The 72,050-nt window shown below is 42.2% G+C and overlaps 2 protein-coding genes across 3 annotated transcripts; one reads left to right on the top strand and one right to left on the bottom strand.

Moving 5' to 3' along the window:
* The first annotated feature begins 16,088 nt into the window (after positions 1 to 16,088).
* LOC146391713 (NACHT, LRR and PYD domains-containing protein 3-like) lies at positions 16,089 to 50,109 on the top strand. Of its 2 annotated transcripts, XR_014798604.1 has the most exons (13): positions 16,089 to 16,202; positions 27,531 to 27,623; positions 27,736 to 27,882; positions 27,995 to 28,108; positions 33,449 to 33,527; positions 35,368 to 35,596; positions 35,738 to 37,538; positions 39,631 to 39,807; positions 41,964 to 42,140; positions 44,883 to 45,059; positions 47,429 to 47,602; positions 48,278 to 48,810; positions 49,437 to 50,109. XR_014798604.1 is itself a non-coding variant. In XM_084914847.1 (12 exons), the coding sequence occupies exons 2-11, from the start codon at positions 27,535 to 27,537 to the stop codon at positions 47,571 to 47,573; spliced, it is 3,135 nt and encodes a 1,044-aa protein (XP_084770973.1). In that variant the 5' UTR covers positions 16,089 to 16,202; positions 27,531 to 27,534; the 3' UTR covers positions 47,574 to 47,602; positions 48,278 to 49,361. The 2 variants fall into 2 exon arrangements, 1 of the variants encoding a protein (XP_084770973.1); XM_084914847.1 differs by lacking the exon at positions 49,437 to 50,109 and having other exon boundaries at positions 48,278 to 49,361.
* Positions 50,110 to 54,389: 4,280 nt separating this feature from the next.
* LOC146391712 (mitogen-activated protein kinase kinase kinase kinase 2-like) lies at positions 54,390 to 61,969 on the bottom strand. Its single transcript, XM_084922888.1, has 10 exons — positions 61,687 to 61,969; positions 61,484 to 61,607; positions 61,266 to 61,324; positions 61,078 to 61,181; positions 59,050 to 59,220; positions 58,883 to 59,003; positions 58,721 to 58,807; positions 58,568 to 58,638; positions 58,409 to 58,464; positions 54,390 to 55,923 (listed from the first exon to the last, which is right to left on the bottom strand). Exons 1-10 carry the CDS (start codon positions 61,712 to 61,714, stop codon positions 55,836 to 55,838), a joined length of 909 nt encoding a protein of 302 aa, XP_084779014.1. The 5' UTR covers positions 61,715 to 61,969; the 3' UTR covers positions 54,390 to 55,835.
* Positions 61,970 to 72,050: the final 10,081 nt, after the last annotated feature.

Raw genomic sequence — 72,050 nt, 5'->3', positions numbered from 1 at the left:
ACACAGCAAAGGGGAAAGGAACAATTGTTCCTTTCAAATTTTAGACAAAACATCCAATCCTGGATCATATCCATATCCACTTAGGATTGAGTGATCCAAATACACCACATTGTGACAATAACCACGGCATAGCAGCTGATGAGCAGCAGATAGATACTGCTCATGGCACCACTGGTGCAACTAGACTTGCAGTCAAGACCGCCTAAACCAAGACCAAGACCAGAGGGTATCGAGACCAAGACAAGACTAAGAACAAGTCGAGACGAAGTCGAGACGAGACCAAGACCGAGACCAAGACCAAGATGAGACGAAGTCGAGACGAGACCAAGACCAAGACAGACAAAAAAGTCTTTAAACTGCAGCCAGATGCTGCTTCGTTTACGGTTGTCAGGCATATTTATGTGTTTTTGCTTGCGCACAGCCCTCCTCACCACTGTCTACTGTCTCACTCACTTACTGAGAGGACAGACGCACCCTCCACTTGACTGTCGCGAAATGCAGATCCAAAAGCAACAACATGGCAGGTCAAGAGACAACAGCAGTATCCTGAGCAGCGAGGGGTCCAGCAGCAACAGCAGTATGTGCAAAAGGCATCAGCAAGGAGAAAACACCATCATCATGACTGGATGGATGGAGATGCAATGGACTGCTGCAAGGGGGGAGACGAGACTTCAGTGGAAGGAGGGGGAGGAGACATGGAAGAACGCTGTTGTTTAGTGTGGGAGATCAAATTGGGCTAAGGAACCTGGGGAGGAAAAGCGACTGCCTTTGAGTGGAGAATTGAAAAGTGTCTGAAACACTGCAAGGAGGAGAGGCACACAAAAATCACACACACAAACAGAAAATGCATTAATCCTATTAAGACATATACACATGCAATGAAGACCAGATAACATCTTAAGCATGCCTTTCTGTTTTATCATCTTGTCCAGTTCACTTAGTGGGATGAGAGGTGATATGTAAACTAGTGGACTAGTATTATGTTAGGAAAGATGATTGAATGATAGCAGGTGTAAACAGAATGCTGTAGAGAGGGTTTAAAATGGGTGGCACTAATAGATTCTGGGTTCTGATGTGTGGGGGAGGTTTTACCATGACACACACCTGCTTACATGGGAAGAAACTCATTATCTAATAGAACAGCAGTGTTATGTGGTGTGTGTGGCTGATGGATGAATGTTTTGGGGATTTATCTGGCTGAGGCATTTTCTTTTGTTACCAAGTTGAACCTGCCAATTAGTTTTGGTTTGAATTACCCTTCCAAGATGAAGAGCATGCTTAGATATGTCCTAACTAGGCCTTCCTGTCTGTTTGTTTGTTTACTTTCACAGTGCACTGAAAGTTTTGTTTGGTCATGCAACACGCAGCACCTGTACATAAAAGGCCAAAGCAGACTGTACTTCCTAAGAAGGCTGAGGTCCTTCAACATCTGCAGGAAGCTCCTGAGGATGTTTTATCAGTCGGTGGTTGCAGGAGTACTGTTCTATGCTGTGGTGTGCTGGGGGAGCAGCACAGCAAAGGACTCATCCAGGCTGGAAAAACCAATCAGGAAGGCTGGCTCTGTGGTCGGCATGAAGCTGGACACTTTGGTGACAGTGGCAGAGAAAAGGACATTAAAGAAACTGATGGACATTATGGAAAATGCTGGGCATCCTCTGCACGTGCTCGTAAATAATCAGAGGAGCCTATTCAGCGACAGGTTGCTTCTCTCAAAGTCAAGAACCAACAGGCTTAAAAACTCCTTTGTCCCACACGCCATCAAACTGTTTAACTCCTCGTTGGAGGGGAGAGGGAGGGGAGACAGGAGGACAAAGGCGAGTGGGAACAACTGAGCTGTAGTGCCTTTTCACTGTGCAATATTTGCAATATTTTTTTATATTTGACCTTTTTTGTGGGGCAAATAATATTGACACCAGTCATTTTGAGTTTTTCTGAAATGATTCTGTTGTTGTGTACAAAATATTGAAAAAAAATTAAGCTATAGGGAAATCCTCTGGTTGAAAATCCTGTTTAAAAAAGCACTTGGGACAATTGTGTTGGTGACAGCTTTTGTTATAATATCAATAATATTTCTATGAATATGGGATACTGTTACATGTTTGCATAGACTTTTGTGGAATATGGAGACACTCCTGGCATTATATGAGCAAAGTGAGACTCATTTTTTAGGGTTGGTGGAGATGAGTGTGAAGATCCAAACAATCCCTGTCAGTGATGGAGAAGCTTTGATGAACATATTTGGTAAAAAGTTCACCAGCATGAAGGAAATGAAGTTTCAAACTTTCCTTAGGAGGAGCCCAGCACGCCTGCTTAAAGAAACGTAAGTGTGGCGATGTGGATGCTTGCAGCGACTGCTGTATAGAGGCCATCCTGCTACACATGAAACACATCAGAGTCATAATTGTTATTTTAGTCACGTGTTTGTTTATTATCCTTATTGTTTTATCTGGGACTGTTTGCAGACATCTCAGAGAGAGGAGACACCAGCATCTGAACAGAGACTCAAACCAGCAACCTGCAGCTCCCTGCTTGGCTGCTCCAGTTTTCTCCTCACTCATGTTGCCCACCAGTGATTTCTAGCTGCCCACCCACACAGCAGGCTAGAATATGCGCTGAGCCTCAGCACCCAATACCTGGACATGTTTTCTTTATTAAACAATGAACCAGACCCCAAAAAGTAAACAGCTGTTATTGCTAGGCAACGGGAGCAGCATTTGGAGATGCAGCACCTGACATTCCTGACCATGTGGGCGGAGCATGCATGAAATGGAATGTTCAGTAGAACTGTGCAACACAAGCACTTAGTTACAGCATGTTTCATTGTATCCAGACACAGCTAGAGACACATCTACAGCAGCATCTCTGTGCAGGACAAACGACAGTTGACGAAGAAACATCGAAAACTTCACTTCACTCCTCTACAAAACGTTGGTTCCTTTGTTTAAAAGGCCAAAATGAATGAAGGGAGATGGAGAAGAGGATCGGCGAGTGCTTCACCTCACAATACAGTACAGCTGATTCATTTGAAATTTCAAATGATACAGGCTGAAAATGTCAAATTAAAAGAAGAGGCAGAAAAATCAAGAGGAGAAGCTAAAAATTCAAAGTTTGAAACTGAAGTAGTATTGCAGGAATTACTGGATGTGGGTCTCAAACTTAAAGGAGAGAAGATGAGAAAACAACAGGCAGAAAACGAGAATGAAAACATGAAGAAAGAACTGTTGGAAGCTCAAAAAGCATTGGAGGAAGAGAAAAGCACAGCACAAGAAGCCAAAAATAAATATCAAACTGCAAAGAAGGAGGCAGGAAATGTGATGCAGGAATTACAGGAGGTGCAGGAAGCTTTTGAAGAGGAAAAAAGGAAAATGCAGTTGGCAACACAAGAAGCTGCAAATGTAATGGCTGAAGCTGAAACACTAAGGAAGGAATTACTGCATGTGAAGCAACAACTTGAAGAGGAGAAAAAATGTAAACACGAGGCAGAAAATGAGATTGAAAATATGAAGAAAGAATTGTTGGAAGTATAAAAAGATGCTGCTTCGTTTACGGGTGTCAGGCATATTTATTCAATTCAATTCAATTTTATTTATATAGCGCCAAATCACAACAAAAGTCGCCTCAAGGCGCTTCATAGATACAGAGAAAAACCCAACAATCATATGACCCCCTATGAGCAGCACTTTGGCGACAGTGGGAAGGAAAAACTCCCTTTTAACAGGAAGAAACCTCCGGCAGAACCAGGCTCAGGGAGGGGCGGGGCCATCTGCTGCAACCGGTTGGGGTGAGAGAAGGAAGACAGGACAAAAGACATGCTGTGGAAGAGAGACAGAGGTTAATAACAGATATGATTCAATGCAGAGAGGTCTATTAATACATAGTGAGTGAGAAAGGTGACTGGAAAGGAAAAACTCAATGCATCATGGGAATCCCCCGGCAGCCTACGTCTATTGCAGCATAACTAAGGGAGGATTCAGGGTCACCTGGTCCAGCCCTAACTATATGCTTTAGCAAAAAGGAAAGTTTGAAGCCTAATCTTAAAAGTAGAGATAGTTTCTGTCTCCCGAATCCAAACTGGAAGCTGGTTCCACAGAAGAGGGGCCTGAAAACTGAAGGCTCTGCCTCCCATTCTACTTTTAAATACTCTAGGAACAACAAGTAGGCCTGCAGAGCGAGAGCGAAGTGCTCTAATAGGGTGATATGGTACTACTAGGTCATTAAGATAAGATGGGGCCTGATTATTTAAGACCTTGTATGTGAGGAGCAGGATTTTGAATTCAATTCTGGTCTTAACAGGAAGCCAATGAAGGGAAGCCAAAACAGGAGAAATATGTTCTCTCCTTCTAGTCCCTGTCAGTACTCTTGCTGCAGCATTTTGGATTAGCTGAAGGCTTTTCAGTGAGTTTTTTGGACATCCTGATAATAATGAATTGCAGTCGTCCAGCCTGGAAGTAATAAATGCATGAACTAGTTTTTCAGCGTCACTCTGAGACAGGATATTTCTAATTTTAGAGATGTTGCGCAAATGGAAGAAAGCAGTCTTACATATTTGTTTAATATGTGCGTTGAAGGACATGTCCTGGTCAAAAATGACTCCAAGGTTCCTCACAGTGTTACTGGAGGCCAAGGTAATGCCATCCAGAGTATGAATCTGGTTAGATACCATATTTCTAAGATTTTCAGGGCCGAGTACAATAACCTCAGTTTTATCTGAATTAAGAAGCAGAAAGTTAGCGGCCATCCAGGTCTTTATGTCTTTAAGACATTCCTGCAGTTTAACTAATTGGTGTGTGTTATCTGGCTTCATGGACAGATAGAGCTGGGTGTCATCTGCATAGCAGTGAAAATGTATGCTATGTCTTCTAATGATGCTGCCTAAGGGAAGCATGTATAATGTAAACAGAATTGGTCCTAGCACTGAACCCTGTGGAACTCCATAATTAACCTCAGTGTGTGAAGAGGACTCTCCATTTACATGCACAAATTGGAGTCTATTAGATAAATATGATACAAACCACTGCAGTGCAGTACCTGTAATACCTACAGCATGTTCTAATCGCTCTAATAGGATATTATGGTCAACAGTATCGAACGCTGCACTGAGGTCTAGCAGGACAAGCACAGAGATGAGTCCACTGTCAGAGGCCATAAGAAGATCATTTGTAACCTTCACTAAAGCTGTTTCTGTGCTGTGATGAGCTCTGAAACCTGACTGAAACTCTTCAAATAAACCATTCCTCTGCAGATGATCTGTTAGCTGTTTGACAACTACTCTTTCAAGGATTTTTGATATGAAAGGAAGGTTGGAGATTGGCCTATAATTAGCTAAGACTACTGGGTCTAGAGATGGCTTTTTGAGTAAAGGTTTAACTACAGCCAGCTTGAAGGCCTGTGGTACATAGCCGATTATTAGAGATAGGTTGATCATATTTAAGATCGAAGAATTAATTAATGGCAGGACTTCTTTGAGCAGTTTTGTAGGAATGGGGTCTAAAAGACACGTTGATGGTTTGGAGGAAGTAATTATTGAAGTTAACTCAGAAAGATCAATTGGAGAAAAAGAGTCTAACTTAACATCAATGGTACTAAGAGTAGCTGTAGATAATATTACATCTGTGGGATGATTATTGGTAATTTTTTCTCTAATGATAAAAATTTTATTTGTGAAGAAGTTCATGAAGTCATTACTAGTTAACGTTAAAGGGATGGTTGGCTCAACAGAGCTCTGACTCTTTGTCAGCCTGGCTACAGTGCTGAAGAGAAACCTGGGGTTGTTCTTATTTTCTTCAATCAGTGATGAATAGTAAGATGTTCTGGCTTTGCGGAGGGCTTTCTTATAAAGCAGCAAACTATTTCTCCAGGCTAAATGATGATCCTCTAAATTTGTGACACGCCATTTCCTCTCCAGATTACGAGTCATCTGCTTTAGGGTACGTGTTTGAGAATTATACCACGGAGTCAGGTACTTCTGATTAGAGACCTTAGTTTTCACTGGAGCTACAGTATCCAGAGTCGTACATAGTGAGGAGGTGAAATTATTAACAAGATAATCGACCTCTGTTGGGGTAGCGTTCAGATAGCTGCTCTGCTCTGTGTTGGTACAGGGCATTGAAGATGATAACAGTGGGTGGATTATATTCTTAAACTTAGTTACAGCGCTTTCAGAAAGACATCTACTTTGATAAAATCTACTCTCCACCGCTGTGTAATCAATTATTGTAAATGTAAATGTTATCAGGAAATGATCAGACAGGAGAGGGTTTTCAGGAAGCACTGTTAAATGTTCAGTTTCTATGCCATATGTTAAAACAAGATCTAGAGTGTGATTAAAGTGGTGGGTGGGTTCTTTTACATTTTGAGAGAAGCCAATTGAGTCTAATAACAGACTAAATGCCATGTTGAGGCTGTCATTTTTAGCATCTACATGGATGTTAAAATCACCCACAATAATTATTTTATTTGAGCTCAGAACTAAATTAGATATAAAGTCTGAGAAATCAGACAGAAACTCTGTGTAAGGCCCAGGTGGACGATAGATGATAACAAGTAAGACTGGTTTCTGAGTTTCACAGCTGGGGTGGACAATGTTAAGCATCAGGCTTTCAAATGAATTAAAAGTCTGTCTTGGTCTTTCATTAATTAATAGGCTGGTGTGAAAAATTGCTGCCACACCGCCCCCTCGGCCTGTGCTTCGAGGTTTCTGGTAGTTAGAATGACTCGGGGGTGTTGATTCATTTAAACTAACATAATCATCCTGCTGCAACCAGGTTTCTGTAAGGCAGAGTAAATCAATTTGTTGATCAATTATTAAGTCATGTACTAACAGAGACTTGGAGGAGAGAGACCTAATATTTAATAATCCACATTTCACTGTTTTACTCTTTGGTTCAGATGTGGATACTGTACTGTTCTTTCTTTGTAATTGTTTATGTTTAAGTTGTTTGTTGCTGGTTTTTAGTTTGTTTTTTGTCTTTTTGGAAGCTGACACAGTCTCTATGGAGATGGGTTTTTGGGGGGGTAGCAGGAGGAGAGAAGCTGCAGAGAGGCGTGTAAGACTGCAACTCTGCTTCCTGGTCCCAACTCTGGATAGTCATATTTTGGGGGGTTTAATAAATTTGTCCATATTTCTAGAAATGAGAGCTGCTCCATCCAAAGTGGGATGGATGCCGTCTCTCCTAACAAGACCAGGTTTCCTCCAGAAGGTTTGCCAATTATCTATCCCAGCACTGAAGTCCCTGCTGCTCTTTATACTGGATGTGCTGCATCACTCACTGACAGCTGATGAAGAGTCTCTGGAAACACTCGTTTATCTCCTCTGCTCTTCCTTCTTCTCTCTGCAGGTGGAGCTGATGATGGTAAACAGGACGGTGTGTGTGCTGAGAGAGGAGGAGCTGTGTCCTGATGATCCAGAGAGGTTGAAGCAGCAGCAGCTTGTGTGTAGAGACGCTCTGACTGGGCCATGTTACTGGGAGGTGGAGAGGAGAGCTTCATCCAGCAGTGACTGACAGAGGAATGAGAAGAAGTGCAGATGACTGTCAGTGCTGCAGAGTGAACTGCTCTGAGAACAGCTCCACTGTCAGACACAATGTAGAGTCCAGCATCATCCCTGTGTGTCCCTCTGGATCTGACAGAGGATCATCAGTGTATCTGGACTGCTCTGCTGCTGCTCTGTCCTTCTACAGTCTCTGCACAGTCTCTGTCTGACTCTGGCTTCAGATCCTCCTGGATCAAACTCACCTGGAAAGACTTTCAAACATCACTCAATAGATTTGAATACAGAATATATTTGATATATACTGTAGCTGTACTGTAGAGTTGCAGTTTGTCACTTGTAAATACAGTCTGTGAGCAGCTATGAGCTGAAAGATCTTTCTAGAAACACGAAATGTTTTCACTCTTCTGTTGCTTTTTCATATATTTCCACAACATTAATATTGATCCCACCTGTCTCACCTGTTTCATGCTTTTATACATAATAACAGGACACGTGTGATCTGAGCGCTGCTGTGGTTGCTGTGCTGCACATCTTCATTTAGATAACAGAGACATCTAGTGGTTCAGAGGGAGAACTGCAGGAGGTGGAGCTGTGTTTTAGCACGGAAAACTTTTTATCTTTTAGGCGCAGATACAAATATGACAAGTATCAGTGTAAGATACAAAAGGTCGCATCAGTTAGCAGAGGGAACAGTGATCACACAGCAATGTACGAATAGAAACATAACAGTGAATCTGGACATGTATACAGATGGAAGCAAACAAACAGGATGTAACACTACATTAAAGCCACAAATGAGAAGAAAACAAACCCAAAGGAAAATATATTTGATCTCAGGAATCCAAATCAGATGCTTTAGAGCAGGGGTTGGCAACCCTGGGCACGCGTGTCACAGCTGCCACGTGAAGGGTTAACTGATGGCACGACCATAGCTGGACTGGCCATCGGGCATACTGATGGTGATTTTTCGTTTTTAATGGGCCGATAATGTTTTTTTTATTTTTTATAACGGTATAAACGATGGAAGGTGGTGGATTGGCCGGATGCTGGTCGATGTGTAAAAATAGGTCCGTTAACCCAGGAGGAGGAGAGACCCAAGGCAGTGACCGGGGTCACCCAGACCCCGGTCCCATGACAATTTCTCAAAACTAAGTAGGCCTACACACCAGGGTTTGGACATGTGTGGACCCAAACTATACTTAAACTTTACCCTTTTTTGTGTGTCACCAAATACACTTTAATATTTTCTAGACAAGAATGTAGTGGCGTAATCTTTAACCTCCTAAGACCCGAACTCCTCCGTGGCATTCATTTTTAATTTCTCTTTGATATTTGGGCTGATTGGGACCTGATGAATGTAAAAACAAAGAAGTACCAGATTTATTTATTTTTTTTACCAAATTTTTGTTTTTGAGAACAATGAGAGCCACATATGAGGATATTGGTCTAAAATTTTGATAGCACAGTGGCAGTATAACATCCTCGTAAGTGGATATCAGGCCCTTGTAGAGCAAAATTGAGTATTTTGGGCTAAACAACCCAAAATGTGATGTCCACATATGTGGATGGCAGGTCCTAGGAGGTTAAATATCTGCTCACTTTGTCAAAATGAACCTAATCATCTCTGATGAATTCAGTGATGTCTGCCAGCTCACCTTGCAAGTGGTCGAGCTTATACCGCCGACAACGCGGTCTGACGAGCATTCTTTTTTTTTTTGCCGATGCCCGTGATGCCGCCCCCCACCACGATGCCGCCCCGGGCAACCGCCCGTGTCGCCCGTATCTAAAACCGCTACTGGACCCAGATAGACTGCAGGTCACAACTTCTTACCTGAAGTTCAGTTCACCTGACACTCGGACTGGCAGCCTCCTCGGGTCTCTGCTCCTCCTGCCTCCCCTTTCCCTCATCCACCTGCTGGCCTCCACCACTTACTAATGTTACTGAATCTGTGGAAGCTCCGCCATATTCACCACCAAACAACTGAGTTATTTTTACACACCGGCCAGCATCTGGCCAGTCCACCATCTTTCATTGTTTATGCCGTTACAAAAAATAAATAAATAAATCATCGTGCCATCAGTTAACCCTTCACGTGCCAGCTGTGGCACGCGTGCCCAGGGTTGCCGACCCCTGCTCTACATGTTTAAAGGTGTCCAGTCCTGAGACACTGGAGGTGGAAACAGCTGTGATGTCATTGGACTGTCACAAAGACAGAAGTGCATGAAGTGAGCAGTCAAGGAGCCGCTGATGTTTTGGATTCAACAGTTTAGCATTTGAAAGGTTGACACAGACACATTTCCACATAGAAAGCTGAATTTGTCATATGCCACAGTTAACTCACTGTTCAGTGTTTTTCAGGAAGCTTCTTAACTGCCTCTGCTGCCAAACAAGCAGCTGATGTCCTTGAGAAGAAGCTGAAGAAGTCTTCAACAACAAATACAGGAAGTGGACTTTAAAATACTAGATTCACTTTAGACTCACAGAGAAATGACTAAACTTGCTGTATTTGATTGACTCCTTTGACTATGTGAAAGTTCAGTGTGTGTCTGTACACAGACTGTTGTGTTGTACTATCATTCAGTTGTCTGCTGTGTGATGAATGTTTTCAAGTGTCTGCATCTCAGTGTAGATGAGGCTGGAGGTCATGGGAGGCCACCATAGCAGTCTCTTCAAAATCATGACATCATCATAAATACTACTGGACTGTCTGATGGGCTGACGGTGAAAAAGCCGTCGGCCTCTGGAAGGAAACAGAAGACATTTCAGAGGCTGCAGGCAGATTTCTTTGATTTGGGGCCTTTTTCAGCTTTATTGGACAGAGCAGTGAAGATAAGTGACAGCAAAGCAGAGGGAGAGAGAAAGGGGACGTGGCCCGGGTCAGAATCAAACCCAGGCCAGCTGCTCTCCACCTCGTGGCACATGGTCACCTGCTCATCCTAGTGAGCCCCACCAGCAGCCCTTTCACACACTTTACACTGTCAAACACTGTGTGTGGACCTCAGCTAACAATAGGCTACATTGAAGTCTGGACTACATGCTTTTATATTGAGGCAGATTTTTCACTGTTTTTATTCCATCAGCAGCTCAACATCATGAGCAGCTTTGACATAAAGACATCAAACTCAAGCTGACTTTAAACTACTTTTAATACAGGGGCTCAAAAACAACTAACATATTTATTATATATCAGGACAGAAAGTCATTTCATCTCAAATGAAAACAGCTTTATTTGGAATAATCAGCACTATCAACTGGTTTGGGATCTCCACCAGTTTCATGTCTTACAGCTTCTCCAACAAAGTTCCTGTAAAATCAGCATTTTTGTCTTTATTGGTTTGATAGTGATTGATTATTCAGTCCCAATCTGCTGTCATCTAAAGAACAAAATGATGTTTCTATGAGTCAAAAAGCTCCAGATGTTGTCGGCTTCACAAAGAAAACAAAGATTAGGAACTTAAACACAAAGTGTTTGGAGCCAAAATGTTACCAAGCTGCTCTTTTTGAAATGGCAGAGGTACAGTGGTGTCTAACAGCACACTGTGGAAGGCAAACATGTTATTGTTGGATGAAACTTCATGAATCCTTTGTAGATTTGAGCTTTTGGAGCCTTTCTTTTCTCTTCAGGTGTACAGATGCTGAGGAGGCAGGCGAAACAGGTGGAGCTGTTGTAATGCTGGCAGAGGGTGTGTCTTAGTAACTCTGTGAGGTAGAACTGGATCCAACATTGTGGATGTGTTGATGTTGGAGCCATTAAGATTCTCTGGCCACACTGTAGGATTTCCCTTTGATTCACTGCGGGGGCATTTTGGAGTCTGTCAGTGAAACTCTTCATATTTGTGTTTGACACCAGTTTATAGAAACAGAGAAATGTGTCATGCTTTTGTTCGGCCTCCACAAATATACACATTTGTTCATTGGTTGGACTTTTTGTAAGGAGACACATTGAAAACCATGTTAATAAGATCTTGTTGTTTCCTGTGGATCCGACACAGAGAGTGGACTTCAGACAGAAACCGTGGAAGAGATTTTAGAGGCCGTGTGTGGCAACAGGAGGTTTCTGTATGTTTGCTGATCTTACATGTGGAAAACAGCACGTGATGTTTATGAAGTTCTACAATGATTGCAGCTGCCGTCATAGGTAACGCTCGCATTTAAGTTCATTTTATTAGATAGTTAAGTTTGAAACAATAAGTAGTTGAAATATTAAGAAATAATACATAAGAAATAAATAGTAATTCATGTTTGTTGATTAGATTTATATGTTTAAATGTGTTATTTGTGCTAATTGTGCAATTATAGAGGAACCTTTTCTAAAATTGTGTTGTGGCTAAGAGGGCATTTTTTGGCTGTCACACTCAGCAAGCTAATTAAGAGACGAGCCACGAGGTTTGCACGTCTGCAGAAAGATAAATAAAGAGTGCCTTTTTTGGACGTCCCCACCACGTAAAAATGAAAGTTTATTCCCTTTGAGTGAGGCCAATGAGGTAAATGTTTTGTTTATTATCGTTGTATGTAAATGCACGAGTGTTGCATGATATTCAAGTGCAATAGCCGCAGTGTGAGGTGTAATGTGTACTTTGTTGATCATTTTGTTGGAATGTTTCGTTGTATATAATGCTTAAGGACTTTAGTAAGAATATTCATTTAAGTTTGTATTTCCTTTTAGTTCTGACGGCATTGTATCGGCTGTGGTTGGACATCATTACATGTTAAGACATGTGGAAGAATCCTCCTGTCCGAAATAAATGTCAGTTTAAACACAAAGAACAAGTTGAGCTTTATTAAGACTCGAGGGGAGTAACAATGATCATTGTTCTGACAGCATTTTGAGTGGGAACAGTTCAAAGTTATTTACTGATTGAAACAATCTGAATGTTTCTGTGCACGATGAAGAAGAAGATCAGCAGCAGCTCAGCTGATCAATGAATTGACATCTATCAGTCATTTCATGAGATGAAGTCATCAGCAGACATTTGTTCTAACTGTGTGATGAACGTCAGAACGTTAGGGCTCTGCTTTAGTCACTACTTGATGATCATTGGCTCATTGTTGAATCCAGTGGCCCAGTCTGACCTCTGACCCTTTGCTGCAGGTCTTCTGTGTTATCTCCACTTTCATGTCTGATCTTCTGCTGTATCGTCCAAAATAAACATCTGAATCATTTCCAACACTTCAGCAGATCTTTATTTTGGGCAGTACAGTACAAAATAACACATATTGTACTATGCTGCCCACTTCCTGATCTTATTGGATCTGTGTGTGAGGTTGGTGAAGGAAACACATGTTTACTGAGTGAATCGCTGCCATTAGGAACTAGTTTTTCATATCACAGCCTAGAAATCACACAGGACCATTTCTGCAAGTGAAAAGTTGTGATTGGAGGAAAATAATTGTATAGTTTGTGCGACTGTTGTTTGTAAATGAAGAATTATCCCAACTACATGTGCTGCTGACCTTTGACCTTTTCTTTAGGTGCACAGAGGCCAGAGGAGTCTGTGGAAACATCCAGAACTGAGGCAGTGCTACAGATGTCTTCAAATAAAGCGGTGTATTATCCATGGATGCGTTCCATTCCTGTTTAGACCTGCTCGCTGTCAATGGGCTTCATTCCCAGTGTTGGGGAATAACGGAATACATGTACCGCCGTTACGTATTTAAAATACAAAATATGAGTAACTGTGTTCCGTTACAGTTACCGTCTAAAAAGGTGGTATTCAGAATACAGTTACTTTGTTGAAATAAATGGATTACACAGCGTTACTTCCCTGTTTCATATTGTGGTGGGTCAGGACTGTTTGGGTTTTGTTTGACAGCTCTGTTCTGTTGTTCCAGGCGGCAGCGTTACGGTTGCCATGGTTACAGGGTGAGGCTCTCTCTCTGCGACTGTGTGTTTCCTGGGTGAGAGAGCGCCTTTTTGTTGTTGTTGTTGTGCTAAGCTAACAGGCAGGATGCTACAGGCATAGCCCTAACGAATGTAGCCTCATGGGCAGTGTAGTCCGTGCTGCAGGGAGAATGGACTGCCATACCCGTCTGTGAGCGCGAGGAGGGAGAAAAAGGAGAGTGGAAAACTACGAGTTGTCATCAAGCAGAAACGGGAGCTGGAAGCATGTAAATATAAAAATACCCACTGCAGCCAAGAAGAGTGCCTGACGAGCTCAGTTGTAATAAGCTATTAAGACTCGACTGTACGCTGTGTTCGTGTTTTCCTCCGAAACAATAAGCTCCGTTGGAGCAGCCTTTCAACGCCTCTCTCTGTCTCTCGCTAGCAAACTTGACCCAGACAACAAAGTAATTTTTCGGCTACGAGCCCGACACGGAACCCGACGTATTAGCCAGAGGTCCCTTTACTACGGTTCGGAGCTGCGGACCTTCAGTAATAGTAATAAATCACATTCATGTAGTTGTAAACAGCATGATAATATATTAAGTAATCCAAAGTATTCAGAATACGTTACTCTCATTGAGTAACGTAACGGAATACGTTACAAAATACATTTTGGGGCATGTATTCTGTAATCTGTAGTGGAATACATTTTAAAAGTAACCTTCCCAACACTGTTCATTCCATTTCAGACTGCCGGTGGTCGGCTGGAATCTAAACTCAACATGGCTCCTGTGTTAGAAGAGCCTCTGATTTTAAAATATGCACATTTAATAGTTTCTTTCCAACACTATGAAGCTACCAGCCCAGTATATGTAGCCCACAGTAGATGGAGCTATCAAGCTGGACTGACAAACATCATGACTCATGTAATCCCTACATGTGGACCTTTCACAGATGGATCCAAGTGCAGATTCAACTCTGCATTACATTTGACTTCAGCTGTTACACACTTTCATTTTCTAGCTGTGTCACTTCCTGCTTTTTGGATCAGATAGTTTATCCATGTCCGCAAATGTTTGGCTGCATATTTTTATCATCTATATTTTCCAGTCTTCATACAGCCTATATTTCATGTGAACTCCAATCTGCCACCTGCCATCATGTTTTCAGGGTTCATTCAGTGTTGAAATGTAGGACAAACAGCAGCACATGTTCTCTAAATGTTTGCAGTCATTTTTAAATGAAGCTGATACTACATGAGACATTTTCCACATTTATTGTCTTTGAACAGAGAATAATAAAGCCATCAAACATATACAGGTTTGTGCAAATACAAACTTCTGTGGTGCATTTGATGACCTGCAGAGGAGAACAAGTCGGGGTTTTCAGCCCTAACACAACCTCTTTGTTCTCAATACTACAAAACCTTAAAAGGCTGATATGCAAGTTTGCATGAATCACCAACACAGTTGTATTTTTTCTACTATAGTTATATTTAAGGTGATCAAATATCTGCTGACTGATTAGATCCAGTATCTATTACAGATGAACTGGATATCACAGCATGTTGTTAATCCGTCATATCAAACTAAACAGTGTTGCTGGTGTAAATATCCTCCAATAAAGTCAGATGGGCTGAGGGCTGCTGTTGCCAGGTAACGCATGATGTCACACTGGATCTTCTGATCTTTAGCATCGTAGCGCTCGGAGTCTGATGTTGGCTCATGTGTTGTCATACACCAACATGACGTTCTACTAGTCAAGGCCTCACTGATGCTGATCACACAGACCCACTAATAGAACTGCTTTACCAGGGTTTTATGCAGCGTCACCATCAATGTCACATTTAATCAGACCACATTTACATTACAAGCCCACTACAACCATTATCAACATTTTAAATTACATTATACATCTTCACTGATTTAAAGCACCACTATTTTAACCTGATTCATTTCTCCACCTTAACAGTTCATTCCTCAAATGAAGCAAAATATTTGACCCTCAAAACAATGTACCAACAAATAATTTAATATTTATTTTCCAACTTTTACAAGTGAAATCAAACAAGTGTATTTAACAATGAAAACCAGAGTGGAAGCTGCTCATATAGAGTCCAACCCAGGCTAAAAGTAAGCTGAGTAGACCAGCATCATCAAAGTGTCGGCTCTCTGAACACGGTGCAAGATCGCCATCTGCAGGACAAAACTAGTTTTTCTCGTCCTCCCCGTCAACGTCAAGATGACGTCATCGTACAGCAAAACATGCAGATCAGGTGACATGACTGTCTGAGAGGGGGAGTTAAACTGTGGCAGGTAAGCATGTGGAGGAGGAGCAACAACTGCAGCATGACGCTGGAACATCATCATTGCATTATACAGTTTCCTCTCTAACTGGATGATGCTGTGAACAAGAACAGCTGTGGAACCATTGGCCATTTGCCATAGTGTAGCTGAGTCAAAACAGCCCAAGTGCTGAGAGGGAAAACATGATGATTTATGTAAAGTCATAACTGGCTGCAGCAGCTGACCTTTGACCTGTGAGCTGCAGCTTAAGCTTCTTTTATGGTTCAGTGTTTAATGTTTAAACTGTTTATGGCTGCACACACGCCCACATCATCTGATTTGTTCTCAGGGTTGTTCAGTGTGTTAGAGTTGGAGCAGAAACCTGCTGCAGGTTAATTATTGATCAAACAATATCACACAAGGTTCAGCAGCTGACCTTTGAGCTGTGAGCTTCAGACTCTTTGCTAGTGTGAAGTGTTTAATGTGACTTCAGCCTGCAGACACAGAGGACTGATGAAGCAGAAGATTGTCTCTGTTTCTACACAGACCTGGTCCAGACAGCAGAGCTGCAGAGTGAAGACGTTCATGGGAAGAAGCTGAGTAAGTGCAACGTCCTCTTTGAATCCTGGATCAGGAAGTGAAGCCGGTGAATATTTGGTGTTTAAATAAGGTTTCTGTCTTTGACTCAGTCTGCTGTCACTTTGTTTCAGAGAGAAAAAGAGATTTCAGATTAACTGCATTATATGCTGAGTAACTAAATGCTGCTAGTCTGTGGTGTCACTCCCAGCAGCATCACGTCATTTCTTTACTCTGACCTTTAACATCAGTTAACTTAGCTAGCAGAGCAGCTAGCAGTTAGAGTATGAACTCTGTGTCAGCAGTCAGCTTGGTCCTGGTGGTCACCTGGTTTCATGTTTGCTGATGATCCAGATGTGTCCACATAATTATTTATTTCTGTAAATTGAAAGACTTTACAGATAAACAACAGCAGCCCTCTGGCTGGACTCTAACCTGTGAGTTTCCTGTGACTGAAACCACAAGCTGACATTTTCCTTCTGAAGCAGCTGAATGGATGTTTGAGTTTACCTGCATACATGGTGCAAATAAACCTGCTTTGGATGGTTTGGAGGCAGAGCCCAAAGCAGCACAGGATTCTAATGTGATTGGTCACTTTGATGAGGTGGCTGTAACTCAGGTGGTCGAGCAGGTCACCTGCTAACCAGAAGGTTGGTGGTTTAATGCCAGACTGCATGATGTCCTTGGGTAAGATACTAACCCCATGTTGCTCTCCGATGCATCCATTAGAGTGTGAATGTTAGACAAGAAGCACTTAGAAACATGGAAAAAGTGCTTGTGTGAATGTACAAGTTGTGTAAAGCTTGTGTTTGAAAAATAAAGTTTATTTCTTATTATTTATTTTATAATAAAGTTATTTCCTGTGCATCAGTGGAAATACTGACAACTATAGCTGGATTATTTATTTGAACTATTTTAAACCAGAGGCTTCAGACGCAGGTTCTGCAGCCTCTGCACTGCTGTGCCATCAGTCTGTTGGACAGTATTTGATAGATTTCAGGGGAAAATGAAGGAACATGAACAACTGGTCAGAAACACTTATACTTTATACATCATGCTTTTCTTATGCAACATCCACACGTGAATCATGAAACTTTAACATTTAAAGTATCGTAGCTCTGTTGCTAAATTTTCTGACTCTTGTTTTAATGGTAATAGTCAAAGTGTGATCGGTGAATTGTGAGCGGCAGAAAGGAGGAAAGCACTAATGTGGGCACAAGGGGCCACAAGCCAGTGTACTCCAAGTGCCAGCCTGGGTAAATGGGGAGTGTTGCATTAGTAAGGGCATTCTGAACTAAAGCTTTACCAAATAAAATGCGTGGATCATAATGAGTAAGACTGTCATGCTACTGATGGCTGAAAGAAAAGGAAGAGGAAGAAGGAGGCATGTTAGGAGTAGGGATGGGTATCGTTTAGGTTTTATCCGATACCGGTGCCAAACCGGTACTTTTGAAACGGTGTCTGTGCTTAGTCGGTGCTTGAACTGGTGCTTAAAGAATGGAGAGCACAAACTTTGTCCAAAAACCTCTCATGTTTTTATTTTTAGCAGTCTCTTTTTTTCTGCAAAATGATAACCAAGTCAGCCTTTTCTGTTGATACAAGTGGTCGAGCTGTTGATACGCATGTAACTACGACGGTGTTTGCTAGTTCACCTTACATTAATGTAATAACGTGGTTAGCCTACTCAACGTAAATTACACACAAACAACATTACGCTACTCACCCAGAGAAGAACGGCTGCTGCTGCATCATCATCCGTCATTATTTCTGCCACACTGGCAGGGCTAGGGCGCCAGGACTCACCTCTTCGGGTTCTTGGGGGATGTTGCTAACTCCGGGTCTGATAACAGGCACCACACCCGCAGTAGATGTGCACGGTGTGAGGTCTTGCAGGAAGCTATCAAATACGGTGCATTTCTCGGCTTTTAAAAAATATTGCTATGCACCTCCGGGTGTTTCATGGTAAATGGACGGATTCTTACATAGCGCTCTCCTACTCTCGCAGAGTATTCAACATGCCACATTCACCCAATCACACTAGCACTTTATCTATACATTCTTTCTAAGTACATTCACACACATTCACACTCCGATGGATGCATCGGAGAGCAAGTTGGGGTTAGTATCTTGCCCAAGGATATGTGACACACAGACTGGAGGAGCCTGGGATCGAACCATCAACCTTTTGATCAGTAGGTGACCAGCTCCACCTCCTGAGCTACAGCAACCCTGTTTCATCAGATTCGAGGTGTTACCTCCTTTGCACAGTATCAGCTTAAAGCACTTGTTGCAGGCTGCTGAGTTTGCATCTTTTGCTGTGAAGTACAGCCAGACTTCGACCGCTTCGCCTTGGGCATTTTTAATTTGTAGCTCTGCTCTAAAAGAACGTACGTACCTGGGCCCGCCTACTACCCTTGGAAAGGTAAAATGATTGGCTAGAATCCAAAGTGTATGACATCACAGGGAAAAAAAAAGCACCAAAAAAAAGCAACGAAATGTGCGCTGCTTTTCGGTCTGGTTACTACCGTTAATGTCAGATCCGGTGCCATAATGGCATCGGATAGCGGTACCCATCCCCAGTTAGGAGGCAATGGTAGAGAAGGAAAGACAGGAGAGTGGAGGTGATGTATCTAAATGCATCTGAACAAAGCAGAAGTCCACACCAAACTCAACAGACAGTCAAATGTAGAATCACAGAACAGAACTGCAGGCTGAGTTTGGATGTTTGACTTTGTCTTTCACACCTCTCTGTGTCTCACACAAACAGTGACGTCAGACATATTCACACTCACTGTTTCATCTCCTTTGTGAACAAATTCATTACTTTCTTCCTTCAATGATCTACATACTACGTGCTGCCCAGTGAATACTTTGCAATGTATTTCATCCCCTTTCAAGGCAGACTTACCCAGTTTATTCCCCATTACAAGACAACAATCAGCCACACTCACACAGACCACGTCTGGCCCGCACTCGCTCACACGTGCGTTCACACACCAATGAAAGCTCTATCCTCCTTACATATTGGTGGATAAACCAAACACTCAACGCGGCGGAGGAAAAACCTCCTTTCAGTGGACCAACCATCCTTAACCCTCCTTGAAAACTGGCAAAGAAACCAGACCCCCTTAGAAAAATTAAAAAAACTGGTGGGGAAACCAGACCTCCTTAAAAAAATAAAGAAAAACCGGTGGTGAAACCAGGTAGCTTGCGTCTGCATGCAGAGCTAGCGCGCTCCCGTACCTGTGTTTAACCACACGGTCACGTAGCCGCTCTCTATTGTTTTAGGTCCGCGTGCACCTGCCCAACCAGCGCTCCCCCGGACTCGCGTCTACACGCGCAGTCACGGTGACGCATAAGGCCTTCTGTATTTATTGTCTGTGTTGCTTTTCGTTCACGGGAAGAGTCTCTGGATCCCGTAAATTGCCATCCAACCCGTGGGGAGTTCAGACGCTAACTCAACGGCCTGGCGACAAAATTAAGCACCAGGGCTTTCATCAGGCGTCCCAGACCTCCTGGCTGCTAGCAGACTTCAGTGTCTCCTCTCCCTCTCCTCGGTGGACGCGACGCGTTGGGCTCCGGCTCAAAAGGACCAAATAAATGTTGGGTCTGCGCTTCCACAGGCCCTGCTGGTTTAGAAACTTATTCTCGTTAACGACAAGCAAGGAAACAAGACGAACATCTTTAACCGGTTTTTACTTGTAGCAAGGGAGGCTGGTTGGAACCAGGCTCTTGGAGCTAAACGCTCCTAACCTGTCTGCTAGCCAGCATCAAATAAACAGCCTTCCTTGCTGCCTTTTATTGAAAACAGTTACAGTAGACACAAGCACCTCCCATTGTAAAAGCCCCTATGGTTACAAAAGATAAGGCACTGTTTGTGTATGCACTGTAAAAAAAAATATTGTAGAATTTACGGTGAATTACTGGCAGCTGTGGTTGCCAGAATTTCACCGTGAAAAATAAATTGTAAGTGTAGAACACTATTTTGGTAACCTTAAATTTCACAGTAAATAATAATTTATTTATTTTTTAAAGTAAATGACTGAATTTAAACATAAATTCATGTGAAAACAACAGACATTCTGTCTGATTACAGTCTTACTTTGTGAAATATAGTGAAACTGTATAAAATAATACTGTATCATAGTAAAAAGTTGAATATTACAGTGAATTACTGGCAGCTGTGGTTGCCAGAATTTCACCGTGGAAAATATAGTGATAATGTAGAATATATAACGGTATACTTTGTTGATAAATGTAAAATTCACAATAAAGAATCATAAACCTGTTCATGGTAACTCATGTAAAAGCAACAAACACTCCATTAACCTGATTACAGTTTTGCATTGTAAAATACAGTGAAAATGTATAACATAAATATTAAAAAGTTGAATATTACGGTAAAATACTGGCAGCTGTGGTTGCCAGAATTTCACCGTCGAAAATATAGTGATAATGCAGAATACATAACGGTATACTTGTTGATAAATGTAAAATTCAGTGTGAACTTTGGTTTTTGTACAATAATTACATTGAAATAAAAAACTAATATAAAGTAAACCAGTTAAAATACATTTTTAATAAGCTTGTTTACCGTCTTTTATTGACAAAGCACAGAAGAGCTGTATAAGACAAAACATGCCTTTTTATTCAAAAGTTCATATTTACACGAAATTATTGGCAGCTGTTGTAGCCAGAATGTCGTCTAAAAAAATTAAGGTCCAACAAATGAGGTAATAAACATAATAGGGCTAACTGGCATAAAACTTACATTCTTTGACTTTTTGTTGTAATTTGCTAGAAACATTAATAAAAACCAGTAGAGACAATGATTAAATTAAACAGTTAGCATCCATCCATCCATTCGCTTCCACTTATCCTCTTTCAGGGTCGCGGTGCTGGAGCCTATTCCAGCTTTCATAGGGCGAGAGGCGGGGTCCACCCTGGACAAGTCGCCAGTCTGTCACAGGGCTAACACACAGGGACAGACAACCATTCGCACTCACATTTACACCTATGGGCAATTTGGATTAATCAATTAACCTATCCCCACAAACTGCATGTCTTTGGACAGTGGGAGGAAGCCAGAGTACCCGGAGGGAACCCACGCAAACACCATGCAAACTCCACACAGAAAGACCCCAGCCTGATGGTGGAATTGAACTCAGGACCTTCTTGCTGTGCAGCAACAGTGCTAACCACCGTGCTGCCCTAAACAGTTAATATTAAATAATCAAATTAATGACTAAAAAGGCACTGATCTAATTAATATCAAACTTAATACAACCAAAAACAAATAAGTACATAATAAACAGTCAAGCAAAATGTAAAACACTTGATACTTGCAGTGGTTGGCAAAGTTTCTTTTTATCCAGACTTGATTAGTAGAGGGCTTTAAAAAAGTCTCTGATGGTGTCTGAGGAACTGGAACAGGTTTTGGATTCATTGTGCTGGAGGACTTGCATGTTGTTCTCCAGATGCTCGGTGTAGATTAGCGTTCTTTCCTTGCAGACTGAAAGCAAATACAAAGCACAATAAAGCAAACTGCCCATTTCAAAAGCAAATATACAATCTTACATCTAATAGAGCTGACACAATTAAGCGTATAATGATTTACAATTGTGATGCATTGCAATGCGGACATACAGCATTCTTAATCCATTCAGAATAAACGAATCGATTATTAAATACAGTCCCGATCAAAAGTTTAAGACCACTTGAAAAATGGCAAAAAATCATCTTTTTCTATGGTTGGATCTTAACAAGGTTCCAACAACATGCAACAAGCAGAAATCGGAGTGAGACAAAACATTTAACTTACATTTAACAAACTTAAACTGGGACAGGCTGTTTTACAGCTGATTAAATGTTTAGGACCACATCCCTTTAAAAGACCAAATCTGTGCAAAACTGGATTCGTTGTCATTTTCTGTCAGGTAGTCAGACTGTCAGGATGTTCTGATGGCAAAAGCAAAAAAACTTTCCTTTTTGAACATGGTCGGCTTGTTGAACTGCATAAAGTAGGGTTTCTCACAGGTCAAAAATGACCCCAAATAGAAACAATGCATTTTGCTATAAACTCTGTTGTTATTCTTCAAAATCTTTAAAACGAAGAGTTGTAATATTTTCATATTTGAGGTATTCCTCCTAAAACATGTTTGTGACATGAGGCCCTTTGCATTTTTATTTATTTTTTCATTAATTTTAAGAAATTGCAGTTTTTGTATCACTTGTATCACTTTTGTATGCTTGCTCTGCATATAGTGCAGAAGCTGGGTCTTCCCTCTGAAAGGCACAAGTTGTTCATCCACTGTAACACAATCACTGAGGATGAATTTCTGCCTGCAGTTGACCAGGAACAGGCCCCATATGTAGCGGAAAGCTGCCATGTGGTTTGTTTTCAATCGGTAGGCTCTGGTCCTCTTGTCATTAAAGTGCAAGAAACGGCAAATATCTTTAAATCTTTAAATTGACATAGTGGCCTTGTATAATGTATTATGCAGAGGACTCCCAAAAAACACACCGACTGGCACATCCCAGTTCTTCTCACTTCCTGCAAGAAGGGTCAATCAAATGAAGGCCAGGAGCTTTTGTTTGATTACATTTTTCCACTCTTTTCCCCTGTCTGTGGCTACTCTTCATGCCTCCATGTTTGTGCATGTAAGAACCTCTTCTATTATATTATCAGACATGAATATCTTCCACGCATCTATTGGGGAGACAGTACTAAACCCAGGTGCAAGCCCTGGCCGACTAATTCAGAATATTGTGGCTAGAGCAGTAAGAGGGGCTCATTCTGTTAGACTCAATATCCATTTACTCTTCAGAGGACTCATCAGAGGACTCCTCTGTGTCTGACTGGCCTTGTTCAGTGGGGGGGACAATAGTCTGGGTACTCTATATCTGAGATGTCAGATTCTGAGTCAGTGCCTCCGATGGGCTCTTCATCCCATCCGTCCTGGATCATTTGTAGGGCCACAGGGATCCTAGCTGGCCTCATAGCAGCCATGTTACTTTAAATATTAAAAAAAAACATCAGAAAGTACAATGTTTGAAATGCACAGGAAACTTTAAACAGGGCTGCACATAAGTGGTCCGCAGGTGCGCATTTGCTGTCAAAATAAAAGACGCGCACCAGATAAGAAGTTGGAACGCTCGTTTGCGTACATTAGATGTTCTGGAGGAGGACAGACATTTGTTCCGAACTCTTAAAGATGTCGAAGAAGCAAGCTCCATATGCAATTACTTTGGTGTTCCTCTACCGCCAAAGAATCGCTGTCTTGTTCATGTTGTTAATGATCTCACTGAGGGGGTTCAGGCCTATGCAGAACAGCAGTGGGGACAGAGCATCTCCTTGGTAGATCCCGCACTTGATGGTGACTTGTGTCTTGGAGTTGGCCTCTAGTGTTGTACACCACATCCCCATTGAGTTCCTGATGAAGGCTCTTAGGGTCCTGTTGATCTTGCACAATTCTAGGCATTCCAGGATCCAGGTGTGGGGCATTGAGTCATAGGCCTTCTTGTAATCAATCCAGGCAGTGCACAGGTTGGTCAGTCTGGTCTTGCAGTCTCGGCTGACTGTTCTGTCTACCAGTAGCTGGTGTTTTGCGCCTCTGGTATTCTTGCCAATCCCTTTCTGTGCCCCACTCATGTATTGACCCATGTGCCTGTTCATCTTAGCCGATATGATGCCTGACAGGAGCTTCCATGTAGTACTGAGGCAGGTTATTGGTCGGTAGTTGGATGGGACCGATCCCTTCTTGGGGTCCTTGGGGATCAGGACCGTCCGACCTTTGGTTAGCCATTCCGGGTGTCTCTCGTTAACTAGCAGCTGGTTCATTTGTGCTGCCAGACGCTCGTGGAGTGCAGTCAGCTTCTTCAGCCAGTAGGTGTGAACCATGTCGGCCCTGGTGCTGTCCAACTCTTCATACTGGAGACCCTTTCTTGGATATCTGCCACTGTGATGGTTACTGGACCCTTTTCAGGGAGGTCGCTATGGTCTGCCCTCAGATCCACTTGCCACTGAGCATTGCCGTTATGGGTTGCGTCCTTCTCCCATATGCTCTTCCAGTATTGCTCCGTCTCCAGCCTTGGTGGTGTTGTTCTCTTATTGTTCCCTTGCCACTGAGAGTACACCTTTGCTGGTTCTGTGGAGAACAGCTGGTTTATTCTCCTGCCTTCTATCTCTCTGGTGTACCTCCTCAAGCGGCTGGCCAAGGCTGTGAGTCTTTGCTTGGCAGTTTCCAAGGCCTCAGGTATGGACAGCTTGCTGTATTTCTTATGCACCTTCTTTGTCGCACCTTTCTGCAACTCCATTAGTTGATCTTGCCCTCTAGCCTCCTTCTCCATGGAGGGTACTGCCCCTTGTGGCTGTTCAACTTGTAGCCAAGCATCTCACTGATCAGTTTCTTAGTGTCGGTAATCGTGGTTGTAGGTATCATCCGTAGAGCTGCATTAACATCATCTAGTAGACCTTCTGAGGGTACTTCACGTAATCTTGGTAACCAGCTATGGGTTACCCGTAGCTTTTATAATACATTCATTGACTGCTCTTGACCTTGCAAACTACACCAATTTATTAACATTATTTCATTATTTTTTTGTATTTTATTTTGATCAATTAATTTTAATTTCAGCAGGTGGTATCACACTCAAACAGATTGAACACAGACTGAACAGTGGTAAATCCATGATTTAAACCTCCCTATGCCACAAAATATTTTTTTTTTCATTGTAAATAGCTGTGTTATACTTGGTGAGACTCTAGAACTTAAAGAAATATACATATTTTTTATTAGTAGTAATTGTTTGTATGTACTGTTAACATATACTGTTTTAACATATTTAACATATTTTAACATATTTTTTTTAACATATTTTCAACATATTAGCAGTGTAAAAATAAAAGCAAATCACCATTTTTCAATTTACAGAAATGTAATGTCCATATTACAATCAATTACTCTTTTGGATTTAATGGTAATTTACCGTTGCCATTTTACAGTTATTAACTGTAATTTTTATGTACATTTCTTGCAGTGTGTGTGTGCACGTGTAAGCACGTGTGTGTATGTGTGTGTGTATGCATGTGCTTGAATGTGTGTGTGTGTGTATTTGTGTTTGGGGGTGCGTTTGTGTGACATCCTGCTCACCAAAAGGGTAATAAAAGCAGGAAGCTTATTAATCAAGAAAACAGAACCTTCAGATAGGATGTCCCTATAATAAAACACTACAGCCTCCCCCACCAACAGACTGGTTGCAGAGGTGGTCAGAGACAAAGGAATGTCTTTGATCCTGCTGCTTGAACTAAGACTTACACATTTAAGTAACACAATGACAACATTTAACAATTTGAGTCCAACAGCTGCCAGCTGAAATTTAAATGAAGGATTCAAGGTTATTGGGTTTTTTGAACATAGAGATGACATGAATATGAATTGTATGATATGTCTCTTCTATTTTTCTATGATCATATTTTGATGTTGATTGTGATTGGTTTTATTTGTTTCTTCAGTGGTTGTAGTGTTTTAATATTTAGTTGTTTTTTCCATTATTGTAATTGTGTATAAAGTTTAATTTGAATGAAAGTTACACTCAAATGCTTTCAGTGTTGCTGTGTTGAGTATTTGCATGTTTAAAGTTTGTATGGAAGACACAGAAAGACGTTTGGCTAAAGAAATCTGTGCTAGAGTGACTTTTTAGAAAAATAGTAGAAAACAAAGCAGACGTTGAATTCTTTAGAGAATTTTCTAGAAATCTTTTTCTTTCTAAACAGAATTCAGAATATTGATCTTTGACATGGAAGCTGTTTCTACAGGATCCTGATGGACACTCAAAGCTTTTATAAAATGTTCTCATTAGTTGTTTACAGCAGAATATCAACCGATGTGAACCAAAACAACAAAAGTGCTCTGCACATGTGTGTGAGACTACAAATTATAGAATCAGAACTGCTGATTTCATTACTCTGAACTTTTAAAGGCAGGTTTTGTATCTGAGAGCAGGGACACTTGCTGTGTTCAGTGTGACTTGTCTCTGCAGAAGGTCAGGGCTCTGATAGTTATAGTTAGCGGGTGACTTACTGGGCAGGTAGATCCTGAGTGTCCTTTGGAGTCAGGGTTCATTATGGTCCTGGTTGCTACTGGAAATAAAGAAACAAAAGGAGGGTGTGTTGTTCAGGAAGTACAGACTGTAGCTCAGCAGGTAGAATTACTAACTGGAAGGTTGGAGGTTTGATCCCTGGCTGCTCCAGTCTGCACGCCACGGTATCCTTGGGCAAGATATGGAACCCCGACTTGCTCTCCGATGCATCCATCATAGTGTCATTGTTAGAAAAAGAAGTGCTTGTGTGAATGAAGCACGCTGTATAAAATGCTTTGACTGCTCATATTGAAAAGCAGCTTATAAGAACTGGTTCATTTTCCAGATAATTCCACTATTAAGACAACAGACATTTGGGAGGCTTTCTCCTGAGAGTAACACTGAAAGTCTTGCTGCTCCTCCACAAAATGAACTCTTCAGTTTAGATTTGATTAAAGACACACCTCAGCTAAACACAACTCAAACTAATCTACACTATTTTTCTTTATTACACAGCATTTTTATAACTATTTCCAGATGTTTCTAAAGATGAAAACAGAACTCCAGCCTGATCCATTTCTGAGGTTCCTGACTCTGAACGTCCCTCAAAAGCTTCTCTGGGTGTTTCTTTACATCACTTTTACTTTCACTTTCTTGAATGTTGTGGTGCAGTTGATCGTCTTATTAAATTCAGTTATTTGCATTCTTTTGGCGGCGAAGAAAAACTGGGCTCAAAGTGGTCAAACTCAAAAAATGATCTTTATTTTACATTCCCGGGAACGGAGAACTGTTAGGCACTATCATGCACCCACAGCTGTGAAAAAAAATCACAAGCTGCATGTGTATATATATTTCTGCTACGTCACATATAGTTTCGATCAAACAACTCCTTACATAGTAGCAGTTGATGACAATGACAGCTGCAGAGTTTGTGTCTGATGTATTAAGTATGAAACACTGTTGGGTTAAAATCTGGTCAGAATGAATCCAGGTGCAGGTGTGTCAGTTTAGGACCACTGGACTAACATCCAAGTGCACACAATATAAAGTGTATTCTGTAGTAACATCCTGGTGTTGCAGCAACAGTCTCACATGGAAACGTCAACAGTCAAACTCAAAATCTCTTTTTGTCAAAAATGAAATGACGGCAGACCAATTTGAACAAAGTTGGTAAAATGCTTCAGAAATTAGTAAAATATTAAAAAGTGTCTGGATGCTCAATCATCCAGTAAATCCCCAAAGAGTTGATTCTGTTCATCTGGATGTTTTCAGCAGCATGGATCAGTGTGAGGACAGAGAGGAGGGAGTCCCTCCCTCTAAAACCACTCTGTGTGGGGAACATGAGAGCCAGACCAAAGCTCAGAGGTGAGATGACCATCTCTAACTGTCCATGACTCTTCTCCATGTCACAGCTCAGCACTCACATCACTGCTCCATCATTATTTACACTCATACCTCTGTGTGTGTTGTTTTAAAGCCCAGAGCTGTGGGGCGCACCAGGCTCAGCTGGACATAACCCTAAAACTAATCCAGAACCTGGACCTGAACCCAGCTGTGTTTCCTTAAAGAGCAACAGGTCGAAGGATATCGGTGTAAAATTTAACAGACTGTTATGTGACAAAGAGTAAGTACATTATTTTTATGAGTTTCAGATTGTTCATCATGTCTTTAATTTAATATTTCCAGTTTTTCCTTCCTATCTCATGAAGCTGTTACATTTATTGTTTTTCTTTTAGGATCAATAAGAGGCCAGAATCTCCTGGACCTGAACCCAGCTGTGTTTCCTTAAAGAGCAACGAGTCGAAGGATTTTGATATAAACTTTAAAGGCTGTTCTTCTGCTACTGAGAGGTAATGTGTGTCTAGATGTTGTTCCTGATTCTGTATTTTTGAATAAATCCTCGTGTTTAATATCAGCTCAGCTCTTTTTCACACACATTTCTATGTTGGTATGTGAAGCGGTGTGTGTTGGAGTGTTTCCACAAACACAGCAGTCAGAGTGGAAAGAGTGGATGTTGTAGGAGGTGTTTGTGTAGTGAAGAGGCTGAGTGTCTGTAGGACTCCAGCTGCTCCAGCAGGTGTCTCCTTTGTGCTTTGCTTCAAACACAGTGTAGGGAGGAGCTTCCACTCAGGTGTTTCAGGTGTTGCTGGATGGAGGAGGACAAATAGTTTTTCCCTTCAGGGACACTTCAGCAGCTCAATGTTCTGGGGAGATGTTTGTCTTTATGAAGGTTTATGGATTCTTGTTCTTACTTTGGTTAAACTGAGCAATACATTTTCCATCTAACATTTAAAGTAAATTTCCAGGTGAAAGAAAAGATCTGCAGCTGCAGCCTCTGTGATGTTTCACAGTCTGAAAGTAACAAATTCAACCAGAGTTCAAACAAAGGCTTAATATACGTGTGTGTTTGATATAATGCCAACAAGTACAAATAGGTGTTCTTACAGGTCTTAATCACAGAGGTCTGATAAGTCTGGTGACTTTCACAGTCAGCAATTTTGCTGCCTTTTATTTTATATTGGCCTTTTTAAAGCCCTTCAAATGCTCCCACATTCATACAGAGCTTTTAACACCAAACTCCTTTACAGTCCTTCTCCTCTCACACACGATCACACGACTGATTTGTCTGCAGCAGCTGTGTTACTGCTAGTATTTTATTATGTGTGTAATCTCCTCATATTGTTCCTATGGTTTAGTTTGACTTCCTTCTGCAAACTCAGCTGCTCTGTTGCTGATACACGTCTCCATGAATATGATTGATCAGATGCTGCCAACACCATGTGTTTCATGTGAACGCTCAGCTGAAACCCTGGGTTGACTTATCGAGTTAATAACAAGCTTCACGTGACTGTGAATGCTAAAGTGAATCCAGATAAAGGAAAGAGACCCTGCTAATGTTGGACTCACTTCTTAGTGTAGATCCCAGGAGGAAGTTCAACATAGCCAGCCATTCTTTGTGCTAGCTCGACCAAACCTGAGACCACAGTGCAGGATAATGATTATCATCTGTCTCTGTCAAGGACATTTAAAATCCACAAATAACAAAAATAATTACATTTGATCATTAAAAATGATGATTAAACAAAGTGTCAAACATACTTAAGTAGAAGGACTGATGTTTGTGTTAAAATACCCTCTTAAAGCTGAAATACTGATTCAACTTCTTTACTCAAGTAAAGGTAAAAGAGTACAGGCTCTGAAATGTACTCACAGTATTAAAGTAAAAACTCCATCTTTGAAGGAAATTTCTGCCAGTTTTTGTGCAAAGTTACCTGAGTTTCTACCTCCAACATTAATATGAGAAAATTATCTGAACTATTATTCTAATGAATTTAATCAGCTTGAACATTTTGTAGCACAAAAGTAGAAAAAACCCAAAGGGAATAAAAAATAGCTCCATTTGCTGTTGCCTGCATTGTAGATGGGTGGCTTTGCCTCAACACCTAAACAGGAAAATGAGTTTAGTCAAGTTTTAAAGTGGCATTGAAGAGGTCAGGAAACCAGAGATCAGGTGTTGTGGTGCAGCATGGTCACAAGAATCATTTAGAAATGGGTCAAAATATTTTCTCTTCTAGATTTTTTGCACACAGTCTGATGTGCTGCTGCTCTGAGGTTTACTGCTCTCTGTGTACTTAGAAAACCGTGAGGTACAAGTAGATTTGACACAAGTTATAATGGCTGATTTCCATATAACGGTGGAATACAGGGACTTAATCATTAAGTAAGAAGAAAGTTTGAAGCCTAATCTTGAAAGTAGAGATAGTGTCTGTCTCCTGAATCCAAACTGGAAGCTGGTTCCACAGAAGAGGGGCCTGAAAACTGAAGGCTCTGCCTCCCATTCTACTTTTAAATACTCTAGGAACAACAAGTAGGCCTGCAGAGCGAGAGCGAAGTGCTCTAATAGGGTGATATGGTACTACAAGGTCATTAAGATAAGATGGGGCCTGATTATTTAAGACCTTGTATGTGAGGAGCAGGATTTTGAATTCTGGATTTAACAGGAAGCCAATGAAGGGAAGCCAATACAGGAGAAATCTGCTCTCTCTTTCTAGTCCCTGTCAGGACTCTTGCTGCAGCATTTTGGATTAGCTGAAGGCTTTTCAGGGAGTTTTTAGGACTTCCTGATAATAATGAATTGCAGTCGTCCAGCCTGGAAGTAATAAATGCATGAACTAGTTTTTCAGCCTCACTCTGAGACAGGATATTTCTAACTTTAGAGATGTTGCACAAATGGAAGAAAGCAGTCTTACATATTTGTTTAATAAGTGCGTTGAAGGACATGTCCTGGTCAAAAATGACTCCCAGGTTCCTCACAGTGTTTCTGGAGGCCAAGGTAATGCCATCCAGAGTAAGAATCTGCTTAGATACCATATTTCTAAGATTTTCAGGGCCGAGTACAATAACCTCAGTTTGATCTGAATTAAGAAGCAGAAAGTTAGCGGCCATCCAGGTCTTTATGTCTTTAAGACATTCCTGCAGTTTAACTCATTGGTGTGTGTTATCTGGCTTCATGGACAGATAGAGCTGGGTGTGCTATGTCTTCTGATGATGCTGCCTTGGTGATTTTAACATCCATGTCTGCTGTGACTCTAAACTTCTGGTCAAGGACTTTTTAAATATTATTGACTCTTTTAACTGGACCCAGTGGGTTACTGGTCCCACGCATGAAAAAGGTCACACACTAGACTTGGACCTTTTGTAACGTCGGGTTGCGTTTAGTGGTTGAGAGGAGGCGACAAAACACTTAGCAGGGTAGCCAAAAGAATACACACTCACACTGGCATTGGGAATTCCACAGCGTGTTCTTTAATATACCTTCTCTTCATCAACCATATAAGCCCGGTTGAACGGCTGCAGCTTAACAAACATAGCGCAGAGTGTTCGTACAACCCATAACGTTGCAAACAAAGGTGTCTGGAGAGGTAAAGCATAAAATCCGTCCCTCCTCGTGCACTAGCGTGCAAGCACATGTCCACACAATCACAGAGAGAGAGAGCAGTGGCACGAACTGATGACACCATCAACCCTCGACTTGGGTGTCTTAAAGGGACACCACACCATTGTGACTGTTACACTTTCCCACGGGCTGGATGTGTGCATCACTGAAATATCTGAGTTGTGCATCTCCGATCATTTTCCTGTGTTGTTCACTGTAATGCTGCGTTGCTCGGTAGATAAGCCGTGCGCCTCAGCGCGTAAAAAGCGAGCGCTTATTGCTCTAACAGCGCCGCTTTTTCTGCTGCCTTTATGGACTCTGGAATAATGAACTCCAGCTGTTAAAGTGTTGAGGACCTTTCGGACATTCTTCATTCTACCTGCACTGATGTTTTGGACTCTATTGCTCCGTTCAGGACTCTGCGCGCTCAGCATTTATCAGAGCTGTGGTTGAATGAACATACGCGCTCCCTTAGACGTGACTGTAGACACGCTGAAAGGAGATGGAAAAAGGACAGATTGTATGTTTCTCTACAGATTTTAAGGACTTTCTGTCTTTCTGCTCACCAAGAAGCTGTAAAAACTGCAGACACAGTTTGTCTTAAACTTAGTGTCAGTAAACAGTCACAGGCCTCAGGTACTTTTTAATGTCATCAATCGTTTTCTTCATTCACGTGTCGGAGTCATTTCTTCACCAAGTATTTGTGATGATTTTTTAGCATTTTTAACAACAAGTTTCTATCTATTAGGGCTCTTGTCTCGCCGACTGCTGCCTCAGAGCCGAGTCTTTCTCCTGTGTGCTCAGTTGTCTTAGAGCAGTTTGATCCTGTCTCCCTTAATGACTTGACTGCGGTAGTTTGTAACCTAAGATCATCACACTGCCCCTCTGATTGTCTCCCCCCAACTACTCTTTCAAGGATTGTCAGGTTGGAGATTGGCCTATAATTAGCTAAGACAGCTGGGTCTAGAGATGCTTTTTAAGTAAAGGTTTAACTACAGCCAGCTAGGGATGGGTACTGTTTAGAAAACCTGCTAAATCAGAATCAGTTGCTGATGATGGCTTTTTTATTTTACATCAATCACGTATAATCTTAACTCAAAGTGAACATAGACTTGATTGAAGTAACTCAGATCAGCCAATTCAAAATGCTAATTCAATCAACTCTGAGTTTATGGCTAGACTCAGTTTGTTGGCCCTGCACCTTAAAACTATTCCCTGTTTGTCCCTCATGTTTTTTGGATATTGTTTTCACATCTTATGTCACGGCTAGCGGGGCGAGCCATGTTGAATTTAATAAAGGACCCAAGATGCCGACATTGCTGTGAAGTGAGTGAGCTGTATTGAAACGGTGAAGTGCAGTGGAGATGGCCTGTGCAGAAGCTAAGATAACCTCTACTGAAAAAACTAAAAACACAGATAACACAGACGAACCAGCAACAAGCAGGAGAAAACAAAGGGCTCATATACACAAAAGAGCAATCAGGGAATGAGAAAAGGGAGACACAGCAGGATTCATTGGACATAACCAGACAAGGGGAAGCAAAAGTAGACACACTAACATAGGACATGGCACTGTCAAAATAAAACAGGAAGTGAACACAGAGACACAATACTAACACAGTACAGAGGGAACACAGAAACCAAAACCTCAGAACTAGAAAATCTTAATCAGAATGAAATTGTAACAAAAGACAATAACAATCAAAACAAAACTACTGAGTCCACAGACTCGGGACATACATCGGCTCAAACTGTGGTCATAAATATTTTGTACTTGTAAATCAGACTGTGTAGTTGTGAACTGAGTTTTGTAACATTGTAAAACAAAATATCTGGAAAGTTTATGTTTTTGCGTTCATTGATTTGTGTGTGTAAAAATGTAAAAAATGTAATAAATGTAAGAAACATTAGAACTACTTTTGCTGACACAAAGTTTGGCGAGCACTGCAAGTTGTCCCTTTAAACCAGTCACTGATATAAAGAGAGCACCTTGTTCCCGGGCATCTGAGCATGGAGGGAAAGCTTTACGCAGGAGATGGTAAGAGCTGTTGGGACTAAAGAAACTGAGCAGAAAACTACAGACATCTGGAAACTGAGATGTTAATTCTCAGTGGGATCACCAGGACTAGCAAAGCTTCACCATGACAGTCATCTGATTGACTGAACCCATCCAAACATCACTTCATGGACCTTTAGCTTGTGTCTGTGTGTGGACAGACATAACATGAGCTAATTATACATTACTCCTCCACAGAGTGGACCAGCAGAGAGCAGAGGTTTCCACTGGTCAGTCTGCACAGCAACATCAAACACACCTGGACTCTGTGGTTATGGTTTGTAGTACTACGTTTACATTTGTTCTTTTCAGTCACCTCTATGCTGCACTTTGTGGACCAGAGGATTGTCAGTGTGTCCAACATAAATCAGAGTTTGGGCTCCATGATTTCAGTCAGATTGGGGTGACTGTAGCTCAGGAGGGGAGCAGGTCAGCTACTAGTCAGAAGGTTTGTGAATCAAACCCTGGCTGGCAAATGTACTGGGTAACGTACTAAACCCAAGCTGCCCTCTGATGCATCCATCAGAGTGTGAAAGAAAGTATTTAAGCTAGGGCTGCTCAATTGATCGAATTTTAATCACGATTACGATCTGGGCTTTCAACGATCATTAAAAATGACTAAGCCGATTATTAGCCCCTCCCTCGTGCTTTACTCTCGCGCTGCTCCGTGTGGCAAATCGAGCGCACCTCTCTGCATTTCGAACAAGCCTCACAACAATTAAGAGGACCCGAGGGAAGCTCGGAAAGCTAAGCAGAAGTTATTTGGAGAGGAGAGTGACTGCCGTTGGTTGAAAAGAGAGGTAAAATAAACTTCAGTGGGGTGGAAACATTATGGGTTCACGGAGTCAGACGTGGATCAAGTAGACATAGTGTGTAAACTTTGCTACGGTGTCGTAGCTGCACCACAGAGCAACACTGCAAAGTTCACTAAACATAGATGTTTACATTTTTCATTTACTTTTTATATTGCAAACATTTGCACTGTTATCAGTATTTGCACACTAGTTTATATTATTTTTAAAAGTCATTATTCAATACATTGTTATTGTTAACCCTTTAAAGCCGGTCAGAGCGGCAAGCTCCGTTTTGCGTAACTATTTTTAAATCCCTGTAGAACCGGAACCGCGTAAGCTAGCGCAATAATTTTTTTTGCATATGAAACCGGAGGAGTTGTACTTACATCTTATGCCATCAGCTTGTCATAGGTCACGGTTTCCTTCCACATATAGCTTTGCAAAAACTGCATAAAAAGCGCTTGCAGGAACAAAAACATAATATTCCAGAAACACGCTTTGCCGATCTGATCAGCTGTTCATGGAAGTGACGTCATTTCGTGGAAAATGTAGTTTTTTACTTGTAGGCCTTAAAAGCCTATACTGGTGTTTTTATAAGTCATGTTTGACTTTTCTGAATAGTTTCTGGGATGCTTAGAACTCGAATTGCACTGCTGGAAATAGTTTATTTTGATGCACCTGCTGTTTTCTTTGCAAATTTGCATCATAGGATTGTTTTTTGTTTTTCCTGCAGTATATAAAAATTGGTGTATCTCCAAAATAAAACTATGAAGATACTCAAAATAAATTTCCTGTTGTTGTAAACTATTTTTTGCAATTTTTTTGTATTTAAAGTTTTGAGGGATAAGCCTCTTAAATTTCTCCAAGTAGAAATATATGTAAAAAAACAAAACAAAAACGATTTTCAATTTTTTTTTTAGTTGCACTTTTTTGCAATTAATGTAGTTACTATGGACTTAATGCATACATATTATTAAAATATGGTCTATAACAGTTGTATTGATGTATAGCAACTTGAAATGCTCCCACAAATGGCTCTACAGCATGTAAAAAAATAATATAAGCTCTGGCGGACTTGGTTCTATGGTAGGTCTTAAAGGGTTAAATAAATATCGTCAAATAATCGAGATCTCAATTTCAGCGAAAATAATCGTGATTATCATTTTTGCCATAATCGAGCAGCCCTAATTTAAGCATAGAACAATGTGCTTGGTTGAATGAGGCATGTTGTATAAAATGCTTTGTGTGCACAGAGTATCAAAGAGAGCTATATAAGAACCAGTCCATTTACCACTGGGTAATTCATATAGTCTTCTTTTCCAGCGGCTGGAGGACAACATCACCATGTTTGTGAAGAACGAGCTGAAGAAGATCCAGAAGGTTCTGAGTCCAGATCACCCAGAAACTTTAAAGAGCCAGATGGAGGATGAGGAGATGTTTGAAGGTGAGGATGAAGATGAAAGAAAGAGCTGCAGAGAAGCATTTCTGAAGATCACACTCCACTTCTTGAGGAGACTTAAGCAGCATGAGATGGCTGACCATCTGCAGAGCAGTAAGAGAATTTCTCTAAAGACTGAATATTGATCTTTCCTAATAGCTCAAGAAACAGACCAATAGACATTCATCCTTTCAGGGTACTGAAAGGCTATGATATTTATTATATAATATTTTTTTCTGAATTTCTTACCTTCAGAAATATTTGCTTCACTCCGTAAACGAGAACTTAAAGTCCAACTGAAGAAGAAGTTCCAGTGTGTGTTTGAGGGCATCGCTAAAGCAGGAAGCCCAACCCTCCTGAATCAGATCTACACAGAGCTCTACATCACAGAGGGAGGGACTGCAGAGGTCAATGATGAACATGAGGTCAGACAGATTGAAACAGCATCCAGGAAACCAGACAGACCAGAAACAACAATCAGACAAGAAGACATCTTTAAAGCCTCACCTGGAAGAGACGAACCAATCAGAACAGTGCTGACAAAGGGAGTGGCTGGCATTGGGAAAACAGTCTTAACACAGAAATACAGCCTGGACTGGGCTGAAGACAAAGCCAACCAGGACATCCAGTTCATATTTCCATTCACTTTCAGAGAGCTGAATGTGCTGAAAGAGGAAAAGTTCAGCTTGGTGGAGCTTGTTCATCACTTCTTTAATCAAACTAAGGAATCAGGAATCTGCAGGCTTGAAGACTTCCAGGTTGTGTTCATACTTGATGGTCTGGATGAGTGTCGACTTAATTTGGACTTCAACAAAACTAAAATCCTGACTGAAACAAGAAAGTCCACCTCATTGGATGAGCTGCTGACAAACCTCATCAGAGGGAACCTGCTCCCATCTGCTCGCCTTTGGATAACAACACGACCTGCAGCAGCCAATCAGATCCCTCCTCAGTGTGTCGACATGGTGACAGAGGTCAGAGGGTTCACTGACCCACAGAAGGAGGAGTACTTCAGGAAGAGATTCAGAGACGAGGAGCAGGCCAGCAGGATCATCTCCCACATCAAGAAAGCTCGAAGCCTCCACATCATGTGTCACATCCCAGTCTTCTGCTGGATCACTGCTACAGTTCTGGAGGATGTGCTGGAAACCAGAGAGGGAGGACAGCTGCCCAAGACCCTGACTGAGATGTACATCCACTTCCTGGTGGTTCAGGCCAAAGTCAAGAGGATCAAATATGATGGAGGAGCTGAGACAGATCCACACTGGAGTCCAGAGAGCAGGAAGATGATTGAGTCACTGGGAAAACTGGCTTTTGATCAGCTGCAGAAAGGAAACCTGATCTTCTATGAATCAGACCTGACAGAGTGTGGCATCGATATCAGGGCAGCCTCAGTGTACTCAGGAGTGTTCACACAGATCTTTAAAGAGGAGAAACAACTGTACCAGAACAAGGTGTTCTGCTTTGTTCATCTCAGTGTTCAGGAGTTTCTGGCTGCTCTTCATGTCCACCTGACCTTCATCAACTCTGGACTCAATCTGCTGGAAGAACAACAAACAACGTCCATGTGGTCTAAATTATTTGATAAACCAAAACTCCAATCTCTCCACCAGAGTGCTGTGAACAAGGCCTTACAGAGTCCCAATGGACACCTGGACTTGTTCCTCCGCTTCCTCCTGGGTCTTTCAATGCAGACCAATCAGACTCTCCTACGAGGTCTGCTGACACAGACAGGAAGTAGCTCAAAGACCAATCAAGAAGCAGTTCAGTACATCAAGAAGAAGCTCAGTGAGAATCTGTCTGCAGAGAAAAGCATCAATCTGTTTCACTGTCTGAATGAACTTAATGATCGTTCTCTACTGGAGGAGATCCAACAGTCCCTGAGTTCAGGACGTCTCTCCACAGATAAACTGTCTCCTGCTCAGTGGTCAGCTCTGGTCTTCATCTTACTGTCATCAGAAAAAGATCTGGATGTGTTTGACCTGAAGAAATACTCTGCTTCAGAGGAGGCTCTTCTGAGGCTGCTGCCAGTGGTCAAAGCCTCTAAAAAAGCTCTGTAAGTTATAAAAACACACTGCCATCAACTTCTGTTTTGTTTTTGTCGAAATCACTGTAATATAATCACTGTACCTTTATATACACGTGACTTGTATTAATGCTGCTGCCCTCTTGTGGCTAAAGTGTAATTATGTTCTTGTTATTAGGGAGGATTTGAGAGTAACATGCCAAGTGAGTCAGCACCTTCGCTTTAGCTTAAAAAATACAAATTCTTATGTCATCAGTTATAGTTGCATGTATTCATTATCATAATTTAACCTTTAATATTGATGTCTTAAAATTATTTTGAGTAAACTAGCAATAATTTTATGGTTTATTAAATAAATACATCACTAATGAATTATTTATTTCAGTAATTAATTAAAAATGTACATAATTAATTAAAAATATATATTGATAATGAATTATCAGTTAATTTCATTTAAAATAATTTATTATTTATTTATGTACAATTCTAATTAGTTAAATACAAATTTAATCAATTATTGGTTTGTTTTCTATTTTAATTATTTTACTGACACATTTAATGAATTATTTAATGATGTATTTATTTAATTCACGTTTCATTTAAAGGCTGACAGAAGTGGAGTGGTGACGGGGAGATGTTTGACAGGACAGTGTTTCAGCCTCCACAGGTTCATGTTGTGCTCCATCAGTCAGTGAAGATGAAGTCAGTGCTGATGAGGCTGTAGAGTGTGTGAGGGATGTGAATGAGGATGATGAAGATCTGATGATAGCAGATAAAAACAGGCTGCAGAGACTTTGAGCCATACAGGGCACACAGTGTGTGTACAGAACAGCTGACATCATTATGGAGGCCTCACTGGAATATGGAAGCATCACAGTACAGCTTCAGTGAAGCATTAAAGTCTCTGATATGAGATGAGAAATGAAGCAGCCAGAGCTTTTTCATGAGTGGAAATCCACTGTGACTGTGAGCTGCTGCTACAGCCTCCAGATTAGCCAGCAGCTCATCCTGCTCAACATTTCCTCACCAACTTTAATGGAAGTGTGATGTTTTCAGCTGGAGTGATGGTCAGGGTGGCCTCCCTCTCCTCTTCTTCTCCTCTTCCTCTTTCCTTTGTAAAGCCACTTCTGCTGCTTTCATTCATTTGGAAGTCCTGTAGCTGAGTTTGGGAGAGACTAACAGCCTCGGCAGCAGAGGGGAGAAAGGCTGTAACACCACCACTTTACTCTGTTCTACCTGTCACATCATTTTATCAGGAAACAAATATGCTCATGTTTTTACTATGTTTGTCTTGAATGTAAGAAGATCACATGGTGCTTTTTATTATTGTGTTGGTTTGTTTCCTGTCTCTTGGATGGAGCCCAGCTGTGCGTGGCCCCTGGGCCTGTGGTCAGAGTGTGTGCTGGATAATCCGGCCCAGGATGAGGCCAAACTGACATGGGATGAAATGTCTGTCACATAATTGAGCTTAGTGTAGTTTCATTTCTGCACAATTTAAAAACAACCAGAACTTTTTTTCTGTCTTTTCTATGTTATACTGTAGACTTTCTTTGATACTGTGTCCAAAAGGAGCAGCTTTTACTTTGAAGGGGAGGCGTCTCTGTTTCCTCTTCAGGTTGGATGATGGAAGCAAATTAGTGTGTGATGTTCTTTCAGTGTTGCACTTTGTAGACGCTCCCTGAGCACTGGTCTCACAGCCAGCTGCACATAGAGACCAGTGTTGTTAGTCCAGGTCAGAAGATGACTTGTTGGAATGAAAATGAGCTTGTAGTTTGTCTGCTTTAATAATGTGACTGGAAAAAGGTGTTGGACTTCAAATATGTCCATTTCTTTCACACTTCACCTTTAAAAGTGAAGCCTTGTGGTTCCTGGAAGGAAAAACACGACTTTTTCAAGTCTTTGTCCTGTTTTTATGATAAATGTACGACTTTAATGTGAAACATTCAGTTTTTTCTCTTGTTGTGTTTGTTTGAAGCTGCTTCCTGTTGGCTTCAGCTGTTTGGAGTTTCCATTTTCTAAACTTCTACATTCTGAACCTTCTTCAGCTCTGAACAGATGATGAAACACTGAATGATTTCAAGCACTTTGTCTAATAAACGTACATCTTTCATTCTTTATACAGATTGAGTTTCTGTGGTTTGTCAGAGATCAGCTGTGATTATCTGGCAGCAGCGCTGAAGTCCAACCCCTCCCATCTGAGAGAGCTGGACCTGAGCTACAACGACAACCTGCAGGATTCAGGAGTGAAGCATCTGTGTGGTTTCCTGGAGAGTCCAGGATGTGGACTTGAAACTCTGAGGTCAGTCAGCATGTTTTAGTTGTGCTGAGATGAATATGATGTGAAAGTTGTGCTGACACTAAACTGCAGACATCAGGCTGATATTATACTGATCCACACTGAGGATCTTCATGGTAAAGTCTGTTTTCTTCTTCTGTGGTTTAGTCCATTGACTGCAGCAGAACAATGTTCACATTTCAAACAGTGAGACTCAACGTATGGCCCGCGGCCCACACGCGGCCTGCCCACCTTTCCTGATTCAGAGAGAGGGGACCCTGATTAACTGTGTAGTGTTCTTCCTCACAGTTCTAAGTATCAGACACAACAATGAATAATCCACAGCTGACTGTCTTTAGCAGGTCAAAGGTCACGGCACACAGCAGACAGTGGGAAATATTATAATTCTGATCATTTATCAGCACATATCCATATGTATAAAAACAAAGCTGACACTGTGAGACTTGATCAGAGGTGTGATCATCACAGCAGAGGCCTTTGTGTCAAAGTCACTGAGGATCAAACAGAAACACATGAAGCAGATTTTCCTGTTCTGGCTTTTTATAGCAGATAACCTTCAAAATATTCTGCAGTCGATCAAAAACTGAAGCAAACCATGAATCAACATGTGAACATGAGCTGATGCTGCTGAAGTGAAGCAAAGTTACAGAGGTTTGATTACAGACACAGCTGAGAGTTTGTAATCTGTCATCATTTTAAAAGGTTTCAATTTCTTCAGTATTGAACACCAGAAATGAGGCTTTGTTTTGGGAGGCCGACAGCAGTGAACACAACAGCAGACTGGTGCGTAATAAGCAGTGAAGAATGCAGGAAAGAGATTTTTGAAGGTAAACTGTTCTTGAAGTACACTGAGAGAGAGAGAGCTGTGCAGGAAGTAAACGTCAAAGTCAGAGAGAATTCATGACGATGTTCATCAAACGTAAAGCGTAGTTTGGATCTTCTTTTGCTGCTGGTTCAGTCAGTTTTGGTTGGAGACAGATGAAACCTGCAGCTTCAGGATCTGTGAGCTGTCCACTTTCAGCCCCGACGGCGTGTCCGTGTACGTGCCGTCGAGTGAACGATCCACGCTCTGTGTTTCCATCTTTGTGTGTTTAGCTGCTCTCATTTACTGTTTTATCTGTTTGCTTGTTGTTGAAATACTTTTGGGAGCTTTAACCTGAGATTCTGGCAAAATACATTTATATTAAACATCGATTCAGGATTGAATGAATCAACATCGCTTTATTCAAATTAAAACCATTTAAATAGGAAAATCAATTTTTTTACAGCCGCCTCTAATGCTGGGTAATGTCAGCTGGTCCATGTGCAGCTGGCTGTGAGGCTCAGGGAGCGTCTACAAAGTGCAACACTGAAAGAACATCATCCATAAATATTGAGTAATAACTGGACTCTCATACAGCGAGACTCAAATGCCTTTAAACATCAGCTTATCCTGCTGATCCAAGTCCAACACTGAGTTCGTAAAAACATGTTTGTCAATCATTTTGTTTGGTTTCTGAGGAAAATGATTCAATAACTTGCTGCTAATACACAACATTTCATCATATTTCCTCATAACCCTCTTTTGTCTGACCATTTGATCCCATTTGAATTTGCAATAAAGGATCCACAGAGTTTGGTGACAATAATGACAGTAGATGTTTGTGTGAAAGTGCTGGAAGCAAATTAGTGTGTGATGTTCTTTCAGTGTTGCACTTTGTAGACGCTCCCTGAGCACTGGTCTCACAGCCAGCTGCACATAGAGACCAGTGTTGTTAGTCCAGGTCAGAAGATGACTTGTTGGAATGAAAATGAGCTTGTAGTTTGTCTGCTTTAATAATGTGACTGGAAAAAGGTGTTGGACTTCAAATATGTCCATTTCTTTCACACTTCACCTTTAAAAGTGAAGCCTTGTGGTTCCTGGAAGGAAAAACACGACTTTTTCAAGTCTTTTTCCTGTTTTTATGATAAATGTACGACTTTAATGTGAAACGTTCAGAGTTTTTTCTCTTGTTGTGTTTGTTTGAAGCTGCTTCCTGTTGGCTTCAGCTGTTTGGAGTTTCCACTTTCTAAACTTCTACATTCTGAACCTTCTTCAGCTCTGAACAGATGATGAAACACTGAATGATTTCAAGCTCACACTTTGTCTAATAAACTTACATCTTTCATTCTTTATACAGATTGGAGAACTGTGGTTTGTCAGAGATCAGCTGTGATTATCTGGCAGCAGCACTGAAGTCCAACCCCTCCCATCTGAGAGAGCTGGACCTGAGCTCCAACAACAAGCTGCAGGATTCAGGAGTGAAGCATCTGTGTGGTTTCCTGGAGAGTCCAGGATGTGGACTTGAAACTCTGAGGTCAGTCAGCATGTTTTAGTTGTGCTGAGATGAATATGATGTGAAAGTTGTGCTGACACTGAACTGCAGACATCAGGCTGATATTATACTGATCCACACTGAGGATCTTCATGGTAAAGTCTGTTTTCTTCTTCTCTGGTTTAGTCCATTGACTGCAGCAGAACAATGTTCACATTTCAAACAGTGAGACTCAACGTATGGCCCGCGGCCCACACGCGGCCTGCCCACCTTCCCTGATTCAGAGAGAGGGGACCCTGATTAACTGTGTAGTGTTCTTCCTCACAGTTCTAAGTATCAGACACAACAATGAATAATCCACAGCTGACTGTCTTTAGCAGGTCAAAGGTCACGGCACACAGCAGACAGTGGGAAATATTATAATTCTGATCATTTATCAGCACATATCCATATGTATAAAAACAAAGCTGACACTGTGAGACTTGATCAGAGGTGTGATCATCACAGCAGAGGCCTTTGTGTCAAAGTCACTGAGGATCAAACAGAAACACATGAAGCAGATTTTCCTGTTCTGGCTTTTTATAGCAGATAACCTTCAAAATATTCTGCAGTCGATCAAAAACTGAAGCAAACCATGAATCAACATGTGAACATGACCTGATGCTGCTGAAGTGAAGCAAAGTTACAGAGGTTTGATTACAGACACAGCTGAGAGTTTGTAATCTGTCATCATTTTAAAAGGTTTCAATTTCTTCAGTATTGAACAGCAGAAATGAGGCTTTGTTTTGGGAGGCCGACAGCAGTGAACACAACAGCAGACTGGTGCGTAATAAGCAGTGAATAATGCAGGAAAGAGATTTTTGAAGGTAAACTGTTCTTGAAGTACACTGAGAGAGAGAGAGCTGTGCAGGAAGTAAACGTCAAAGTCAGAGAGAATTCATGACGATGTTCATCAAACGTAAAGCGTAGTTTGGATCTTCTTTTGCTGCTGGTTCACTCAGTTTTGGTTGGAGACAGATGAAACCTGCAGCTTCAGGATCTGTGAGCTGTCCACTTTCAGCCCCGACGGCGTGTCCGTGTACGTGCCGTCGAGTGAACGATCCACGCTCTGTGTTTCCATCTTTGTGTGTTTAGCTGCTCTCATTTACTGTTTTATCTGTTTGCTTGTTGTTGAAATACTTTTGGGAGCTTTAACCTGAGATTCTGGCAAAATACATTTATATTAAACATCGATTCAGGATTGAATGAATCAACATCGCTTTATTTAAATTAAAACCATTTAAATAGGAAAATCCATTTTTTTACAGCCGCCTCTAATGCTGGGTAATGTCAGCTGGTCCATGTGCAGCTGGCTGTGAGGCTCAGGGAGCGTCTACAAAGTGCAACACTGAAAGAACATCATCCATAAATATTGAGTAATAACTGGACTCTCATACAGCGAGACTCAAATTGTCATGCAGCGGCTGTGTGAAGGCAAGAGAGGACCCAAATGCACGGCTCTAGACACACGGGGATGAACTCAAAGGCAGGTCTTTATTAACAGGAACATAAGAAGTCATACAAAAACTATACTGGGAGCAACTAAAGCTGAGGCGCTGGGAAGACACGGTAAATGCACACAACCTAGAGGGACGACGCAACACGGAACAAAGGGATACTTTGACATAAATACACAGAAGGTAATGAGGGAAGTGGGAACACACGGGGAACGCAGCTGAGGACAATTACTCGTGACAGAGCGGGGAGGACACGAACCTGAAAATACTGACACCAAGATGTGGACCTTGAACACAACACAGTACACAGAGATGAGCACAGAGAGAGAGGCAGAGAACAAGGATGAATACACGAGGGGATGAGGAGAACACAGAACACAAAGGACGGGAACACGGTACCAGAACAAACACCACAATAACAGCATGGACACAGGGGGGATCCAAATACCAAACCAAACAATCCAATGAACATAAGGAACAAAATACAAAACCACAGGAAAACTAAGAACACTGGGTCAAAATGACCCAGGACCATGACACAAATGCCTTTAAACATCAGCTTATCCTGCTGATCCAAGTCCAACACTGAGTTTGTAAAAACATGTTTGTCAATCATTTTGTTTGGTTTCTGAGGAAAATGATTCAATAACTTGCTGCTAATACACAACATTTCATCATATTTCCTCATAACCCTCTTTTGTCTGACCATTTGATCCCATTTGAATTTGCAATAAAGGATCCACAGAGTTTGGTGACAATAATGACAGTAGATGTTTGTGTGAAAGTGCTGGAAGCAAATTAGTGTGTGATGTTCTTTCAGTGTTGCACTTTGTAGACGCTCCCTGAGCACTGGTCTCACAGCCAGCTGCACATAGAGACCAGTGTTGTTAGTCCAGGTCAGAAGATGACTTGTTGGAATGAAAATGAGCTTGTAGTTTGTCTGCTTTAATAATGTGACTGGAAAAAGGTGTTGGACTTCAAATATGTCCATTTCTTTCACACTTCACCTTTAAAAGTGAAGCCTTGTGGTTCCTGGAAGGAAAAACACGACTTTTTCAAGTCTTTGTCCTGTTTTTATGATAAATGTACGACTTTAATGTGAAACATTCAGAGTTTTTTCTCTTGTTGTGTTTGTTTGAAGCTGCTTCCTGTTGGCTTCAGCTGTTTGGAGTTTCCATTTTCTAAACTTCTACATTCTGAACCTTCTTCAGCTCTGAACAGATGATGAAACACTGAATGATTTCAAGCACTTTGTCTAATAAACTTACATCTTTCATTCTTTATACAGATTGGGTTACTGTGGTTTGTCAGAGATCAGCTGTGATTATCTGGCAGCAGCACTGAAGTCCAACCCCTCCCATCTGAGAGAGCTGGACCTGAGCTCCAACAACAAGCTGCAGGATTCAGGAGTGAAGCATCTGTGTGGTTTCCTGGAGAGTCCAGGATGTGGACTTGAAACTCTGAGGTCAGTCAGCATGTTTTAGTTGTGCTGAGATGAATATGATGTGAAAGTTGTGCTGACACTAAACTGCAGACATCAGGCTGATATTATACTGATCCACACTGAGGATCTTCATGGTAAAGTCTGTTTTCTTCTTCTCTGGTTTAGTCCATTGACTGCAGCAGAACAATGTTCACATTTCAAACCTTCAAAGAAGAAGAAAAATCCTCCACTGGATAATTCACTGTGAAACTCTCAAACTCTTCATTCCACCTTAAAGTCTGTCTGACACTGAAATCCAAAGCAAAATGTGCGTTTGCTTTACAGACAGCAGTCCAACACAAACATACACACATCATCCAAAACACAGTCCAACATCCAAATCTCCTCCACTGCCAGCATGAATGATGGGAAAGAGAAGGAGGAACACTCTGACATTCAGGGTTAGAATGAGTTTCATAAAGCAGACTGTGAAGATCAAAGCTGCATTAGAAAGCTTACATGAATGAATGAGTGGACAGAAGTGGACAGAGATCATCTGAAGCACTTCAAAGGCTTTAAATCAGCACATTTCTCTTTATTCTTTATCAACTCTGTTAGTTTCTCTCAGTTCTCTGTGGAATGAAGCTAACAGCAGGCTAATAAGATGCTGACCAATAGGTTTCTATTAAAGGTTGTAATTTGTATATGAAAAAGTGCTTTGGCTCAGCAGGGATCAGCTTACAGGCAGAATACAGCTGCTGGATGGGATTAGCATGTCATAGCTATCTACCAAACTGCTAACTGGGGAATTTCAGGCCATCTATGGATCATCTTTGCTAACTGTTTATTCAGCTTAGGCTCACAGGGCTGCAGCCTGTGCCCTAGCTGTCATAGGGCAAGAGGCGTGGTCCACCTGCACAGGTGAGCAGTCCATCACAGGGCCAACAGAGAGAGACAGAGAAGCACTCTCTCACATCCACACCTACAGCCAATTTAGAAGCACCAATGAACCTAAGCAGCATTTCATTGGACTGTGGGAGAACATCCAACCTCCACAGAAAGGCCAACAAGCTTCAACCTACAACCTTCTTGCTTTAAGGCACTAGTGCGAACCACTTTTCCCCATTTCAGCCCAAATCCTGCATCTTCCTGTTTCTGACTCCAGGCCAGCTCCACTAACACTTTCTCATCAGACACTGCCACCTAGTGGAGGAAGTCTTAGTTCCATTTGAAGCGTCAGATTACAGTTAGTTCCTTTACAAAGAGGTGGAGGTGGTGGGGCCACAGCACCATCATCACTGAGTGCCATAGGACACTTAACCTTTGTTTCCATATGCTGGGAACTTCCTGTTGTTCCAAGGAGGACTGAAAAATGTGTGAAATCTCCCAGACAGTTCCTCACAGCACACTTCAATCATTTCCCTCCCACAGCATCAGGACCAGGGCTTTTTCTCTCTTTGGTCCCACTAAGAGATTTCCACACAAACACCTCATCAGTGGGACTCTCAGAGCTACCAGCCCTTTGCTACAATCACAAAGCTCTTCATTGAAATCAATGATATCAAAGCTGGAATCAAATGAGTCCAAGTCTTCTGCTGATTCAGCATCACATTCATCTTTGCTCCTTGTTCTGCATCCCCACCATGGACTTCATTCCTTTCCAAGCCAGCCTTGAGTGTCCTTTATTCAGCTCATCCTCTGCTTTACTTTTACACCTGATTTTAGCTGCTTTATCTCTCTTTCAACAAGTTTCTGTGCCTCAATCTTTTTCTTGTCTCCCTCATAACAAGACAGCTTCTTCTGCCTGAGAACATGTTGGAGTGATTTACTAATCCAGGGCTGCTTATTGGGGAAAATACTTCCTGTTTCCAAAGTAATCCCCATTTTCCCCAGAAAGAAATGTAAGTAGAAATCGATGATCTAAGTGAGAACATGAGCCTTTAAAAAGTCCCAGTGGGTGCAGTCAAAGCAGTCCCTCAGTCCCAGTATAGAGTCTTTGGTCCAGACTGGAACAACTGTGTGCCCAGTTTGAGCTCTCTTCAGTCCTGTGACCTGACAGACCCAGAGGGGCCATCACATCACATTTAGAAGCTCCCCTGATGGAGCCACAACACATGTCCAACACTTAGTCTGTCTTGTTGGACCAACTGGAAGAAATGATTCAAGGACTTAGTCACAGAACAGAGATTCAAATCTCCAAAATCCAACTGGCTGCATCAGGACATATAGTCTGAAACTCTGCACAGTTTCCTGTTTGAAGCTGCTTCCTGTTGGCTTCAGCTGTTTGGAGTTTCCATTTTCTAAACTTCTACATTCTGAACCTTCTTCAGCTCTGAACAGATGATGAAACACTGAATGATTTCAAGCTCACACTTTGTCTAATAAACTTACATCTTTCATTCTTTATACAGATTGGAGCTCTGTGGTTTGTCAAAGATCAGCTGTGATTATCTGGCAGCAGCGCTGAAGTCCAACCCCTCCCATCTGAGACAGCTGGACCTGTCGGGAAACAACCTGAAGGATCCAGATGTGAAGCAGCTGTCTGATCTTCAGTAGAGTCCAGACTACAGACTGGAGACTCTGAGGTCAGTAGAGTGATGGAGTGAGTGGGTGGTGCTGTCAGCAGTATTGTACTAAACACAGTCAGTATGAAACAAAGATCCAGAGTTTCCTGTAAAGCTGCAGCTTCTCAGTGAAGCTGTGAGAGGAGAATGGTGACAGGCTTCAGGATTGGACACAAACACTTCCTGTTTCTGACCTTTATGGTCACCATAGTAACGGCTGACACGCTCTGATCAAACACTGTCAACAGCCAATCAGCTCTCTGAACAAAGCAGCACGCAGACCAATGACTGCATTCATTTCCAAGTTTAAAGCAGTGAAGAACACAGTCTGTAGGTGAGGAAGAATTTAGTGAGAGCAGATGTTTGGATGGAATTCCTCCAGTTAACAGCTGGAACCGTCCATCTGGATTGTTGGGCTTGTTGTTGGGGTTCCTACAGAGCTCAGAGTGGACACACCAAGGTTCTTCTAATGAATGAAAGTCCAAACTCAAACTAGGAGGGAAAAACATTTTCATCAACTTCAATAAAAATCCAAAGATTAGAAAAAGTGAAGCAACAATGAGTCCTAGTACAGTCCCAGCACTGAAGTCCCTGCTGCTCTTTATACTGGATGTGCTGCATCACTGACTGACAGCTGATGAAGAGTCTCTGGAAACACTCGTTTATCTCCTCTGCTCTTCCTTCTTCTCTCTGCAGGTGGAGGTGATGATGGTAAACAGGACGGTGTGTGTGCTGAGAGAGGAGGAGCTGTGTCCTGATGATCCAGAGAGGTTGAAGCAGCAGCAGCTTGTGTGTAGAGACGCTCTGACTGGGCCATGTTACTGGGAGGTGGAGAGGAGAGCTTCATCCAGCAGTGACTGACAGAGGAATGAGAAGAAGTGCAGATGACTGTCAGTGCTGCAGAGTGAACTGCTCTGAGAACAGCTCCACTGTCAGACACAATGTAGAGTCCAGCATCATCCCTGTGTGTCCCTCTGGATCTGACAGAGGATCATCAGTGTATCTGGACTGCTCTGCTGCTGCTCTGTCCTTCTACAGTCTCTGCACAGTCTCTGTCTGACTCTGGCTTCAGACCCTCCTGGATCAAACTCACCTGGAAACACTTTCAAATTCAAATTTTATTTGTCACACACACAACCATACCCAGTATGACATGAGGTGAAATGCTTGTAGCTGTGCAATGCCCGACCATTAAATGACAGTGGTTTTACAGTATTTACAATTTACAGGTTGTCAGGTTTTGTATTGTTGATTATCATTTATGCTTAGAAATATCTACTTATATATGCTTAGAGTTTTATAATTAGTTTTAGATTGGTAGAGGTTTGATCATTAATACTCTGCAAAGGCTTGGTGTGCATTCCAGAGTGTTCTGGCATTCACACCCACATCCTGGGAGCATGGGAGAGGTCGTACCTTGTCTTATTGTTCTATGGTAGGATAAACGTATCTATATCTGTTTTAGTCTAAGTGCCTTTTGATTAGATGAACTGCTGGACTTCCAGACCAGCAGGGTTAGAGAAGTCATTTATGGGGTCACACTCTGACCCCCCACACACACACACAGACACACACACTTACACAACGCACAGGCAAGGTACTCTTTGTTTGTATGTAGACGTCATATGTTAATGAACCTATGTATATATGTATATTCATGTAACCTCAATAAAAGAGCAGTGTTACGGGGGAGCAGACGAGAGCAACTGGGGTCAAGCGAAGGAACGGCATTTGTCCGGTTCTCTCCCGTGCACAAGAAACATGAAGAACTTTGCCTACTCGTGTCTTGTTTTCCTGTGTAGCAAATTGTCCTTAACGTTCCAGCGAATAGGTTTACGCTACAAACCTATCACAGGTTATTATAAAATTTACAGATTTAACTTAGAAATTTACAGTAAAAATGTGCAAATAGCAGAAAGAGATTATAAGGAAGTGTACATGAAGAAAAACCAGAGTGTGTGTGGTGATGTGATGTGTGTGAGAGCCCAGTCTTATAGTGATGTGATGTGTGTGGGAGAGTTCGGTCCTACACCTGGTTCACGCCGCAATGTATTGCGCCATTTTCCGGGTCCACAAATCAAAACAAACGCACCGTGTTGGAACGACGACGACAAGAACCATGCTTAAAAGCAGGTCAAAAGAAAACAGACGGTATAGAGACCGATTGCGTCCAGAGGCGAAGCAGCAGCACTTGAAAAAATTAGAGCGCATCGCAAATCTGGACCCATATGAAATACGGCAGTGGAGTAAAGACCCAGACGACTTACCCCCACTGTCCTACCCTGATATCTTCACGTATCTTGTTTGTGGAGTAAGCGCTTACACTGCGAACCAGTTTCGTAATTACAAGTCACTGGAGGCGCACATCCAATTTACAAATGGCTGGGTGCAAGATTTGGCTATTTTCAAGCCGCCAAACTGTGAGTACGTCGTCATTCATACCAAGGTAAGTCAGCTGGAGTGCATCGAGTGTAATAGCCATTGTCCACCCCCCACCATAATTAATGTTGTGTGATTTGGCCATCTGAACACGCTACCTATATAAATCCCAGCAGGAAGCATGTTTTAATAGTGTGATTGGGCCATCTGAACATCCTACCTATATAAATCCCAGCAGGAAGCATGTTTTAATAGTGTGATTGGGCCATCTGAACATCCTACCTATATAAATCCCAGCAGGAAGCATGTTTTAATAGTGTGATTGGGCCATCTGAACATCCTACCTATATAAATCCCAGCAGGAAGCATGTTTTAATAGTGTGATTTGGCCATCTGAACATGCTACCTATACAACAGAGCCATTAACCACGTAAGGTAGCATATTCTGATAAGTTAGCACGGATTGATAGACAAGACTATAAATTTACGCTACGGTAGGATGTTTTGACAGAACACCGTTTCTCCTCCCCGACATTTTTCTTTTGTTAAGCTTACTGTTATCAAGGCATGGTAAATGAACAGTAAACCTTACCTGATGACTAATCTTCCCGTTTCCCTCTCATTGATTTATTTGGGTTGTCATGGCAGAAGTATTAAACAATGCCTTTTATTAGAACATAAGCATTTAAATGCAGTAATTGTATTTGAATTAGTTAAATATGAGTGGGCAACTCTTTTCGTCCTGGTCGCGGAACACTGGACCAGCTCTTTATCCTCTCAAGGATACTTGAGGGTGCATGGGAGTTTGCCCAACCAGTCTAGATGTGTTTTGTGGACTTGGAGAAGGCATTCGACCGTGTCCTTCGGGGTGTCCTGTGGGAGGTGTTGCGGGAGTATGGGGTGTCTGGACCATTGCTACGGGCCATTCGATCCCTATACAACCGTTGCAAGAGTCGGACTCGTTCCCGGTGGGTGATGGGCTCCGCCAGGGCTGCCCTTTGTCACCGGTTCTGTTCATAATTTTTATGGACAGGATTTCTAGGCGCAGCCAAGTGGCGGAGGGCTTTCACTTTGGTGGCCTCAGAATCTCATCTCTGCTTTTTGCGGATGATGTGGTTCTGTTGGCTTCATCGGGTGAGGGCCTCCAGCTCGCACTGGAACGGTTCACAGCCGAGTGTGAAGCAGCGGGAATGAGGATCAGCACCTCCAAATCTGAGGCCATGGTTCTCAGCCGGAAAAGGGTGGAGTGCCCACTCCAGGTCAGGGATGAGTTCCTGCCCCAAGTGGAGGAGTTCAAGTATCTCGGGGTCTTGTTCGCGAGTGATGGGAGAAGGGAGCCGGAGATCGACAGACGGATTGGGGCTGCAGCTGCAGTAATGCGGACGCTTCACCGGTCCGTCGTGGTGAAGAGGGAGCTGAGTGTAAAAGCGAAGCTCTCAATTTACCGGTCGATCTACGTCCCTACCCTCACCTATGGCCACGAGCTGTGGGTAGTGACCGAAAGAACGAGATCGCGGATACAAGCGGCAGAAATGAGCTTCCTCCGAAGGGTGGCTGGCCTCTCCCTTAGAGATAGGGTGAGAAGTTCGGCCATCCGGGAGGGGCTCAGAGTAGAGCCGCTGCTGCTCCACATCGAAAGGAGCCAGCTGAGGTGGTTCGGGCTTCTAACAAGGATGCATCCTGGGCGCCTCCTGGGTGAGGTGTTCCAGGCATGTCCCACCGGGAGGAGGCCCCGGGGCAGACCCAGGACACGCTGGAGAGATTATATCTCTCGGCTGGCCTGGGAACACCTTGGTGTTCCCCCGGATAAGCTGGAGGAGGTGGCTGGGGAGAGGGAGGTCTGGGCCTCTCTGCTTAGGCTGCTGCCCCCGCGACCCGGCCTCGGATAAAGCGGATGAAGATGGATGAGTGGGCAACTCTGACCATGACAAGACTGCATTTGCTCTAAAAAATTAATAAAAAATTTAGACATATTGTTGTCATTATTTTTACTCTTCAATTTTATGTGTTTTTTCTTTAAGATGGTATCAGAAGTTGCTCCTCCACCATGAAAAAAACCATCTGCATGTATTCTTTCACTACATCCACGATTCTCCTCTGTGGTCTTCCTCATTCATCCTGTTTGGAGCTTAAAGTTCAACATCCTTTATCTATTAAAATTACAGAAGGAGAAGAAAGTAATCATCAGAGCAGGAATCATGATAAATGATAAATAGATTACCAGTACATACAAACATAACACTTGCATAATTTCTCTGATAACGCTGCATTGGATGGGTTTATTAACTGTGGGCTGAAATTGTGCTACAGTCTGCTGGTGAGGAACTTTTTTGAGTGTTGAATTAAATGTCCTCCACAATCTGTATATGAATTGTCATTAAAACCACAGAGATTCTTACTTATAAAGGAAAGAAAAGTGGGACAATGCCCATCAACATATAGTGTATATTTTCTGAAACATTACAAAGATGCAGGTAATTCTGGGTTCACCTGAATTACAGATTAGACTGGTGGACAAACAGAGATGTTGTGTACAACTGGTGACAGCATCAGTGACAACAAATTCATCAGCAAGGCTGGAAGCAGAATTAGGAGGCGTCAGAGTCAGCGAGGGTCAGAGATCAATGAACAAATTGCCCACCTTCATGGATAATGCATCACCCTCAAAAGGATTCAAAATTTGGGCCATGAAGAACAGTTCAGGAAACCTATTTTATTGTTTCGTCTGTGAAACTGTATAAATGAAATGTAAATTATGTTAAAGGCAAACACATTTGTAAGCCATAAGAAACAAACATGCTTTGCTTTATACCTTCAAACATCTGTATAGATTTGATACATTATTTATTAACTGAATTTGCTAACATGTCTTACATAGTGAGAGTGTTTCTTTTACTGATGATATTTCAATGATATGTATTTTTTATGACTCAATAATGCTCTATCGAACACCTGGCAATAACAGCAGGTGTGGCAATTTTGTAATTTGTTGTTTAAATTTGATATTGTTTCAGGCAGTATATTTTCTTAGCCTTTGTCATACTCATGCTTAACCCTCTCAGGCTCAAATTAAGTTTTTGTTGCTAATGCACAAAAGAATACCTGCAGTGGTACTTCTGAGTAAAAAAAACTCATAAAATATGTATGTGGGGTGATCAGGTTGTTAGCTTTTAACTGCTGCAAATCTGCAACGCCTGCCTTGAGAGGGTTAACACAGCAATCTCAGAAACAGTACAGTAATTTTGGGTGTGGATCACAGGCTGAAGAGTGGGGGTCACCCAGAGTCAGAATCTAGTGAGATATGTGTCACCTCTTACAGTTTCATGTAATCTGAGCTCAAAGATGAGAAAATATATAGCACAGTACAGTAAATTTGGTAAATTTTAGTATTCATTTTCTGGAAAACTGTACAGTAATTTTGGGTGTGGATCACTGGGTGAAAAGTGGAGATGGCCTAGAGTCAGAATCTAGTGAAATATCTCTGTCACCTCTTACAGTGTTTGTGTAATCTGAGCTCAAAGATGAGGATATTAAAAGTACAGTACTGTATATTGGGTAAATTTTACTGTTAATTTTCTCGTACAGTAATTTGGGCTGTGGGTCACAGGGTGAAGAGTGGAGATGAACCAAAACTGGGAGTGGATTGTGAAGTACAATAGTGTCAGGACACAAAAGACTGCGTTTCTAAGCCAGTCGGCACCCGTACCGTAATGTGCATAAGAATAGTGCAACAACATTTTAGGTGCAGCTAGCTTGACTGTGTCTTCGTAAGTGAGGGCTCACTTGACCGCGGTCAAATATGGTGCTGGAGAAACAAACTACAGAGAACTTCGTAAAGAGAGTATTGAGTGCTTTGGCGATGTAAATGGACTGGTTCTTATATAGTACTCAAAGCACTTTAAAGAACTTGCCTCATTCAGGTGTACGCAAGCACTTTTCTCTGTAAGCACTTTCTGTGTAATGTTCACACACATTCGGAGAGCAACTCTGCGTTGGTATCTTGCCCAGGGATATTTGGCATGCAGACGGGGATTGAAGCACCTTCCTCTACTACCTGAGCAAAGCCGCCCCATGTTCGTCTGTGCACAGATTTCTTTCAATACAGTATTATCACAATTGTGCAAAAATACAGGCATGAAAGCTTAAAGTGCGCGATCACAATAAAGGTGACTTTCAGAGACTGACTGAGTGATCTGAGAACTCATCAGCGCTCATCACTGCCTTCACTTACTTGCTGCTATGGGTGCAGGAATAACACAGTTATGCAGTTACTTTCTCAGTCTGCTAGAGCCTCCACTTGAACGCAAGAACCTTCATTTATCTTCTCAAACGGAATTCAAAATGTTTTTTACAAATTGAAGGATTAAGATATAAATCGTAGAAGCATCGATCCACACATTCAAAGAAGAACAACCCAACAAACTCTTCATAAAACTCCAAGAGATATGAAAATCTTTATTTCTGTCTATTCTGTGTTGTTAATAACATCACATCTTCACATAGTAGCAAAAACATATTAAAAAAACATTAATCTCAACATGCATACTGTACTTCAAGTTTCTCTCATGGAAAGGCCAGTGTTACTTTTATAGTATCCTTTCCATAAATATCATAAATATCTTTACCCATGTAGTGGAATTATTTCATTTTTTCATTTTAGTTAACAAGTATAATGTGACCACATTCACTTTTTATCAGGACAAGCTACACCACCACGGTGGTTAGCATACAATAACACTGCCTTGTTCTCAAAGCTTCTTGCTAACTGTACTTTTTTCTGAGATGTTCTCTTTAAGTAAGGATACTGAGAGTGTAAGCAGTGTGTACGGTCACATCACGTGCTTAAGGTTGTGTTAGCACTGATAATTCCTTCACAGTTCTTTAAAGATGCTGAAGTCATCATATCAGCTGTAAATGCAGTGCTGCTGCTGTCCTTACGCTATACTTTCAAGCATCACACTTTCTTACTGACCAGTTTATTTCCACTTTTTATGCTCTAGTATGGTGTGACTGAATGAAGTCAGCAAACCAAATTCTGTCCATCTGAGGATGAGAAAAAACTTGCATGAAATGGGAAGCATGAGATGAAGATGGCTCCTATGCTTTAGACGTGGCACTGTTTCTGCCATTGTAAGTACGCTAATGCTTGAAAGATACATTAAAAGTCTGACACTTCACTCTTCAGCTGGAGCGTCCATCAAGTTTTACATTCCAGGTTTCCTCGTTGGGATTACGACTCAGACGATGATGTGAAAAATTAGTTATTACATTAAACCCATAAAATCAACACTGGCAAAAAAGCCGTGCACTTCACAGAACAGCTTTCTATGGCCGAGCAGCTCCTGCAGGTGTAAGGTGTAGGTGTCACAGCACTCTGGTCCAAAGAGTTTATGTGCAGCATGCAGACAGAAAATGGCTTTACAGAATATGACTGAATGTTGAGGCACCAAAACACACTCAGTCTGCCCCTCAGTCTGATCAAGAAGAAAACCTGGCTGAGCGCTTCATAACATCAGTACGATGATGTCCCAGAGGCCATGTTCAGGTTATTCTCCCGTCCACACTGAGCGGGTGGATCAGTGGAGTCTGCATTAGCTTTAACAGAAAGGTCTGATTTAAGCAGGTAAGCTGAATAGACAAGAAAAGCTAGAAAGCTTTATCAACTATAACCCCAGCGAGGACCTTGACAGGTGTCTTGTGTACAGGTGAAGGCTGGACAGTCAGCAGGATACCTTCCTAACATTTGTCATTCCCAGCATTGAACCGTTTCCTGGCACAGCCTCAGTGAAACAGAGCATCGTTTCCACCCCACAGTTACAGACAGGCTGTGCTTTTCTTTGGTAACACCGTCGAAAGAGAAGCCCCGTGTCCTCTCTCAGTAGCTGCTTTCGTGTCCTGTCAGGATGTACAGGCTGCTCAGTGCTGACGGGTCATCAGTCGGTGTGCTCTGAAGGATGATGTCTCTGCACATTGTCAGCAAATGAGAAGGAGATGAGTTGTAAAGGAGAACCAGAGAAAGGCAGTACTAACCTAAAGCCAGTGCCTCCACCTGCTTCTACTCCTCCCACCTCTAGTACTAACACTACTCTACTGATACTACAGCCACTGTAGTTTGACTTTAATGCTACACACTGGTACAGTACTGGTACACTTACTGGAGTTTTACTCCTGTTCCTGCTCATCACCACGCCTACTACTTTTTTAAACTTTATGATAAGTGTGAACATTTACACAACAGCATACAAACAAGTTTAAAGTAGAAAAAAGGAAGCAAAGAGCTGAGAAATACATAAAACATAACACAGAAGAAAAATAAGCCTTTGCGAGGATTCCTTCTACACCCAGTTTGAGTAAAAACTAACTGAAACACAAGGAAAGAAGATAAGATCAACTAAATAAGGGTTGGCACAGTTGTATAATAATACTTAGTACTGGCAGCCACCAGCGCTAAGCCTCAGCCTCCCAGTAGACACACCTATGGTACCGATTTAAAATCCTACATGTCTTTGTTCTCAGGTTATCACGTTCACAAACTTTGGTGTCCACGCTATTTGCCTGCCAGGCTGACAATGATTTAGATCACAGAAATCCAACAACATTTTTAAGCTGTTATTCCTGGTTTCACAGTGGAAAACTCCGGGTAACGTCCATTATCTTTGCTCCTGTATAAGACTTTCCTGAGTGCTGAGGTTTGGTCTTCCACATGAAATTCAGTACTTTTGTTTCAGTTTCATTAATGATGCATTGATTTTGGACATCTATGTAATATATATGTGATACACGACAGTCTTTGAGTCCGTCCTTCTCATATATAATCTCACTGTTTTTGCACTTCAGAAGATTCCAGTAATGACTGATTTAAAAAAGATTGTGAAATATTTCTAATGAACTCACCACGATTCTTATTTCAAACTTCATTAAGAGCTACTGGATCAACAGGGGTGTCCTGGATTTGTTAGTAATATAATATAGTAATATATTATTATTAGTTTTAATTATTTAGTCAAAAATCAGATCCAGACTGCTCTGAAAGAAATCAAAAAGAAAAGGAGATTTTCTGAAGACTGAGCTTTAATGCCAGATATCTATACGATCCAAATGTAAACACACACTTGTAGTTACTGAAATTATTCATTTTCACAGGTTGTGTGTCAATTGTTTGAGAAAACCTGGTGTTAATGTCCCCTCCCCCCACAAAAATGATCAAAAGGAAGTGCTGAGGTTATTATCAGGATGTCCTAAAAGCTCTCAGTTAATCCAACATGCTGCAGCGAGAGTCCTGACAGGGACTAGAAACAGAACATTTATTGGCTCCAGAATAAAAGATTCAAAATCCTCACATAAAAGGTTTTGAATAATCAGCCCCTGTCTTATCTTAATGACCTTATAGTACCATATCACCCCATTAGAGCACTTCGCTCCGAGTATTTAAAAGTAAAATGGGAGCCAGACCCTTCGGTTTCCAGGCCCCTCTTGGTAAATGGTAAATGGACCGGTTCTTATATAGTGCTTTTCTACTCTGAGCACTCAAAGCTTGCCTCATTCACCCGTTCACACCCATTCATACTCTGACGGATGCACCGGAGAGCAACTTTCATGCAGGATATCTGGCATGTAGATGGGGAGTAGGTGACCTGCTCCCCCACCTGAGCTACAGCCACCACTTCTGTGGAACCAGCTTCCAGTTTGGGTTTGGGAGACGGACACCCTCTCTACTTTTAACATTAGGATTACAACTTTCCTTTCTTCCCTGAATCCTCCCTTAGTTAGCCTAAGTCTAGGCTGCTGACGGGTTCCCCTGATGTGTTTCTTCTTCAGTCGCCCTTTTCACTCACTATCTGTTTATACACCTCTCTGCATTCAATCATTAGTTGAGAATATTCTCTGGCTCTCTTCCCCAGATTGTCTTTGTCCCGTCTTCCTCCTCTCACCCCCCAACCGATCGCAGCAGATGCCCGCCCCTCCCCCAGCCTGGTTCAGGTTTTCACCTGCTAAAAGGGAGTTTTTCACCTTTGTGCACCATAATTGCAGGGCCTTTACCTTACAATATACAGTGTCTTGAAGTGACTATTGTTGTGATTTGGTACTAGCATAAAGAAAATTAACACTAAGGAAAGTAGTTTTCTGTACAAAGTGTCAGGTAGACGGTAGTTGGTAACTTTAATGGCTGGTTTTTTTTGGAGGGCTGCATGCAAACACATAGGCTGCATTTCCTAAATCCTTGGATCTGAGTAACCAACAGAACAAACACTCTAGTGTGACTCCTGCTTTAATGCTACCATTAATGCTAGTAGTATTCATGCTACTTCCACATGCTACTCTGAAAATCACTTCCAGGTCTATTAACAATAGTATCAAGAAAAATAATATCCTGATTACTTCTGATGTTCTAGGATTACTAGTTTCTCACAGTGATTGATAGCTCTTGTCAGCATACTGTTAACATACCTGTTTGTTCCCAGAACTCTGAACACACGACTCTCATCTGTAATTTCTTGTGTTACCTGCACATAAAGTGAAAATTCACATGTGTAATGACTTAGAACAAATATGATAAGCACATGATACGAGCTCAGCCAACGCTGGATGAATTTACTAGTTCATCACCTCATCTGAATGGAAACTCCTCCCTTTGAGGCCATGCTTCCAGAACGCCAGCACACTATCCTGCAAGCAGACTGACAGAACAGGAGGTGTCACTCAGCTTTCAGGACACACATCAGCTCTCATTCACTCTGTTTGTCACATCATTATTTCTACCTAGTGTTTCAATGGGGAAGTCAAAGACTATTTCTGCAGCCAGCTGTCTGGATGGAAGTCCTTGCAGGTTCACGATCTTTACAGTTCCTGTCCAAACGGTACACAGATTGAGAATGAGCATGAAAGACATTTGAAGGATTCACAATATGCGAGGGGACTTACTTTCCAAGGTGATGAGAACAGTGTCTCGGTCCAGCTGGGTTACCTGCACGGCTCTGAGTGCTCCACTATCTCCTGACGCACGGAAAGAAGGAAGCTTGTTGAAACAAGTTGAAGCTTGAAGCTTCAGGAAGTCAGCAGAGAAATTCAGAAACGGTCCTACATGGCACTGGAACAGGAGCGCCGTTCAGCTCTATAATATCAAACCTGAGCTGTTGGCCGGTTGGTGGTTTATCATTACTACAGTCTCTCACTCCAACACACAGCTGAGGAAACTCATCTGTTGCCAACACCAGCAGTTCAAATATCGGAAGAGAATCTGGGAGCCTGATGGCGAGTTGCTGTGAAACAGTCACCAAGGAAAACAAGAAAAACTAAATAAATTCTCATGATGGTTAAGTGATGCTTGTTAAACCTGAGCTGAACCTGTTCATACAACCGTCCAAAACAGCACAACAGAATTCTTGTATGATTAGTAAATCTTGAGATTAAAGATAAACCGATGCCATCCACCCATCCATCCACCCATCCGTCCATCCTGCCGTCCATCCATCCATCCACCCATCCACCCATCCATCCATCCATCCACCCGTCCATCCAGCCGTCCATCCACCCGTCCATCCATCCACCCATCCAGCCGTCCATCCATCCAGCTGTCCATCCATTCATCCATCCACCCATCCATCCACCCGTCCATCCATCCATCCATCCATCCACCCATCCATCCATCCACCCATCCAGCTGTCCATCCAGCCGTCCATCTAGCCGTCCGTCCATCCATCCATCCATCCACCCATCCATCCATCCACCCATCCAGCTGTCCATCCAGCCGTCCATCCACCCATCCATCCATCCATCCATCCATCCAGCCATCCATCCAGCCATCCATCCATCCATCCATCCACCCATCCATCCATCCACCCGTCCATCCAGCCGTCCATCCATCCGTCCATCCAGCCGTCCATCCATCCACCCATCCAGCCGTCCATCCATCCATCCATCCATCCACCCATCCATCCATCCAGCCGTCCATCCATTCATCCATCCACCCATCCATCCAGCCGTCCATCCATCCATCCATCCACCCATCCAGCTGTCCATCCAGCCGTCCATCTAGCCGTCCGTCCATCCGTCCATCCATCCATCCACCCATCCAGCTGTCCATCCAGCCGTCCATCCACCCATCCATCCATCCATCCATCCAGCCGTCCATCCAGCCATCCATCCATCCATCCATCCATCCATCCACCCACCCATCCATCCAGCCGTCCATCCATCCATCCATCCACCCATCCATCCATCCAGCCGTCCATCCATCCATCCATCCATCCACCCATCCATCCATCCACCCATCCATCTGTCCATCCAGCCGTCCATTCGCCCATCCATCCATCCATCCCTCCAGCCGTCCATCTGTCCATCCATCCGTCTATGCATCCATCCATCCAAGCATCCGTCCATCCGTCTGCTTCCGCTTATCCTTTTTCAGGGTGGCGGGGGGCTGGAGCCTGTCCCAGCTGTCTTAGGGCGAGAGGCGGGGTGCACCCTGGACAGGTCCCAGTCTGTGGCAGGGCTAACACATAGACACAGACAACCATTCGCACACATTCACACCTATGGGCAATTTATCGTTTCCAATGAACCTGTCCCCTAACTGCACGTCTTTGGACTGATGCCACTTTTCCATAATGTTATGACACAGGCGTGTTTCTCCAAGCAGCACTGTGTTAGGGCTGCAGACAGGCTTAACACAGAGCTCTGTTCTCACAGTACATACATTATCTTCGTGAAATGTGCGAGACATTCACAAAAAACCTGTCAATTAGTCTGCTATGTGATCTAATGGTGCATGCTGGCGTTGAACTGTGTGCTGATAACACTGTTCCTGTAGCACAGAAAACACATGGTAACCATTCAGTTACACGAGCTTGGACCCAGAGAAGGTGCTGTTGGTGTTTTTGGACGGCGTTTATACAACGTTTCTTTTATTTAGTCTCTAAAATCTTGTTGGGCTTGAATAAAAAGAATGCATATGTTATTAAAAAATCAATTACATTCTTCAGCTTCAGATTCTGATGTGCTGTCTGTCTACTTTTATGTAATTCAGGTCTAATGGCTGGTTTGCATTGTGGAAATCGGGTTAGAGTTAGAAAGGAAGACATTTATTCAGGTGGCAAGTTCGACAAATTTGTACAAACCTTTAGATGCATGAACTTCTGAAGAGGCTCATACCACAAGAGTAAAACCAGGCCAGATGGGACAGCCCTGCACAGAAATGTGCTATCTGTGTATGGGTTTCTTGCTGAAACAGAGAGAGCAGGACTAAGTGTCTGCAGTTGTTCTCCGTGAACAAACAGACTGATCAGAGTAACTCTGCATTGCTTACCTACACTGCACCTCCTACAACCTTTAGTGTCAGGAATCTTTACAGATATGGCAAACTTTCTGTGGCCAACAGAGAATATCCAGGTCAGAACAAGCAGACAAAATTGGGTTTACAGTATCCTCCTTCCTCAAAATCAGGTGGTAGCATCATACATGACATAATTAATACTGCTGCACCTACAGCTCCTGTTTCCCTGCATCTGTGATGGCGTGTCGTACCTGAGACTGATCCGCTCAGTGAGGCGGTTGGTGCTGAGCGACAGTCTGCTGTGTTTCTTGTGCAGATGTCCTTTCTGTTCAAACAGAGCTGGCAGGCTGTGCGAGTAAAGCTGGGCCGACTTCCCTGCAGGATGGAGCCTTTTTAGAGCAGCATATTATCGAGTGGACACAATGTTCTCCGTTTGTGTCACGCTGTTTGTTACCTGATACGGACATCAGCACATTGTTCATAACATATAGCCATATACATCGCTGAGGGAGGAGCTGTGGGGAAAAGACAAGCAGTTCACTGAGACTTCAAACATCCAGCTTCAGTCATCAGACTGTTCCAGAAACACCATTTCCTGGTTTTCAGTGCTCCTCCTTTCATCAGGAGCTGCACTCCTTACTCAGGTTTTTCAGGGTGATGCGATTAATGACTTGCACTTTTCTGTTATTACTTGCATTTTTACACAATGCTCTTCTACTCTGACTGACACTTTCAACTACCAGCTTGACCGCGCATCACTCTTTTCTACCTCAAAACGACCAGTTACACATGTCTGCATGAATTCTGCACGCACGTTTGCACTACAAGCTGCACACAAACACGTGCACACATCTATGATTTACTCCAAACCTAACCTTCAGCGCTTTTTAACTTCCAACCCCTTCAGTGGAAACATCGGGAGAAGTTTGCCAGTGTGGGATTATAATATTATTTTATGCCATGTTAGACCCCTAATTAAAGATTGTGAATTATTATGTAGTTTTAGTTTGCATTATTCTCCTGAATTAGAAGAAGGTTATAACTATTGCATTTGTTGAACTGATTTGCATTACATTAGACTGCTGATTTATTGTGAATGAATGATATTGTTTTATGATGCATTATACTGCTGAGTTATAAGAAATACTGTTCGCAGAAAGTCATCGCCTTATTTGTCTGATTAGAAGAGAACAGAACATACTGGAGAGGTTTTCTGCCCCATCTCAGCAGGAGCAGATAAACAGGGAGCCAAGGTCGTAGCTTAGGCGCCGTGTGAGAGAAAGGATGTGAATGTTTAGGCTTTTATGATTAGGTGGGGGCCACTAGAGGCTTTAAGAGTTTGATCAATGCTCCACCATTTTGAGATCTGATGCTGTCTGCGTACGGTGTCCATCTCCCACGCGTGTGATCATTAAAATCATCGTTTGAATCAACCCGGCCGGACCAGTGTTGTTATTTTGGTTTTTCCTCTTGTATCCATCCCCAATATTTGAATCCGTAACACCATCAAACTCCTCGTTGGAGGGGAGAGGGAGGGGAAACAGGAGGACAAAGGAGGGCGGGAACAACTGAGCTGTAGTGCTTTTTTTTTCAACTGTGCAATATTTGCAATATTGTTTTATATTCGACCTTTTTTGTGGGGCAAATAATATTGACACCAGTCATTTTGAGTTTTTCTGAAATGATTCTGTTCTTGTGTACAAAATATTGAAAAAAAATTAAGCTATAGGGAAATCCTCTGGTTGAAAATCCTGTTTAAAAAAGCACTTGGGACAATTGTGTTGGTGACAGCTTTTGTTATAATATCAATAATATTTATATGAATATGGGATACTGTTACATGTTTGCATAGACTTTTGTGGAATATGGAGACACTCCTGGCATTATATGAGCAAAGTGAGACTCATTTTTTAGGGTTGGTGGAGATGAGTGTGAAGATCCAAACAATCCCTGTCAGTGATGGAGAAGCTTTGATGAAAATATTTGGTAAAAAGTTCACCAGCATGAAGGAAATGAAGTTTCAAACTTTCCTTAGGAGGAGCCCAGCACACCTGCTTAAAGAAACGTAAGTGTGGCGATGTGGATGCTTGCAGCGACTGCTGTATAGAGGCCATCCTGCTACACATGAAACACATCAGAGTCATAATTGTTATTTTAGTCACGTGTTTGTTTATTATCCTTATTGTTTTATCTGGGACTGTTTGCAGACATCTCAGAGAGAGGAGACACCAGCATCTGAACAGAGACTCAAACCAGCAACCTGCAGCTCCCTGCTTGGCTGCTCCAGTTTTCTCCTCACTCATGTTGCCCACCAGTGATTTCTAGCTGCCCACCCACACAGCAGGCTAGAATATGCGCTGAGCCTCAGCACCCAATACTTGGACATGTTTTCTTTATTAAACAATGAACCAGACCCCAAAAAGTAAACAGCTGTTATTGCTAGGCAACGGGAGCAGCATTTGGAGATGCAGCACCTGACATTCCTGACCATGTGGGCGGAGCATGCATGAAATGGAATGTTCAGTAGAACTGTGCAACACAAGCACTTAGTTACAGCATGTTTCATTGTATCCAGACACAGCTAGAGACACATCTACAGCAGCATCTCTGTGCAGGACAAACGACAGTTGACGAAGAAACATCGAAAACTTCACTTCACTCGTCTACAAAACGTTGGTTCCTTTGTTTAAAAGGCCAAAATGAATGAAGGGAGATGGAGAAGAGGATCGGCGAGTGCTTCACCTCACAATACAGTACAGCTGATTCATTTTAAATTTCAAATGATACAGGCTGAAAATGTCAAATTAAAAGAAGAGGCAGAAAAATCAAGAGGAGAAGCTAAAAATTCAAAGTTTGAAACTGAAGTAGTATTGCAGGAATTACTGCATGTGGGTCTCAAACTTAAAGGAGAGAAGATGAGAAAACAACAGGCAGAAAACGAGAATGAAAACATGAAGAAAGAACTGTTGGAAGCTCAAAAAGCATTGGAGGAAGAGAAAAGCACAGCACAAGAAGCCAAAAATAAATATCAAACTGCAAAGAAGGAGGCAGGAAATGTGATGCAGGAATTACAGGAGGTGCAGGAAGCTTTTGAAGAGGAAAAAAGGAAAATGCAGTTGGAAACACAAGAAGCTGCAAATGTAATGGCTGAAGCTGAAACACTAAGGAAGGAATTACTGCATGTGAAGCAACAACTTGAAGAGGAGAAAAAATGTAAACACGAGGCAGAAAATGAGATTGAAAATATGAAGAAAGAATTGTTGGAAGCTCAAAAAGTGTTGAAGGAAGAGAAAATTAAAATACAGGAAGCAAAGAAAGAAATGGAAGATACAAAGAGTTACACTCAAAACATGAAGAAGGAACTGATGAAAGTGCAAGAGGAACTTGCAGAAGAGAAAATTGAGTTGAAGGTATTCAAGAAAGAAACGACGGTGAGCAAGAAAGGCTGCAAAGATGAACTTAAAGAAATACAAAAGCACAAAAAGGAAGCTAAAGAGCTCCTCAAACACAAAGGGAAACTGGCCAAACAGCAGCTGAAAGAAACATTTAAAGATGCCGAGGAGCAGCTCAACAAAACCTTAAAAGAGCTGAAGGCAAAAGAAAAGCAAGCCGAGGACAGGAGGGGATTCTGGAGCAGACTGCTGAGAAAGAACTGACCCAGCAGCATCTTCCTCCTTCCCCCTCTCTCAACCTTTCTTTCACAAAAATCCCCCCAAACTTTACTTGGGACGTTTGTTTGTTTTTTAAAAACTCTATTCTGAATACATGTACTGACATACAAAAATAAAATTGCCATAACTTGACCTCATGTTGCCTGCTTCTTTTCTTGTGTGTCTGTGGATGTAAAACAGTAACACACTTTCTGCTCTGTGTGTTTTTAATTGTAAATAAATGCAATATATCTTCATTTTAAAAACTTCTGCTCTAAATCTTTTTTGAGCAAAATGCTTTTTTTGCCCCTTCCTGATTTCTTATGTTTTAACATGTTTGTTGCATTTACATGTTTCCCATTTCAAGTGTTAACACAGATGGTCAGAGACAGAGGTTTGGACAGCTCTTTCCCTTTATTTGTATTTATTCAGGTTCTTTTTATACTCAAAAATCCATCCACAAGCTCCAACGCGTCCAGAACTCTGCTGCCTGTATCATCACCAGGACCCCTTCTATCCACCACATCACTCCTGTCCTGCAGCAGCTTCACTGGCTCCCGGTCAAATATCGCATCAATTTCAAAATACTCTTGCACACATTTAAGGCTATTCATCATCTCTCCCCTCCATATCTCTCTGATCTGGTTAAGATCACCGCCCCATCTGGTTGTCTCAGATCTACTTCTTCCCTTTCACTCTCCGTCCCCTCCCCCCGTCTTGCCACCATCATCATCATCATCATCAACTTTATTTATAAAGCACTTTAAAACAACCACAGCTGACACAAAGTGCTGTACATTGGAACTATAAAATAAAATTACATGAGATATAAATAAAAATCAAATAAAAGAAGAGTGAAATCATTAATTAAATAACTACTTCAATTAAAAGAGAAAACTAAGTCTCACTGAGGTTAAAAGCCAACGAATAAAAGTGGGTTTTAAGACGTGATTTAAAACTGGACAGTGAAGGGGCCTCTCTAACGTGCATGGGCAAATTATTCCATAATTTTGGAGCCACAATAGAGAAGGCCCTGTCCCCTCTGAGCTTCCTCCTGGATCTCGGTACCTCCGGGAGCAGCTGGTCAGCTGACCTGAGAGACCGACAGGGTATGTGGGGATGAAGAAGCTCAGAGAGGTAAGGCGGAACAAGACTGTGAAGGCATTTAAAAACAAACATAAGAATTTTAAAATTAACTCTAAAAGACACAGGCAGCCAGTGCAGGGAGGCTAGCACGGGGGTTATATGCTCTCTTTTTCGAGTTCCTGTTAGGAGTCGTGCAGCTGCATTTTGAACCAGCTGCAGACGTGAGAGCAATGACTGACTGACCCCCACATAAAGTGAGTTACAGTAGTCCAGGTGGGAAGAAATAAAAGCATGGATCACTGTTTCAAGGTGCTGCCTCGAAAGAAAAGATTTTACTCTTGCCAGTCGCCTTAAATGATAAAAACTGGACTTCACCACTGCTCTGATTTGGTTGTCCAATTTAAAATCACTGTCCAACTTAAAACCAAGGTCAGTAACAACAGATTTAAAATAGACTTCCAGGGATCCTAAAACAACAGAGGAGGACTCACAGGGACCACTGGGTCCAAACACCAACACTTCTGTTTTCTTTTCATTAAAATTTAAAAAGTTTAGAGCCAACCAAGCTTTAATGTCATTTAGACATGTCAAGAGAGGTTTTATGGAGATGCCATCCTTGTGTTTTAGTGGCAAATAAATTTGGCAGTCATCGGCATAACAATGAAATGAGATCCCATGCCTTCTAAGGATAGAACCCAGAGGCAGTAGATACAGTGAAAAGAGCAGTGGCCCTAAAATTGAGCCCTGTGGGACGCCGCATGACAGAGGAGCAGAAGACGATTCGTAACCGAGAAGGCTGACAGAGAAAGTTCTATCTGACAGATAAGACCTAAACCAATTAAGTGCAGTGCCACCAATACCCACTACATCATGTAATCGAGAAATTAGAATATTGTGGTCTACGGTGTCAAAGGCAGCAGTTAGGTCAAGCAAGACAAGAACAACATGGTTACCAGAATCACATGCCAGAAGGATGTCATTAAAAACCCTTAATAATGCAGATTCTGTGCTGTGAAGGGTTTTAAAACCTGATTGAAAAACCTCAAAGATTCCATTTTCATCTAGAAAATCTTTCAGTTGACTAAAAACAATTTTCTCTAAAACCTTGGAGACTAAAGGCAGCTTGGAAATAGGCCTATAGTTCGCTAAAACTGTGTGATCAAGGCCAGGTTTCTTAAGCAGTGGCTGTACTACTGCATGTTTGAAATTTGCAGGAACCATACCAGAAGACAGACTGCTGTTAATAATGTCGAGGACATACTGTTGTATACTAGAAAAAATTTCTTTAAAGAATTGTGGAGGGACAGGATCCCGTGGGGAACCTGTGGGGTTAATATGGCGAACCACATCCTCTAAAGTGGAGAGGGTCACAAGCTCAAACTGAGTGAAAACAGCAGCGCAGGGGACAGAGACAGAGGGGTCAGAGTCAGGAGCTGTGATAAGAGCCCTGGTGGTGACAACCTTTTCAATAAAAAAGTTCAGAAAATCATTGCAGATCTCAGGAGAAACTTCCAAACAGACATTCAATGGAGTATTAAGAACAGTGTCAATGGTCCTAAACAACACATGTGGGTTATGACAGTTGGAAGAAATAATATTTGCAAAATATTCCCTTTTTGCCTCTTTAACAGTGTTCTGGTAACGATGCCAGCAGTCTTTTAGAATTTGAAATGATACATGCAGTTTATCCTTTTTCCATCTCCGTTCTGCTCGACGACATTCCCTCTTAACAGCACGACTGCTCTCATTAAACCAAGGCTCAGGTTTAGCCTTAGGCTGCCTGATTTTTAAAGGAGCCACAGAGTCCATGATTTTTTGACAGCAAAAATAAAACCAGGAATTTAGCTGTTCTGTATCAGAGGAAACAAAGTCAGAAGGGCCGCCGAGCTGATTAAAAGCAGCAGAAAACTGCGCAGCAGTGGCGGGGTTAATAACCCGACAGCACCGAGTAGCAGCGCCAGATTTAACTGCGGTATATGTCAAACCAACGTTGAATAACACAGGCATATGATCTGAGAGTGCACAGTCACAAATCTCCAAGTCAGTGACAGGCAGACCATATGACAGAACAAGGTCCAGTGTGTGTCCGTGCTCATGTGTAGGGCCACGTACGGACTGTACCAGGCTAAAAGAGTCAATAAGGCTTAAAAAGTCCTTTACCAGTGGCTTATCAGGACAACATACATGTATATTAAAATCTCCAACAATAAGAACACTATCATAGTTGGGCATAATCCCAGCTAAAAAATCAGAAAAGTCGTTTATAAAGTTCTTATTGTATTTCGGGGGGCGATAGATGACAGCGCAGAAAATCGGATTTGTACGACTCACCTCAAACGAGGTAAGTTCAAAGCTGGAGAACGAAGGCTGTAGAAAACACTGCTTACATTTAAAATCCTTTTTGTAAACAGTCACTGTGCCTCCACCTCTGCCTGACGTCCGTGGCGAGTTAAAATAGCAACAATCCACAGGTAAAAGTTCAGATAGAACACTGGACTCACCAACACTCAGCCACGTCTCAGTCACACACAGAAAATCCAGATCACGGGAACTGAAGAAGTCCCGAAGAATAAAAGTTTTGTTTAAAAGTGATCTGGCGTTCACCAGGCCAATCCTAGCGGGAGCTGGAGTTGGCGCTCGGGGTTCAGGAGGTCCAGAAACCCGCCGCAGCGATCTCAGGTTCCGATGATGTTGACAGCGGAGGTTTAGCCTGGGAGGGCATGGGCAGCGAGGCCGAGGAGCATCATCATCAAAGCCGACAACAGGCACCAAAGAGGCATCAACAGGATCCAGAAAACGCCGAGACGCAAACAGCCTTGGCATGAATCCATGCACTGGTCGGAAAACAGCAGAATAATTCTTTAGGTAAACCTTTAGCTTCACCAGGCGACCGCTTCGTTTACCCCGGCGACCATGACGCTTTCGCCGGGAAGGTAGCGTGGGAACCCGGTACAGGTAACCCGGGGTTTCCGATACAAATGGGGGCAGGGGTTGCTGCCCACCAGCTCCAAAGGACACAATATTTTGGACCACAGGTTTGAGGTCCAATAGTGTCTGGCGATCATACTTCAGCAGAGACTTTGTTTCATGGATGACACAAATTAGAAATAACATAAACAGGAACAAACTTGGCAGTGACAGACGAGCAGCCACACACACCGGCGCCATCTTGCCATCCACCTTCAGAGGAGGACAGAGGGGACAAGCCTCTTGTGTTTCTTGGCCCAAACCATGGGGAGCAGGGCTTTCAGCTGCTCTGCTCCACGACTCTGGAATTCCCGACCTCCTGATTTAAGAAACATCTCTTCCTTCTCTCTCTTTAAGTCCCAACTCAAAACTCACTTGTTCAAAATAGCTTATCCCACATAACCTCTCCACTCTGCTCTTTTATTAGTTTATGTCTTATGCTTTTACCATTGTGTGAACTGCTTGCTTTTATGTTGCTTTTTCTTCTAATGTGTACAGTGACCTTGAGTGTTTTGAAAGGCGCTTTCAAATAAAATGTATTATTATTATCTTTGAAATATCTCAGTGTGACACTGATACTGTACATGAGTGTGGTAGGTTTTGAAAACAGCATCAGCAGAGTACACAGCAAAGGGGAAAGGAACAATTGTTCCTTTCAAATTTTATACAAAACATCCAATCCTGGATCATATCCATATCCACTTAGGATTGAGTGATCCAAATACACCACATTGTGACAATAACCACGGCATAGCAGCTGATGAGCAGCAGATAGATACTGCTCATGGCACCACTGGTGCAACTAGACTTGCAGTCAAGACCGCCTAAACCAAGACCAAGACCAGAGGGTATCGAGACCAAGACAAGACTAAGAACAAGTCGAGACGAGACCAAGACCGAGACCAAGACAGACAAAAAAGTCTTTAAACTGCAGCCAGATGCTGCTTCGTTTACGGGTGTCAGGCATATTTATGTGTTTTTGCTTTCGCACAGCCCTCCTCACCACTGTCTACTGTCTCACTCACTTACTGAGAGGACAGACGCACCCTCCACTTGACTGTCGCGAAATGCAGATCCAAAAGCAACAACATGGCAGGTCAAGAGACAACAGCAGTATCCTGAGCAGCGAGGGGTCCAGCAGCAACAGCAGTATGTGCAAAAGGCATCAGCAAGGAGAAAACACCATCATCATGACTGGATGGATGGAGATGCAATGGACTGCTGCAAGGGGGGAGACGAGACTTCAGTGGAAGGAGGGGGAGGAGACATGGAAGAACGCTGTTGTTTAGTGTGGGAGATCAAATTGGGCTAAGGAACCTGGGGAGGAAAAGCGACTGCCTTTGAGTGGAGAATTGAAAAGTGTCTGAAACACTGCAAGGAGGAGAGGCACACAAAAATCACACACACAAACAGAAAATGCATTAATCCTATTAAGACATATACACATGCAATGAAGACCAGATAACATCTTAAGCATGCCTTTCTGTTTTATCATCTTGTCCAGTTCACTTAGTGGGATGAGAGGTGATATGTAAACTAGTGGACTAGTATTATGTTAGGAAAGATGATTGAATGATAGCAGGTGTAAACAGAATGCTGTAGAGAGGGTTTAAAATGGGTGGCACTAATAGATTCTGGGTTCTGATGTGTGGGGGAGGTTTTACCATGACACACACCTGCTTACATGGGAAGAAACTCATTATCTAATAGAACAGCAGTGTTATGTGGTGTGTGTGGCTGACGGATGAATGTTTTGGGGATTTATCTGGCTGAGGCATTTTCTTTTGTTACCAAGTTGAACCTGCCAATTAGTTTTGGTTTGAATTACCCTTCCAAGATGAAGAGCATGCTTAGATATGTCCTAACTAGGCCTTCCTGTCTGTTTGTTTTTTTACTTTCACAGTGCACTGAAAGTTTTGTTTGGTCATGCAACACGCAGCACCTGTACATAAAAGGCCAAAGCAGACTGTACTTCCTCAGAAGGCTGAGGTCCTTCAACATCTGCAGGAAGCTCCTGAGGATGTTTTATCAGTCGGTGGTTGCAGGAGTACTGTTCTATGCTGTGGTGTGCTGGGGGAGCAGCACAGCAAAGGACTCATCCAGGCTGGAAAAACCAATCAGGAAGGCTGGCTCTGTGGTCGGCATGAAGCTGGACACTTTGGTGACAGTGGCAGAGAAAAGGACATTAAAGAAACTGATGGACATTATGGAAAATGCTGGGCATCCTCTGCACGTGCTCGTAAATAATCAGAGGAGCCTATTCAGCGACAGGTTGCTTCTCTCAAAGTCAAGAACCAACAGGCTTAAAAACTCCTTTGTCCCACACGCCATCAAACTGTTTAACTCCTCGTTGGAGGGGAGAGGGAGGGGAGACAGGAGGACAAAGGCGAGTGGCAACAACTGAGCTGTAGTGCCTTTTCACTGTGCAATATTTGCAATATTTTTTTATATTTGACCTTTTTTGTGGGGCAAATAATATTGACAGCAGTCATTTGGAGTTTTTCTGAAATGATTCTGTTGTTGTGTACAAAATATTGAAAAAAAAATTAAGCTATAGGGAAATCCTCTGGTTGAAAATCCTGTTTAAAAAAGCACTTGGGACAATTGTGTTGGTGACAGCTTTTGTTATAATATCAATAATATTTCTATGAATATGGGATACTGTTACATGTTTGCATAGACTTTTGTGGAATATGGAGACACTCCTGGCATTATATGAGCAAAGTGAGACTCATTTTTTAGGGTTGGTGGAGATGAGTGTGAAGATCCAAACAATCCCTGTCAGTGATGGAGAAGCTTTGATGAAAATATTTGGTAAAAAGTTCACCAGCATGAAGGAAATGAAGTTTCAAACTTTCCTTAGGAGGAGCCCAGCACGCCTGCTTAAAGAAACGTAAGTGTGGCGATGTGGATGCTTGCAGCGACTGCTGTATAGAGGCCATCCTGCTACACATGAAACACATCAGAGTCATAATTGTTATTTTAGTCACGTGTTTGTTTATTATCCTTATTGTTTTATCTGGGACTGTTTGCAGACATCTCAGAGAGAGGAGACACCAGCATCTGAACAGAGACTCAAACCAGCAACCTGCAGCTCCCTGCTTGGCTGCTCCAG

This window comes from Perissodus microlepis, chromosome 3, assembly GCF_051167445.1.
Source record: "Perissodus microlepis isolate ML-2025 ecotype Zambia chromosome 3, ASM5116744v1, whole genome shotgun sequence".
In the NCBI taxonomy this organism is placed as follows: Eukaryota; Metazoa; Chordata; class Actinopteri; order Cichliformes; family Cichlidae; genus Perissodus; species Perissodus microlepis.
This window is presented reverse-complemented; position numbering and strand designations above follow the sequence as displayed.

Excerpts from the sequence above, each read along its gene's own strand:
- LOC146391713 (XM_084914847.1), top strand. The coding sequence starts at position 27,535 with ATGGATCAGTGTGAGGACAGAGAGGAGGGAGTCCCTCCCTCTAAAACC. Across the intron at positions 33,528-35,367 it reads ACCTGGACTCTGTGGTTATG|CGGCTGGAGGACAACATCAC; the intron begins GTTTGTAGTACT and ends CTTCTTTTCCAG. Across the intron at positions 39,808-41,963 it reads TGTGGACTTGAAACTCTGAG|ATTGGAGAACTGTGGTTTGT; the intron begins GTCAGTCAGCAT and ends TTCTTTATACAG.
- LOC146391712 (XM_084922888.1), bottom strand. The coding sequence starts at position 61,714 with ATGAACAATGTGCTGATGTCCGTATCAG. Across the intron at positions 58,465-58,567 it reads GGAGTTTCCATTCAGATGAG|GTAACACAAGAAATTACAGA; the intron begins GTGATGAACTAG and ends CTTTATGTGCAG. Across the intron at positions 55,924-58,408 it reads AGAGTTCTGGGAACAAACAG|AGACATCATCCTTCAGAGCA; the intron begins GTATGTTAACAG and ends GACAATGTGCAG.